The sequence below is a fragment of the Salvelinus namaycush genome, chromosome 2 (assembly GCF_016432855.1).
Source record: "Salvelinus namaycush isolate Seneca chromosome 2, SaNama_1.0, whole genome shotgun sequence".
In the NCBI taxonomy this organism is placed as follows: domain Eukaryota; kingdom Metazoa; phylum Chordata; class Actinopteri; order Salmoniformes; family Salmonidae; genus Salvelinus; species Salvelinus namaycush.
The window spans coordinates 46166491-46238579 of NC_052308.1; the positions used below are offsets into that span (position 1 = coordinate 46166491).

The window sequence follows — 72089 nt, forward strand, 5'->3', positions numbered from 1 at the left end:
ATACCCATAACCAGTGGCGATTTTAGCATGTAAATCTTGGTGGGGCCCAAACAAATTTAAAAAGTGATGCATGCCAGCAAAGCCACTACACAACAAGACACTAAACAATACATTTGTTGCGCTATAACGGTGACCAACGGTACGCACAAACTGTTAGGTCCTACATAAAGCTGTCCCAACAGCAGAGCTTTCTTTTCAGCACTATGGGGTGAATCCTTACCACAGCTACACCTGGCTATCAGCGGAGCCTTGACTGGCAGCGAAACAGTTCATTCAGCCTCATTTACTGCCTTTTAAAATAAACATGGCTGACTTGCTTAAACAAATGTGGTTTCTACTGACAATTGAGATACACAAACTATGGCATAAGGGAACGACGAGTGGATAAAAGGCAATCCTTTTAGGGCCTCCCGGGTGGCGCAATGGTCTAGGGCACTGCATCGCAGCGCTAGCTGTGCCACCAGAGACTCTGGGTTCGCGCCCAGGCTCTGTCGCAGCCGGCCGCGACCAGGAGGTCCGTGGGGAGACGCACAATTGGCCTAGCGTCGTCCGGGCTAGGAAGGGTTTGGTCTCATCACGCACCAGCGACTCCTGTGGCAGGCCGGGCGCAGTGCGTGCTAACCAAGGTAGCTAGGTGCACGGTGTTTCCTCCGACACATTGGTGCGGCTGGCTTCCGGGTTGGAGGCGCGCTGTGTTAAGAAGCAGTGCAGCTTGGTTAGGTTGTGTTTCGGACGCATGGCTTTCGACCTTCGTCTCTCCCGAGCCCGTACGGGAGTTGTAGCGATGAGACAAGATAGTAATTACTAACAATTGGATACCACGAAAAGGGGGTAAAATGTATTTAAAAAAAAATGAAAGGCAATCCTTTTGATTCAGAAATTAATGAGCGAGCTAGGACGGACGTAGTCAATACAACTATTTGTTCAGCACTTTTGAAATGTACAGCGACAGAATTGAGAAGATGGGCCATTCTTACAGTATTCTTTCTGTACACCAAGTCAGAACCGTAGGATAAATAAAAGGGGCATATAAGCAGACAATGAAAGCTCTTTCAATATTCAATGATTACATTTCTCTTAAACAGGCTATAGGCTACATGTGCACCATCAAGTCAGAACAGTAGGCTAAGTTATGAGGGGGAAAGGGACCAAATTATTAGGGTGAGAAACATGGGCTACTAACAGCTCACTACACAACATACACTTACTATTGCTTTCTTGGCTACAGTATCTCTCTAGCATATTACATAATTTATGCAGCAGCATACAATACATTTTTGGACTCACCTTGTTGTGCTGTGCTCACTTGAACAAAAAGGTTGGCGTGGCAGTCCTTCTTGTGGGCTGTAGAAAGACGCTCGAAATCCCGACTTGAAATTCCGAGTTGGATAACCGTTAAAATATTTTCCGTATTTTCCCAGTCGGAACTACTTTTATCCGAGTTCCCAGTTGTCTTGAACTCACTGAAGTCATGCTGGATTGACAGCATGGCCAATGTATTCAAACCTTTCTGGCCCATGGCATTACCCCTTTTTTTGTAATATCCAATTTGTAAAATCCAATCTTATCTCATCGTTGCAACTCCCCTACGGACTCGCTGAAGGTCGAGAGCCAAGCCGCACTACTTCTTGACACCCTGCTCGCTTAACCAGGAAACCAGCCGCACCAATGTGTGGGAGGAAACACTGTCGAACTGACGACTGAAGTCAGCTTGCAGGCGCCCAGGCCCGCCATAAGGAGCCATTGAGACACGATGAGACAAGGACATCCCGGCCAGCCAAACCCTCCCCTAACCCGGACAATGCTGGGCAAATTGTACGCCGTTTCATGGGTCTCCCGGTCGCAGTTGGCTGTGATACAGCCTAGGATTGAACCTGGGGCTGCAGTGGCGCCTTAGCACTCATTGTTGAATTTGCGATATCCAAGATGTTGTGTAATGTTTATGTCCAATAGCTGATGAGCACCAATACATTTTATCTATAATTTCTCTTCATATGACAAGAATTGAAAAGGATTTGCCAGTAGATTGTCAATGTGATTCATGATGATGACTGGTTGTCTAGCTTGCTAGCTAAGATTTTGAAAGTATGAGATATGGTAGATATAACGTAATTTGACATCATTTTATCCGTGGTCAATGACCTTGAGCCACCTTGGATGGGCACTTCCAATGTAAGTCTATGGCAGCACCCAAGGGGCCTGAAGTTCCGAGCTCTCCTCTTAGATTTTGCGGTGTAACCATGAGTGACAGAACACTGAGCCAATCATGGCGCAACTAGAGAACATTTACCAACCCCTACGCTATCAGACCTCAGGATAAGACCCAGATGCAGACAGTACGAAATAACAAATGTTTATTCATGGAACAGGGGGCAGGCAAATGACAGGTCTATGGCAGGCAGAGGTCAGTAATCCAGGACAGAGTCCGTAAGGTACAGAACAGCAGGCAGGATCAGGGTCAGGGCAGGCAGGGGTCAGTAATCCAGGGCAGTGTCAAGAGGTACAGAATGGCAGACAGGCTCAGGGTCAGGGCAGGCAGAATGGTCAAAAACCGGGAGAGCTAGAAAACAGGAACTAACAAAATACAGATGTACGGGGGAAAATGCAGGTAGGCTTGACGAGACTAGACAAACTGGCAACAGACAAACAGAGAACACAGGTATAAATACACCAGGAATAATGGGGAGGATGGGCGACACCTGGAGGGGGGTGGAGACAAGCACAAAGACAGGTGAAACAGATCAGGGTGTGAAAGTACCCCCTCCCCCATCTAGGGACGCCACCTGGCATCCTACCTGGGTGCATACCTAGTTGACCGGGGTGCCGGTGGTGGAACCTCTCCTCCGGTCCATAACCCTCCCAGTCAACCAGGTACTGGAATCCCCTGCCCCGCGATCAAACCTTCAGGAGGCACCTGACTGTGAATGCTGGTTGGCCGTCGATGAGACGGGGGAGAGGGGTGGACCTGAAAACAGGAGACAAAGGGCTGTGAGACATAGGTTTAATCCTAGACACATGAAAAGTGTGATGTATACGGAGGGTACAGGGCAACAGAAGACGAACAGCAGAGGGGATAAAAATCTTGGAGATGGGGAAAGGGCCAATAAAATGGGGGGAAAGTTTGCACGACTCCACCCGGAGGGGCAGATCCCCTCTGGACAGCCATACCCTCTGCCCGAGACGATACCGGGGAGCCGTGGTCCGGTGGAGGTCCGCCTGTCACAATACCTGGATGTGATCTTGAGGAGAGCCGACCGAGCTCTCGTCCAGGTCCTGCAACAGCGGCGGACGAACATCTGGGCAGAGGGTATGCCGACCTTTTCCTCTTGCTCTGGGAAGAGCGGGGGCTGATATCCCAGGGAACACTCAAAAGGAAAGAGACCAGTGGCAGAGCAGGGGAGGGTGTTGCGGGCGTACTCAACCCACACAAGCTGCTGGCTCCAGGTGGTGGGGTTGGAGGAGACAAGGCAGCGAAGAGTCATCTCCAGGTCCTTATTGGCTCGCCCCGACTGGGGGTGGAACCCGGAGGACAGGCTGACCGATGACCCAATGAGCGTGCAGAACGCCTTCCAAAACCGGGATGAGAACAGGGGACCCAGTTTGGAGACCATGTCCACTGGGAGTCTATGGATCCGGAAGATGTGCTGCACCATGAGCTGGGCCGTCTTTTTGGCAGAGGGTAACTTGGGGAGAGGAATTAAATGGGCGGCCTTGGAAAACCGGTCCACTACAGTAAGGATGACGGTATTGCTATCAGACGGGGGAAGACCAGTGACAAAGTCCAGGGATATGTGTGACTAGGGATGGTGAGGGACAGGAAGTGGTTGAAGGAGACTAGCCGGAGCTTGCCGAGGAGTTTTATTCTGCGCACAGATAGTGCAGGCGGCGACGAACGCAGAGACGTCAGGGACCATGGTAGGCCACCAAAAGCATTGTCGCACAAAGGCCAGCGACCGACGGGAGCCCGGGTGGCAGGCAAGCCTGGAGGAGTGAGCCCACTCCAGGACCGAGGGGTGGACAGCATCAGGAACTAAAATCTGGTTATCTGGGGTCCGGCTGGGAACGCTTGACATTCTTGGGAGAACTTAAACAGGGTGAAAAGCAGGGCCCACCTAGCTTGCCTGTAATTGTGATGCTTGGAGGTGCAGAAATATTCCAGGTTCTTGTGATCCGTCCACACAATGAAAAGATGTTCCGCCCCCTCAAACCAGTGCCTCCACTCTTCCAACGCCATCTTCACCGCGAGAAGCTCAACAAAGAAGGCACAGGGATGCAGCTTGAGGTCAAGGGCAGAACGCTGGGACAGGACAGCCCCCACTCCGACATCCGAAGCGTCAGCCTCCAACAAGAACTGACGGGACGGGTCAGGATGAACTAATATGGGAGCTGTGGTGAAGCGGTGCTTGAGATCCCGGAAACACTCTGTCAGCAGCTGTGGACCACGGTTGCTGTAACCCCGGATAAAGCAGTGATAAAAATGGGCAAATCCCAGGAAGCGTTGCAGCTGCACTCTGGGCATAGGTTGGGGCCAATCCACCAACGCTCTCACCTTTCCGTGATTCATCTGTACATTCCCAGCAGCGATGATGTGGTGGAGCGATGGAATTCGCACTCTTCCGCTTTCACAAAAAGCTGGTTCTCAAGGAGGCGCTGGAGGACCTGTCGGATGTGGAGCACGTGTTCTTGGGCTGAGCGGGAGAAAACGAAGATATCATTGAGGTAGACGAAGACGAACCTGTTCAACATGATAATGTCATTAACCAGGGCCTGGAACACAGTTGGAGTGTTGGTTAGACCAAATGGCATGACCAGGTATTCTTAGTGACTGCTAGCCGTGTTGAAGGCAGTCTTCCACTCGTTCCGCAGGTCCGACTTGGAGAAAATGGTGGCCCCTTGGAGCTGCTCGAAGGCCAAGGCAATGAGTGGTAGCGGGTAGCGGTTCGTAACTTTGATGTCATTGAGAACCCGGTAGTCGATGCACGGGCGCAGGGTTTTGTCCTTATCCACAAAGAAGAACCCTGCGCAGGTGGGGGAGGCAGAAGGACCGATACACCCTGCAGCTAGGGAGTCCTCGCTGTAGGTCTCCATAGCCTTGGTCTCTGGAGCCTTGGTTCCCGGGGTGGTGTGGTGCCCAGGAGAAGGTTGATCCCGCAGTCATAGGGTCGGTGCGGAGGAACCGAAGTGGCCCAGGCATTACTGAAAACCTCCCAGAGGTCCTGGTATTCTGCGGGAATGGCGGAGAGGTCCGGGTCAACTTCCGATCCCACAGGAAGACATCCTGGGGCAGGCTCTGCCGACTTCAGGCAATGGACGTGGCACCAGCAGTCCAGTCGATGAGGGGAGAGAGAATCCAAGAGAATCCCATTCCCCAAACACTTCCCAATTGTTTGTGTAGTTCAAGTCTGCAGACATTTGTTCATCTACCGTCCTGCACACACTTGTTCACATTTTCCGTGTTGCCTACATCGCAGTCATAGTTGTTTTCGTTACCAATAATAACTTCGGAAATGTGTGCGTTTCTATCAAAGTAAGTGCCTTATTACGTTATAATAGTTTCTGCATGTCGTGTTATGTTGTTTCTACTGTAGCATAATATTTTTGTGTATATTCCTTATAACCGCAGACACGCGAGGTAACGTTACTCATTTCATAACCTTTATGGTGTTATTCTCAATGCTTAGGTAGCTAGCTACATTCTTCTATTAGCTCAGGAAAACAATGCTAATTGCGTCAGAGAAGTATTAGCATGTGTTGTATTTTGAAGCTACCCTGGCCTTATGACTCCCAACTAGCGCAGCTGTCTAAGGCACAGCGTCTCAGTGCTAGAGGCGTCACTACAGGCACCCAGGCTCAAATCCAGACTGCGTTTCTATCAAAGTAAGTGCCTTATTACGTTATAATAGTTTCTGTATGTTGTGTTATACCGTTTCTACTGTAGCTCACTACCGTTTCTACTGTAGCTCACTGTGTATGGAGCATAATATATTTGTGTATATTCCTTATAACCGCGGACACGCGAGGTAACGTTACTCATTTCATAACCTTTATGGTATTACAGTTGAAGTCGGAAGTTTGCATACACGTAGGTTGGAGTCATGCGGGCTTGTTTTTCTGTTTGTGGTGTCGTATTTTTCTTGTGGTGTCTGTTCCCTGTGGATTTTGTCCTGTTTGTTTTGGACTGTACTTGACGCGCCCTTGGATGTGTGGCGTAGCCGTCTCGTTATATATCTTTTTGGAATATTAAATCCACTTGCTACTCACTACCCTGCTCTCTGCGCCTGACTCCTTGAATTTGCAGACGTGTTGCTGTGCGTTTTGTTGCTGTGCGTTTTGTTGCCAACCTTACTTTGCTAGCTGACAACTTTACGTTTTTTTCTTTTTACTTTTTAATTACCGTTTATATTTTTAGTTTTTCCATCACAACTTTTTTCCCTCATTCAACTTTTTCACTCCGGACGCTTTATCTGGACATGGTTCGTCAGCACTTTCAACAGCCGAAGCTAAGTAGTAACATTAACATGATGTCTTTTAATTGCAGTCGCTGTACTCATAATATACAGGAGAACGATCGCCTTACGGCGAGGATAGCTGTGCTACAAGCCCAGCTTCAGACGCAATCGTTAGGCAAGGGTAATTTCAGTGTAGGAAAGGAAGAAACAGCGTCTGTGCCACCAGAAAGTACAGATACTAATGTTAGTATAAATCCCCCCCGCACAGTCCCCGCAGCCGGACAACTTTCTCATGGCTTCTGGAGGGAAATGCTGTAGGAATGCTCAACTGGTGTCGCTCATTCAGCCGACAGAAACTTTCAACCGGTTTTCCCCATTAAGTAGCGAGTCGGAGTCTGAGGCCGAGTTTTCTCTTGTCTCTACTCCTCCCGTTACGGGGTCTGAGACGCCGAAGGCTCCCACCATTAGCTCTGACAAATTGAAAACCCTAGTCATTGGCGACTCCATTACCCGCAGTATTAGACTTAAAACGAATCACCCAGCGATCATACACTGTTTACCAGGGGGCAGGGCTACCGACGTTAAGGCTAATCTGAAGATGGTGCTGGCTAAAGCTAAAACTGGCGAGTGTAGAGAGTATAGAGATATTGTTATCCATGCTCAGAGGTCACCAAGCGCAACATAGCTTCAGCGTGTAAATCAGCTAGAAAGATGTGTCGGCATCGAGTAATTGTCTCTGGCCCCCTCCCAGTTAGGGGGAGTGACGAGCTCTACAGCAGAGTCTCACAACTCAATCGCTGGTTGAAAACTGTTTTCTGCCCCTCCCAAAAGATAGAATTTGTAGATAATTGGCCCTCTTTCTGGGACTCACCCACAAACAGGACCAAGCCTGACCTGCTGAGGAGTGACGGACTCCATCCTAGCTGGAGGGGTGCTCTCATCTTATCTACCAACATAGACAGGGCTCTAACTCCACAATGAAATAGGGTGCAGGCCAGGCACCAGGCTGTTAGCCAACCTGCCAGCTTAGTGGAGTCTGCCACTAGCATAGTCAGTGTAGTCAGCTCAGCCATTGTCACGATCGTCTTGCGAAGAGAGTGAGGACCAAAATGCAGCGTGTTCAAAATACATCTTCTTTTATTTCAGAAGAGAGAAAAAACAAGAAACGAACAACTATACAAAAACTAACAAAATAACAAACTGACGACCGTGAAGCTATACATATAAATAGTGCTGACACAAACACTACACATAGACAATTACCCACAAATGCATGATGCCCATGGCTGCCTTAAATATGGCTCCCAATCAGAGACAAATGAAAGACATCTGTCTCTGATTGAGAACCACTCAGGCAACCATAGACATACCTAGACACATTCACTCAACCATAGACATACCTAGAAACATTCACTCAACACAAACTCATACACTACACCCAACACCCCCTTTACCATATAACCACCCAAAATGACAAAACACAAACATTCCCCATGTCACACCCTGACCTAACTAAAATAATAAAGAAAACAAAGAATACTAAGGCCAGGGCGTGACAGCCATCCCCATTGAGACTGTGTCTGTGCCTCGACCTAGGTTGGGCAAAACTAAACATGGCGGTGTTCGCCTTAGCAATCTCATTAGGATAAAGACCTCCTCCATTCCTGCCATTATTGTTACTTAATGTTACTTAATGTTAGATCCCTCACTTCAAAGGCAGTTATAGTCAATGAACTAATCACTGATCACAATCTTGATGTGATTGGCCTGACTGAAACATGGCTTAAGCCTGATGAATTTACTGTGTTAAATGAGGCCTCACCTCCTGGTTACACTAGTGACCATATCCCCCGTGCATCCCGCAAAGGCGGAGGTGTTGCTAACATTTACGATAACAAATTTCAATTTACAAAAAAGAAAATTACGTTTTCGTTTTTTGAGCTTCTAGTCATGAAATCTATGCAGCCTACTCAATGACTTTTTATAGCTACTGTTTACAGGCCTCCTGGGCCATATACAGCGTTCCTCTCTGAGTTCCCTGAATTCCTATCGGACCTTGTAGTCATAGCAGATAATATTCTAATTTTTGGTGATTTTAATATTCATATGGAAAAGTCCACAGACCCACTCCAAAAGGCTTTCGGAGCCATCATCGACTCAGTGGGTTTTGTCCAACATGTCTCTGGACCTACTCACTGCCACAGTCATACTCTGGACCTAGTTTTGTCCCATGGAATAAATGTTGTAGATCTTAATGTTTTTCCTCATAATCCTGGACTATCGGACCACCATTTTATTACGTTTGAAATCGCAACAAATAATCTGCTCAGACTCCAACCAAGGAGCATCAAAAGTCGTGCTATAAATTCTCAGACAACACAAAAATTCCTTGATGCCCTTCCAGACTCCTTCTGCCTACCCAAGGACGTCAGAGGACACAAATCAGTTAACCACCTAACTGAGGAACTCAATTTAACCTTGCGCAATACCCTAGATGCAGTTGCACCCCTAAAAACAAAAAACATTTGTCATAAGAAACTAGCTCCCTGGTATACAGAAAATACCCGAGCTCTGAAGCAAGCTTCCAGAAAATTGGAACGGAAATGGCGCCACACCAAACTGGAAGTCTTCCGACTAGCTAGGAAAGACAGTACCGTGCAGTATCGAAGAGCCCTCACTGCTGCTCGATCATCCTACTTTTCCAACTTAATTGAGGAAAATAAGAACAATCCAAAATTTCTTTTTGATACTGTTGCAAAGCTAACTAAAAAGCAGCATTCCCCAAAAGAGGATGGCTTTCACTTCAGCAGTAATAAATTCATGAACTTCTTTGAGGAAAAGATCATGATCATTAGAAAGCAAATTACGGACTCCTCTTTAAAATTGCGTATTCCTCCAGGGCTTAGCTGTCCTGGATCTGCACAGCTCTGCCAGGGCCTGGGATCGGGAGAGACACTTAAGTGTTTTAGTACTATATCTCTTGACACAATGATGAAAATAATCATGGCCTCTAAACCTTCAAGCTGCATACTGGATCCTATTCCTACTAAACTACTGAAAGAGCTGCTTCCTGTGCTTGGCCCTCCTATGTTGAACATAATAAACGGCTCTCTATCCACCGGATGTGTACCAAACTCACTAAAAGTGGCAGTAATAAAGCCTCTCTTGAAAAAGCCAAACCTTGACCCGGAAAATATAAAAAACTATCGGCCTATATCGAATCTTCCATTCCTCTCAAATATTTTGGAAAAAGCTGTTGCGCAGCAACTCACTGCCTTCCTGAAGACAAACAATGTATACGAAATGCTTCAGTCTGGTTTTAGACCCCATCATAGCACTGAGACTGCACTTGTGAAGGTGGTAAATGACCTTTTAATGGCGTCAGACCGAGGCTCTGCATCTGTCCTCGTGCTACTAGACCTTAGTGCTGCCTTTGACACCATCGATCACCACATTCTTTTGGAGAGACTGGAAACCCAAATTGGTCTACACGGACAAGTTCTGGCCTGGTTTAGATCTTATCTGTCGGAAAGATATCAGTTTGTCTCTGTGAATGGTTTGTCCTCTGACAAATCAACTGTACATTTCGGTGTTCCTCAAGGTTCCGTTTTAGGACCACTATTGTTTTCACTATATATTTTACCTCTTGGGGATGTTATTCGAAAACATAATGTTAATTTTCACTGCTATGCGGATGACACACAGCTGTACATTTCAATGAAACATGGTGAAGCCCCAAAATTGCCCTCGCTAGAAGCCTGTGTTTCAGACATAAGGAAGTGGATGGCTGAAAACGTTCTACTTTTAAACTCGGACAAAACAGAGATGCTTGTTCTAGGTCCCAAGAAACAAAGAGATCTTCTGTTAAATCTGACAATTCATCTTGATGGTTGTAAAGTCGTTTCAAATAAAACTGTGAAGGACCTCGGCGTTACTCTTGACCCTGATCTCTCTTTTGACGAACATATCAAGACTGTTTCAAGGACAGCTTTTTTCCATCTACGTAACATTGCAAAAATCAGAAATTTTCTGTCCAAAAATGATGCAGAAAAATTAATCCATGCATTTGTTACTTCTAGGTTAGACTACTGCAATGCTCTACTTTCCGGCTACCCGGATAAAGCACTAAATAAACTTCAGTTAGTGCTAAATACGGCTGCTAGAATCCTGACTAGAACCAAGAAATTTGATCATATTACTCCAGTGCTAGCTTCCCTACACTGGCTTCCTGTTAAGGCAAGGGCTGATTTCAAGGTTTTACTGTTAACCTATAAAGCGTTACATGGGCTTGCTCCTACCTATCTTTCCGAGTTGGTCCTGCCGTACATACCTACACGTACGCTATGGTCACAAGACGCAGGCCTCCTAATTGTCCCTAGAATTTCTAAGCAAACAGCTGGAGGCAGGGCTTTCTCCTATAGATCTCCATTTTTATGGAATGGTCTGCCTACCCATGTGAGAGACGCAGACTCGGTCTCAACCTTTAAGTCTTTACTGAAGACTTATCTCTTCAGTAGGTCATATGATTGAGTGTAGTCTGGCCCAGGAGTGTGAAGGTGAACGGAAAGGCTCTGGAGCAACGAACCGCCCTTGCTGTCTCTGCCTGGCCGGTTCCCCTCCACTGGGATTCTCTACCTCTAACTCTATTACAGGGGCTGAGTCACTGGCTTACTGGTGCTCTTTCATGCCGTCCCTAGGAGGGGTGCGTCACTTGAGTGGGTTGAGTTACTGACGTGATCTTCCTGTCTGGGTTGGCGCCCCCCCTTGGTTTGTGCTGTGGTGGAGATCTTTGTGGGTTATACTCGGCCTTGTCTCAGGATTGTAAGTTGGTGGTTGAAGATATCCCTCTAGTGGTGCGGGGGCTGTGCTTTGGCAAAGTGGGTGGGGTTATATCCTTCCTGTTTGGCCCTGTCCGGGGGTATCATCGGATGGGGCCACAGTGTCTCCTGACCCCTCCTGTCTCAGCCTCCAGTATTTATGCTGCAGTAGTTTGTGTCGGGGGGCTAGGGCCAGTTGGTTATATCTGGAGTACTTCTCCTGTCTTATCTTGTGTCCTGTGTGAATTTAAGTATGCTCTCTCTAATTCTCTCCTTCTCTCTTTCTTTCTCTCTCTCGGAGGACCTGAGCCCTAGGACCATACGTCAGGACTACTGGGCATGATGACTCCTTGCTGTCCCCAGTCCACCTGGCCTTGCTGCTGTTCCAGTTTCAACTGTTCTGCCTGCAGTTATGGAACCCCTACCTGTCCCAGACCTGCTGTTTTCAACTCTTAATGATCGGCTATGAAAAGCCAACTGACATTTATTCCTGATTATTATTTGACCATGCTTGTCATTTATGAACATTTTGAACATCTTGGCCATGTTCTGTTATAATCTCCACCCGGCACAGCCAGAAGAGGACTGGCCACCCCTCATAGCCTGGTTCCCCTCTAGGTTTCTTCCTAGGTTTTGGCCTTTCTAGGGAGTTTTTCCTAGCCACCGTGCTTCTACACCTGCATTGCTTGCTGTTTGGGGTTTTAGGCTGGGTTTCTGTACAGCACTTCGAGATATTAGCTGATGTACGAAGGGCTATATAAAATAAACTTGATTGATTGATTGACTTGATTGATTAAAACTTGTTTTCAACCACTCCACTAATTTCTTGTCAACAAACTATAGTTTTGGCAAGTGTGTTAGGACATCTACTTTGTGCATGACACAAGTCATTTTCCAGCAATTGTTTACAGACAGATTATTTCACTTATAATTCACTGTATCACAATTCCAGTGGGTCAGAAGTTTACATACACTAAGTTGACTGTGCCTTTAAACAGCATGGACAATTCCAGAAAATGATGTCATGGCTTTAGAAGCTTCTGATAGGTTAATTGACATCATTTGAGTCAATTGGAGGTGTACCTGTGGATGTATTACAAGGCCTACCTTCAAACTCAGTGCCTCTTTGCTTGATATCATGAGAAAATCAAAAGACATCAGCCAACACCTCAGAAAAAAATTGTAGACCTCCACAAGTATGGTTCATCCTTGGGAGCAATTTCCAAATGCCTGAATCTACCACGTTCATCTGTACAAACAATAGTACGCAAGTATAAACACAATGGGACAGTGCAGCCGTCATACCGCTCAGGAAGGAGACGTGTTCTGTCTCCTAGAGATGAACGTACTTTGGTGCGAAAAGTGCAAATCAATCTCAGAACAACAGCAAAGGACCCTGTGAAGATACTGGAGCAAACAGGTACAAAAGTATCTATATCCACAGTAAAACGAGTCCTATATCGACATGACCTGAAAGGCCGCTCAGCAAGGAAGAAGCCACTGCTCTAAAACCGCCATAAAAAAGCCAGACTACGGTTTGCAACTGCACATGGGGACAAAGATCATACTTTTTTGAGAAATGTCCTCTGGTCCGATGAAACATAAATAGAGCTGTTTGGCCATAATGACCATCATTATGTTTGGAGGAAAAAGGGGGAAGCTTGCAAGCCAAAGAACACTATCCCAACCGTGAAGCACGGGGATGGCAGCATCATGCTGTGGGGGTGCTTTGCTGCAGGAGGGACTGGTGCACTTCACAAAATAGATGGCATCATGAGCAATGACAATTATGTGGATGTATTGAAGCAACATCTCAAGACCTCAGTCAGGAAGTTAAAGCTTGGTCGCAAATGGGTCTTCCAAATGGACATTGACCCCAAGCATACTTCCAAAGCTGTGGCAAAATGGCTTAAGGACAACAAAGTCAAGGTATTGGAGTGGCCATCACAAAGCTCTGACCTCAATCCTATAGAACATTTGTGGGCAGAACTGAAAAAGCGTGTGCGAGCAAGGAGGCCTACAAACCCGACTCAGTTACACCAGCTCTGTCAGGAGGAATGAGCCAAACTTCACCCAATTTATTGTGGGAAGCTAGTGGAAGGCTACCCAAAATGTTTGTTAAACAATTTAAAAGCAATGCTACCAAATACTAATTGAGTGTATGTAAACCTCTGACCCACTGGGAATGTGATGAAAGAAATAAAAGCTGAAATAAAATCATTCTCTCTACTACTATTCTGACATTTCACATTCTTAAAATAAAGTGGTGATCCTAACTGACCTAAGACAGGGAATTTTTACTGGGATTAAATGTCAGGAATTGTGAAAAATGTAGTTTAAATGTATTTGGCTAAGGTGTATGCAAACTTCCGACTTCAACTGTATATTCAATCGTGCTTATGTAGCTAGCTACATTCTTCTATTAGCTCTGTAAAATAATGCTAATTGCGTCAGAAGTATTGGCTTGTTGTAATTTGAAGCTACCCTGGAAAAATATCTTCTTGTACCACTTGGTCGTTTTCTGAGTGCATTCCACAAAGCTGTTTATCATATCCACCTTATCCACTGCCCCCATTTTGAGGTTATAGTCAAGCACGCAGTCTGGATTGATTTTTCTCTCTCCCCTCAGGTGGTCCACCTTCCCTGTGGCCGACATGGTTGCTGTATGGACAGTGGAGAGGACATGGATGTCTCGTTTGTCATGCCACTTTACTGCCAGCGTATAACGTGTCATTTAGGATGGCAGTAGCATTGTTGATGAAATGCTGTCATCGCAGCAGAACTAGGAAGCGGCCTTGGGGAAAAGAAGATGGCTAAGAAGGGAGTTGCAAACACAGGATCTGTTCTCCAGTATTCTCTTAGGGAGTTCTTTTTTACTATCCCCATGAGGATTGTCACCAGGAAGGTACACATTTCACTAATTGTGGCTCACTCCTGGCTCTCTCTTCTCCTGTAGCTCCAAGGCATGGCAATTGGTCTCTACTATGTCTCCCACCAGCTCCTCTGTCAGAAACAACTTGAAGCACTCTGCCTCAGATGGAAATGGTAAGGGGCGTTGCACTCCAGACTGGGACTCATCAAAGCAAACAGCAGGGCCAGGAAGGGTGAAATGGCTGGCGGCCTTCCAGCTACCACAGAACTCCTGTACTTCATCCACTGTCGGTCTGCCTCCATCACCACCAGCATCTTCAAAGGGACCTGGGACTTTGTCAGTGGACAAGGGGTCCTCAGATTCAGGGTTCTCAATGGCACTGTCAGAATCTGATTCCTTACTTTCATACTCAGACTCATTGTCCGAATTTTAAAAAATATCCATAATTTACGCGTTTGTGAGTTTTCTCCTTTTTGAAAGACATTGCTAATGCTACCGCTTAGCTCACTAGCTACATACATAAACAACACTGAATGGCTCAGAGTGGGAGTGAGAGGTTACGTGATTTGACTGCTGGCACGCGCCATTTGTATCAATAAATCACTATCATAAAATGTTTTGTGTGGTAATTATTTATATATTTACTATTTTATTCACATGTTTTCAAGTAACGGTGATAAATCATGCATTCCGATTCTTGCATAGATTGTAATGGGCACATATTATGTGTGTAAAATACTTTTTTGAAGGTTGTACGATTATGATGAGCTAAGCTAATTCCAGGTATATGTGATTGTAGCCATGTTTGTTGACATACAATGCATTCTGGGTTTCACGTAATCGTCTGTCGGACCAAAGATGCTCTAACAATATGAGGTGAGTAAGGGTTCACTCATGTTTTGAGAACTTCAGGAAGTGAATGGTGAGATGTGAACGATGGTAGACAACACACCCCTTCAAAATGCATACTATAAACAGACCAAACTCATCTGTCTTCTCTTATTATCTTTGGTTTCTGTGAGGAAAAAAAGAATGGCGGCGCGCTGAAACTAATCGTCGGATTACTTTCGATTTCTAGAAAGTGTTTTACTAGATTATTTCGATCAATGGTGAGCTCACCCGTGATGTGATTTATTATAAATAGTAATTGCTATTAGCTAATTCATATTGTAGTTTGTCAGCCGAGAGTTATACAAATATGACCGCTTGTGTTGCGTCAATCTTTCCTCAGTTAGCGCTAATACAAATGTAGCCTACATTTCCCCCCCCGGTTAGGATGATTGTGTTATGCTATAGATACTTTTGTGAATATCTGAACACTGCATCCAAAAATAAACTGCTCACATTCTGGACATAACTTTGTAAGGACTGTGTTTGTGTAAATAGTTTCTGAAAAAAGTGTGGTCAGCTCAAATGCTGATTGTTGCGTCATTCGAAACTGGCCGTTCTAAATAAGCGTTCTAATCACACCGGTGTGATCGTACGCTTCAGGGACCAGTGCAGAATGATCACACCCGTGTGATGGTACGTGTGAAAGGGTTAATAAGCATGAATTGGACAGCCTCACTGTGATTCCCTGACACTCATAGGTTGATGGGAGTGGTATTGTGGGTGACCCTGCCTATAGAGCGCTCGTACAGTATAAGGGTACAAGGCGAGACCCAGATGCAGACACGGGAGGCAGATGGTTCGAGTCTCTAATATTTATTATAATCCAAGGGGTAGGCAAGAGAATGGTCGTGGACAGGCAAAAGATCATAACAACGTCAGAGTCCAGAAGGTACTGAGTGGCAGGCAGGCTCGAGGCAGTATGGTCAGGCAGGCGGGTTCAGAGTCTAGGCAGGCATGGGTCAAAACCCGGGAGGACTAGCAAAAACAGAGAAAAGGAAAAAGCAGGAGCATGGAAAAACATGCTGGTTGACTTGACAAACAAGACGAACTGGCACAGAGAGATAGGAAACACAGGGATAAATACACGGGGAAAATAAGTGACACCTGGAGGGGGTGGAGACAATCACAAGGACAGGTGAAACAGATCAAGGTGTGACAACCCGTCCAGCACTCTAACATCCATGGGAATGGAGAGGGGCTGAGTGAGGATGCCCAGCTCGGACGCCCGGGTGGCGTCAATAAAACTCTCATCGGCCCCAGAGTCGATGAGTACCCGGAGAGTTTTCGACTGCTTCCCCCACAGCAGGATGGCGTGGAGAGGGGTGCGAGTAAGGGGAGAGGGAAAGTTCTCCGTATGGCCCACCAGAGTACTCGCCCCTACCGGTGAGCCTGGCCTTTTAGTGGACATGCAATACAGGCAACTATTCGTGTTAAGCCTGCGTAAACAGTCAGCTGGAGACAACCTAGCTCTGCCTAGTTGCATCGGCTCGGGAAGAGGCGAATCGGCAGACTTTAGAGACTCTCGGTGGAACTTGGGTAGCATCGGATTTTCTCGGAAACGGAGACGTTGGGGATTTCCGGGATGCCTCGGAGGCGAGGTGGAATCAGTCCTCCTCTCCTTCCTACGTTCCCATAGCTGCCCATCAATCCGGATGGTCAAGGCGATGAGCGAGTCAAGATCCGTCGGTAGTTCCCCGGCTGCTAGCTCATCCTTAACTTCCTCCGATAATCCATGCAGGAACGTGTCAAACAGCGATTCCGGGTTCCAGGCACTGTCAGCCGACAATGTGCGGAAATCCACCGCATAGTCTGGCACACTGCGGGAGTCTTGCCGAAGCTGGAGTAACTTCCGGGCAGCCTCTCTCCCAGACAATGGAGAATCGATAACCTTCTTCACCTCAGCCATAAACTGCTTCAGACTGAAGCATACGGCAGACTGTTCTTCCTACACTGCTGTAGCCCAGGCGAGAGCCCTCCCGGACATCAGCGTGATGACGTATGCTATCTTCGAGCGGTCCAAGGGGAAGGAGGAAGGCTGCAGCTTGAAGATGAGGGAACACTGAGCGAGAAACGCTCGACAGGTTCCTGACTCTCCAGCGAAGCATTCCGGAGGAGGTAAGCGGGGTTCTCGGGAAGCCGGGGTGGCCGGGAGAGATGCGTGCTGCTGACAGCTGGATAACTGAGGGGCTGGGAGGTTGCCCGTCGTGGTAGGCTGCCTAACAGACAACCCGCAGAATTGCTCCAGCAATGTATCCAGCGCGCGGTCATGGCGTTCGACCAAGTTCTGGAAACCTTCCATAACACCACGAAGCAACTCCTCATGCCTTCCAATGGTGGCTCATTGGGAGGAGACAACGTTGCGGAGCTGGTCCGAGTCTGCTGGGTCCGTCATGGCCAGTTCGTACTATCAGACTTCAGGATAAGACCCAGATGCAGACAGTTCAAAATAACACATTTTTATTTACAAAACAGGGGGCAGGCAAACAACAGGTCTATGGCAGGCAGAGGTCAGTAATCCAGGGCAGAGTCCATAAAGTAAATAACAGCAGGCAAGCTCAGGGTCAAGGCAGGCAGAATGGTCAAAAACCGGGAGAGCTAGAAAACAGGAACTAACAAGAAACAGGGGGGGGCGGGGGTGGAGACAAGCACAAAGACAGGTGAAACAGATCAAGTTGTGACATACGCTCCGTATTTTCCGCTGGCTGCCCCACCACCACAGAAAGCACAGAGCTAGGCTGAAACACCTGCATTTTGGAGCTGCCTTACTCAGTAAAACAAAAAAGAGACCATGTTTGTATTTTGCAAACTGATATGTGACACATATTAATGCCAAAATAACATTCCCCACCTGCACTGAATAACGGGTCGCCACTGCCCATAACATGATGCATCCACCGCTATGCTTGAAAATATGGAGAGTGGTACTCAGTAATGTGTTGTATCGGATTTGCCCAAACATAACACTTTGTATTCAAGTGTCAATGGTGTATTGGAGGCGAAGTCAGGTGCAGGAGAGCACAGTATAATGAACAGGCACACTTTTATTATAGTTCCAAAAACTAGAGCACTACATAAATCAAACACGCTCAAAAAACAGAACATAAAAGTAAAGCGCGTAAACTAACACCACATAACATGAAACAATTACACACAAAACTTTATGGGAAACAGAGGGTTAAATACAAGTAGATTGATTGGGGAAATGAAAACCAGGTGTGTATGGAAACAAGACAAGACAAATGGATATATGAAAAATGGAGCAGTGATGGCTAGAAAGCCGGTGACGTCGATCGCCGAACGCCGCCCGAACAAGGAGAGGAGCCGACTTCAGTGGAAGTCGTGACATCAAGAGAAAAAGTGAATTGCTTCGTCTTTTTTTTTTGCTGTATTACTGTAGTACCTTGATGCAAACACAATGCATATTTTGGAATATTCTTTATAGTCTTCCTTCTTTTCACTCTGTCAATTAGATTAGTATTGTGGAGTAACTACAATGTTATGATCCATCCTCAGTTTTCTCCTATCGCAGCCATTGAACTTTGTAACTGTTTTAAAGTCACCAAGGAAATCCCTGGGCGGTTTCCTTCCTCTCCGGCAATTGATATAGGAAGGACGCCTGTATATTTGTAGTGACTGGGTGTATTGATATACCATCCAAAGCTTGATTAATAATTTCACCATGCTCAAAGAGATATTCATTGTCAGGTAAAACATTTTTTTACCCATCTACCAATAGATGACCTTTGCGAGGCATTGGATTTTTTTTTTTTAAATTAAATGTTCAGCTCATTATCAATGTTTCTTTCTTTTTGATTAGATTTAAAATAGTCTTTCAAAGTTTACATGTAAAACCGTTATCTCCCTAGACCTGCTCCTATGTGTTATCTCGTGTGTAGCCTATGCATGGGATGTAGGCTAATGTTGTTACATCACTTGGCTGCCAGCAGCAGCATCCGCTCGGAGAGACCGCCTTTGAGGAGCATCAACGAGAGCTTGACCATATTGTGTATCTACAACATCTTAAATCGGCTGAGTCACACCTACACCGGCGGTCTCAGTTATAACAATAAAATAGGACAACAACACCAACAAGGATTGAAATAAAAAACGTTAGCAGGTAAGGGTTGATGTATTAGTCAATGTCATATACAGGTTTATCGTTCTTATTATCACAAATAGTGCTAATTGAAAGTAACATCCAAAGGATACTACAAAGGATGTTTTATTTGCGAGCGCTCCTTCTGGTATCCTATAATGAAATTAACAAAATAATCCACGTTCCATATCTATGTTATCAATTGCAGTGTGTTTGATATGCAGGTGTGTTTTTGTTTCAGCTCAGGAATGATTGGCTACGTTAAGATAAAACTAAAACAATCATATGCCATTCATAATTTAGACGACGCATAGGCCTACATGTATTCGTCATACAATCACTATTAAACGCCCTGTCCTTCTCCGAACAGGTTTTTATACCCTATCGTCTCGAAAAATGGTTAAATTGGGGAATAATTTAAGTGACAAAAACAACGCCAAAACCAACGCCAAAACAGTCTCAGAAGATGGATTCGACACCATTCCCCTTATAACACCCTTAGATGCCAGTCAACTGCAGTTTCCTGTACTCGACAAGGTAATATTTATTCAAGTGAATTGAAAGCCTATTGGTGCAGTATATCTACTCTACCCATCGTCAATGTTTTTATGGAGTTGTTTTCTTTACAGGATGAAATCATATGAATGAGACCAACTAAGGATCCAATAGAAATAAACGTGTCCAATGCAACCACTATTTTGTCAATAGCCTCAAATAAAAATCTATCAATCTATTCACCATTACACACATGAAGGAAATAGCCTAGTTACACCTTCATGCAGGCCTATGATCAACATGATTTATTTACATCTTGGCATTTGCCATTGTGTTTCAGGTGGTGGTAAAGACCAAAACAGACTATGATGGGGAGCACAAGAAGAGCAAGCTGCACTCCCCCAAGATAGCAGCATTCTCAATAAGCGTCATCGAAGGGGTATCTGAGCGACTTAAAGTAAGATATGTTTTCTTGTTCTTGTTTTTCACCCAAACCCAAGCCCCCCTTGATTAATTCAACTGTTGCCATGGCAATGATCGTGTAATTGTCATGTCTCACTCAGTTGTTTTTTCTCCATTGTTTTATTTAACCTTTATTTAACTAGGCAAGTCAGTTAAGAACAAATTCTTATTTACAATGACGGCCTACCAAAAGGCTTAAAGGCCTCCTGCGGGGACGGGGGCTGAGATTAAAAATAAATTAAATAAAAATATAGGACAAAACACACATCACGACAAGAGAGACAACACAACAGTACATAAAGAGAGGCCTAAGACGACAACATAGCATGGCATCAACAGATGAGTTTGCATAGAGGTCTTTGAGAAGCAAATTGCTAGGCTACAGATCACCTGAAGAAGCCATACCTGCTCACTATCTAAGAGTGGTCCATCAAAAACATTGGTGCGAATGCATTCTATGACATCCCATAGCACATTTGATTTCTATATCTGTAGTGCTCAAATGCTCTTTGTGGTATTTTCCAGCTCGCTATGCTGATATCTTTGTATCTGAAGTCTTAAAGCATAATCCGTTATCAGATAGGGCAAGACATTTACTTTTCTGTAGGCAATATGCACACTGTAGTTGAAAGGAACATTCCCTACCTGGTTTCTTTCTTCTCTGGCTCCATGCTGGTTTTGCATAGCAGCCCTTGATATCAATTCTTTAATGATTTCCGCAAGATGTTTCTAACTCTAATAGAGAAATATGACATCATCTACATCCTGGAAAATTAGAAGGAACTCTTTGTAAACCTGTGTCAATTAAAATCGATGATATAATACACTAAGTTTGGGCCCGTGATCAAGACAAAATCAGGTCCCATATTTATAAAGTGTTCCAGAGTAGGATTGCTGATCTAGGACCAGTTTTGCCTTTTTTATTATACTGGTCTTAGTACAGCACTCCTCTGAGACGCTTTATGAATACGGGCCCTGGCCTCATAACTGAGGCTGGCATATTTGACAAAGTGATTTTCCCGTCAACTCTCTCCCACTCCCCGCCTCCTCAGTTCCTCGAAACGCCTGTAGCCATTGCATAATACCCTGGAGATGTCAGTGCAATGTACTTTTACTCTTTTAAAGACATCATGTGCCTCACTCTGTTCGGTCTAACGTCTAATACCTATTCCCTAATCAACCCCTTAGACATGTCTTGATGAGTCCTCGTAGAACTGAAGTAATAGGATAGGTGCAATCTGGCCCCGTATTCATAAAGTGATTCAGAGTAGGAGAGCTGATCTAGGATCAGATCGCCCCCAGTCAATGTAAACTTATTCATTATGATCTAAAAGGGAAAACTGTTCCTGGATCAGCATGCCTACTCCTTCTACTGAGACGCTTTATAAATACGGGCCATGAAATAATTTGATTGGTGGAGGCAAAATAGTAATAACTTCACCTATCCCTGTGGTTGGGCAAATGGAGATTCTGTCATATGTCTTACACCCATCTAGTTCAGTAATCTACCACAGAGTAGTTTCTAGTGGCTAGCCATCTAGGGATTGATTTGGGCTTGGGCATAGTGTGACCTATCAGTAACCCAGAGATGATGTTTGTGTCTCTCATCTTCCTAGGTCACTCTGCTGGTGACTTGTGCTTTGGCATTTCTGGTCTGCGTGATGTTTCTGGTGGTCTATAAAGTCTACCAGTATGAGCAGCCCTGTCCAGATGGCTTCATGTACACGGTAAGCAACGACAGTAAGCATCCCACTGGGCACACACTGGTTGAATCAACGTTGCTTAAATGTAATTTGTCAGCGTATTGTGACGTGGAATCAATGTGGAAAATGCATTGGATTTGAAAAAAGTCATCAACCTCGGCTCAGTTTCCCGATAGAGATGGAATTTAGGCTTATGGACCTTAGGCTTAACTATGCATCATAAAAATAACATCTGAAGATGTCACACCCGTTTCCCAAAACACAACGCAGTGCACTCGTTACAAAGTTCAACTTAACTGAGTCGCTTCAGGAGCTGTCTCGTGCTGAAAATGACTCCAGAATATAGGCTAAAGAGCTCCCTGTTGCTCTTAAAATATTTAGGGTTCTTTTTTACACAATAGTTTTCCCATCATGAGAATAAATGTTCTGTAGTCTATTATGTATGTAAGGGTTTGTATTATGTTTGTCATGTGTTATGTATTCTAAGTGTTTACTCGTACCATTTTTGTAAGCAATCTTTGATTAAGTAAAATCTGAATTTTTCAGTTTGTCTAAACTGTGAGCAAGAATGAATAAAAGTTGTTTCTTTGCTATAGACAATATCAGCTTGACCTAAAAATAGGATATGATGACAATGGTTTTCGTAATTGCTCAACAAATCATTGTAGCCTAATGGCAGGCAGGAATTGGGTTTCAAGTAGGCCTAACAGATATTCTACAATTAAATCATTAAACAATTAAAATAATTAAACATGAAGTAGCAAGTTAAGCGACTTTGCTATAGACCTAATATGTTGACCTTTAGGTTATTGGTTAGATTACAACGAAATGCGTCAGATTGTAGATAATAGTAGCCTATAGGCCTAATAGATACGAATATGGAATAGACTCAGATGTTGCCTAATGGCTTAATACTAGGTAGGTCTATCAATTGCACATGAAAGTGCTGTCAACATTTAACCTAATTATATAATAGCTAGATTATTATGCTATTTCAGTTTTCATATAAAAAATCAAATGTATCTTGCTTTGCTTGTTTAAAACATTGCACACTTTTTAGTCAATTCAACTATGACGTTTTCGGTGGTCACAGAGAGACAGATAAACATATTCATTCTAGGTTTAGCTGGGTTTTTCTGTGTGTAAAGTGGGTAAACGGTGATCTAATGATGCACTTTGCTGTTCCACGAGGGGTCTGAGGCAGGCGTTAGATTACGAGCAATTTCAAGTGCAACGTTAATAAAGACAGTTTTGGGAAACGGCTCAGAAGTTCTAACGATTAACTTAGCCTTAAGATTCTTTTGGGAAACCGGGCCCAGTCATGTTTTCATCTCATTTCAACCAGCATTGTAAACATTGAAATTAGGGTAAAACTTCAACTTAAATGCATTTGACTTAACCTGATTAACAAGTTGTTACATCGATCTAATTTCAACATAATCATCAGAACTATGTATATGTTGAAATTGCATTGACAATTCCACGTAGAATTTTTTATCCTACATCAATATACACTGCTCAAAAAAATAAAGGGAACACTTAAACAACACAATGTAACTCCAAGTCAATCACACTTCTATGAAATCAAACTGTCCACTTAGGAAGCAACACTGATTGACAATAAATTTCACATGCTGTTGTGCAAATGGAATAGACAAAAGGTGGAAATTATAGGCAATTAGCAAGACACCCCCAAAAAAGGAGTGATTCTGCAGGTGGTGACCACAGACCACTTCTCAGTTCCTATGCTTCCTGGCTGATGTTTTGGTCACTTTTGAATGCTGGCGGTGCTCTCACTCTAGTGGTAGCATGAGACGGAGTCTACAACCCACACAAGTGGCTCAGGTAGTGCAGTTCATCCAGGATGGCACATCAATGCGAGCTGTGGCAAAAAGGTTTGCTGTGTCTGTCAGCGTAGTGTCCAGAGCATGGAGGCGCTACCAGGAGACAGGCCAGTACATCAGGAGACGTGGAGGAGGCCGTAGAAGGGCAACAACCCAGCAGCAGGACCGCTACCTCCGCCTTTGTGCAAGGAGGTGCACTGCCAGAGCCCTGCAAAATGACCTCCAGCAGGCCACAAATGTGCATGTGTCAGCATATGGTCTCACAAGGGGTCTGAGAATCTCATCTCGGTACCTAATGGCAGTCAGGCTACCTCTGGCGAGCACATGGAGGGCTGTGCGGCCCCACAAAGAAATGCCACCCCACACCATGACTGACCCACCGCCAAACCGGTCATGCTGGAGGATGTTGCAGGCAGCAGAACGTTCTCCACGGCGTCTCCAGACTCTGTCACGTCTGTCACATGTGCTCATGTGCTCAGTGTGAACCTGCTTTCATCTGTGAAGAGCACAGGGCGCCAGTGGCGAATTTGCCAATCTTGGTGTTCTCTGGCAAATGCCAAACGTCCTGCACGGTGCTGGGCTGTAAGCACAACCCCCACCTGTGGACGTCGGGCCCTCATACCACCCTCATGGAGTCTGTTTCTGACCGTTTGAGCAGACATATGCACATTTGTGGCCTGCTGGAGGTCATTTTGCAGGGCTCTGGCAGTGCACCTCCTGGCACAAAGGCGGAGGTAGCGGTCCTGCTGCTGGGTTGTTGCCCTCCTACGGCCTCCTCCATGTCTACTGATGTACTGGCCTGTCTCCTGGTAGCGCCTCCATGCTCTGGACACTACGCTGACAGACACAGCAAACCTTTTTGCCACAGCTCGCATTGATGTGCCATCCTGGATGAACTGCACTACCTGAGCCACGTGTGTGGGTTGTAGACTCCGTCTCATGCTACCACTAGAGTGAGAGCACCGCCAGCATTCAAAAGTGACCAAAACATCAGCCAGGAAGCATAGGAACTGAGAAGTTGTCTGTGGTCACCACCTGCAGAATCACTCCTTTTTTGGGGGTGCCTTGCTAATTGCCTATAATTTCCACCTTTTGTCTATTCCATTTGCACAACAGCATGTGAAATTTATTGTCAATCAGTGTTGCTTCCTAATTGGACAGTTTGATTTCACAGAAGTGTGATTGACTTGGAGTTACATTGTGTTGTTTAAGTGTTCCCTTTATTTTTTTGAGCAGTGTATATTGGGTGGTTAAAATTCTGTAGAATTTCATATTTGATTAGACATTTGACCTTGTTTCACTGTTGATAGTAAAAGGATATTTGAATCAACGTCATTGTTTCAACTTCATTCTATCAACCGAAATAAATAGATATATTTAAATAAAATGTGATGCCAGTCCAATAATTCCCGACTGAACAGGGACTCCTACTGGAATATGAGGAGTAATGCACTTCAGTGAGAATAAGTCTACCATCCAGATTCATACCTCTATGTATCCTGTTCAGCTTTGGAAACAAGCTGTGTTCGATTCAGCTGAGCTATACTGTTAACACATTTAGACATTGATCAGCTTCCATACTCTTTTGCGTAGGCTACCTAAATGACACTGCATAGCTGAAAGTAGAGCATGACCGATATGGAATTTTTGGATCCGATATTGATTCCAAATTTAGAGTGGAAATATTCGCCGACAACCCATATCTATTATTATAGCTAGAATAAAAATAAAACCTTTTTCTGTATGGATTGTGCTTAAAACAGCCCTACGATACTCAGAAAGCTGATTTCTTAAATTTGAGGAAATTACATTAATGTAAGTGCCACATAGAATTTAGGTGCACCAGAAAGCTGAGATTATTTAATGGAAAAACTGTGTTACTCTAGTGAAAGGAGGATAAACTGCACTGATTCCAGCAAAAATATTTTTCCCAAGGTTCTGAAAACTGAGCTGCCTCATGCTAGCCAGCTGGGAAACGACATAGGACACATTTTCAATGTATTGCTATTTAGCTATGTTTTCATCAATTGTAAGGCTATAGCCACTGAATTCTGGTAGTTGTCACTTGAAAGGAAAAATATAAATCACAAAATGCGCCGCTGGCACAGCGTTGCCTCAGTGAAAGGTCCTTGCTATTCGGAATCCTTGGGTTGTCCCTACTCCATTGAAGTTGACATTTAAAATGATTAAGGTTCGGGTTTAGCGTATGTATGTCCTAAGGATCCTAGATATCACTAAGCTCCATGAACGCCGTCAAAAACTCTCACACAGCTAGTTATCTGGCTAGTTAGTTAGCTAGCACGCGTCATGGAAATGGCGATTAGTGAAACGTGAATTTGAACCAGTGCCTATAAAGTGACAATGAATCCATACATCAAAACGTAGCTACGAAGCGCTACTTTGTAACCTGCTATGTTTTTTTTAGTGTCTCTGAAAAAATTTGAATGACAGAGCTTGAGGAATACCATTTGCAAAGAGCAAATATAACACCAGATTTCGCTGGCTTCACTAAAGGGCTGTAACTTTGTGTAGGGTGGTAGTGTCCAGTCTTGCTGTAGCGCACCAAGGCAAGATAGGCTTATAGCCATGCAAAGAGTGCCCTCTTCAGGACAAATAATAAAATGCAACAACAACAAAAATTTCATTCTATTTAAAAAAAAAAAGACGGTTTTCTCCGCATTTTATATCGGTCATTCTCGGTGGATTAAACGGCGATACAAATACATCGGTAAAAGGTTCATATCGGCAGATATTATCGGTCACCGAGAATGACGTTTCTTACACAAGCTGTATGTGAAAGTAAATTCGGAGTGAGGTTGGGTTTATGTAGGCTACATTGACATCTGATTTGCCCAAAGGACAATCATTGGTTCATGGCATACTGTCGTTCGTCCATGGTTGATTGGATCTTTCCAAGTTTAGAAGTAGTTACCATTAGCCCTATAAATGGGATGCCAAATTCATGATATTAGTAGAACACTTTTACCTTTGGATATTATCTCTGCTATTCATTACACGTGGCCCGATTAAGAAATCATAGGCTCTGGGGCTATTAAAACACTTTATGTTGGTGTTTCTTCTGTTTTTTGGCAGTTACCTGTATGCGCTTGTCATAAGACTTAATCCACAGTTCTTTTTTTAGAAACTTTTAGAAACAAAATGATGCTCTGCTGTATTTTGAACATTGAAAGTGGGCTCCAGTCGTATTTTATTATTATTCTCTGCTTCGGGCCCACATACACTTGTGTAAGAAAAGTTAGTTACTTTGAACTATTCAATGTTATGTAGGTAGTCTATGCAAATGAGTATGGAAGCTGATCAATGTCTGAACATGTTGACATGATAGCTCAGCCGAAACGTACACAGCTTGTTTCCCAAGCCAAGCAGGGTACACACAGTGCATTCGGAAAGTATTGAGTTTCAGACACCTTGACTTTTTCCAAATTGTGTTGCGTTACGGCCTTATTCTAAAATGTATTAAATAGTTTTTTTCCGTCATCAATCTACACACCATACCCCATAATGACAAAGTAAAAGCAGGTTTTTAGACATTTTTGCAAACTTACACAAAAAATTAACTGAAATATCACATTTACATAAGTATTCAGACCCTTTACTCAGCACTTTTTTGAAGCACCATTGGCAGCGATTACAGCCTCGAGTCTTCTTGGGTAGGACGCAACAAGCTTGGCACACCAGTATTTGGGGAGTTTCTCCCATTCTTCTCTGCAGATCCTCTCAAGCGCTGTCAGGTTGGATGGGGAGCGTTACTGAACAGGTATTTTCAGGTCTCTCCAGAGATGTTAGATCGGCTTCAAGTCCGGGCTCTGGCTTGTCGAAGAGTCCCGAAGAGAGTCCCGAAGCCACTCCTGCATTGTCTTGGCTGTGTGCTTAGGGTTGTTGTCCTGTTGGAAGGTGAACCTTCTTCCCAGTCTGAGATCCTGAGTGCTCTGGAGCAGGTTTTCATCAAGGATCTCTCTGTACTTTGCTCCGTTCATCCATCCCTCAATCCTGACTAGTTTCCCAGTTCCTGCCGCTGAAAAACATCCTCACTGCATGATCCTGCCACCTGTCTCATAGCAAAAGGGTCTGAATACTTATGTAAATGAAGGTATTATTATTATTTTTGCAAACATTTCTAAAAACCTGTTTTCATTTTGTCATTATGGGGTATTGTGTTTAGATTGATGAGGATTTTTTTAAATGTAATATATTTTACAATAAGGCTGTAACGTAACAACATTTGGAAAAAGGGAAGGGGTCTGAATACTTTCCGAATGCACTGTATAGTATGCATCTGGATGGTAGACTTGTTCTATCCCTCATATACCAGTACTCACTGTTCAGGCAGGAATTGTTGGACTGTGGCTTCACATTTTATGTCAATATACCTCTTTATTTAGGTTGATGGCATAACGTTGAAACAATGATGTTGATTAAAACATTCAATTTGACTCTCAACATTGAAACATGGTCAAATAAAATGTCTAATCAAATATAAAATGAAACAACTTAAAACCCAACGTTTCAATGTGTAATTTAACGCAATTTCAATGTATACATAGTTCTGAAGATTATGTTGAAATTAGATTGACGTAACAACCTGTTCGTCAGGTTTAGTTAATGTAATTAAGTTTTACTCTTATTTCAATGCTCACGACGCTGGTTGAAATAAGATGAAAACAGAGCTGGCGGATGATATTTTTTTAATCTAATGTATTTTTCCACATTGATTCCACATCACAATGCATTGATAAATTATGTTGAAACAACCAATGTTTGCCCAGTGGGATGCCTCTTGTAGGTACCAATGAAGACCGTCTTTCAAAAAAAATGCAGCATACAATTGCACTTGCAAGACAGAACTTCAATCAATTCTCCTTTCTTTTTATTATTGGCACCTTGATGTTACCTTCTTTTCAGTAACGACAACAAGACATGTTTTCACAAGCACTTCCAGGTCTTATCTTGTCAACATTTTTAGATTCTGCCTCTTGTTCCTATGCTAAAATCGCTCTCTCAGCAAGGTCGGTGCATGCCGACGGGGATATACGGCTACTACCCCCCTGGTGGGCGCGGGCGTCTCTTCACCATCATCAACCACTACAACATGGCCAAGCAGACCATCACCCGGTCCGTGTCCCCGTGGATGACCGTCATGTCAGAGGAGAAGGTCACCCAGCAGGAGACCGAGACCCACCAGAAGCTGGCCTAATACACTGGGCTGTATTCAGAGAGGTGAAACGTTAAGAATGTTACAGATACAATTGCAATGAATAGAGCCGACCTGATGCCCAATTCTACATGAGCGCTAATCATATGTGTGCTACAAAATGTATTTCTATCTCAGCGTTTTGTAACGTTGCACCCTTCTGTACTAGGATCACCATCTAGCCCTGTGAAAAAAGGATACGCGGTGCCATTCAGGCAAACTCCAAATCTGGAAAAGCATTGGAGCTAAAATGATTGTTCCTGAGCTGCACCAGTTTTAATTGTTATTGTAGAACTGCAATATATCAGAAAAAGTATTGTTTTCAATTAGTTCAATTATTTTACAGATGCCTTTGTGTAAGCAGACTGGAACAGGGGTTGGAGGGATATTGGTTTTGCTTGAATAGCGTCCGCGGTTAGTTAAAATAATTTGAGAGGCGAACACGCACACAAACATGTGTTGCCACATACTCGTTGACAAAACATATTTTTACACAAACGTAAAATGGGGAATAAAATCTCAGTAAGCCAAATATAAACTGACTGAACCATCTAGTGTCTGTGGAGCTGGTTTAACCACACATGCCTTTACAAGGCTTCTGCATTTCACTCAAGCAGACTGTCTTTGTTACAAAAATACATATGAAGTACTGTCAGAGAATGTCCCGTTTAGCCCTTGAGATCCAGCTAAAATGACTAATAAAAAAATAAAGTTTTTCTCCTAGATGGTTTTGCCTCCCCTATTTGTGGATGAATGGGGTATGACTCACTTGAAGATGCATTTTGATGATCTAAAATCTTAATACAATGCAAAAGTCATGTCCTATTGATGTTTTGGAAGTCAAATGACTCCAATGTGTAGGGGCGTTTTAATTCTTGGTCTTCTTCAGTAAGCACGAAACAGGGGAACACATTTTGAAACAGGGAGATACTACCTAAACTTGTCCAATAAGAAATGCCCATTTTCTGTTTCCGTTTCAAAACACTTTGCAACGCTGTGCTATACTGAACACGGCCCTGGTATGACGCTCACTATATTTGTCTGTAGAGCTCACCTTTATTGTGGACACTGATCATGTCAAGGTCTTCAGAAAGCATGTGAATGCTTATTGTTACTGCATAGCATATCCCATGTCTTGTTGATACTGAATGTTTTTGCCTTGCTCTTGAATGTAACGTGTAATGCCATTGAATAGGGTTCTGTAGTTGTCAGTCACCCTAAAAAGGCAGTCAAGTCATACAGATATACCAGACTGAGGGAAGCGTGCAATGCAACTCAAAAAATGACATCTTTGACAGGAGAAATATTCATTGCTTAAAAAAATAAAAAATGTCATTTTAGTTTTTTCAATGATACAATGATTTAAACAGAAGTACATTTGATGCTGTTTTTTTGGAGACAATTGAGGTAAATGGATTGGCTTTGAACTGTAAACCAAATATCTATTAAAATGCACACATTTCACATCAACCTTAGAGTAATCCATCATATGTAAAACAAGAGATGAAGTTCCTTCATGCTCATTTCCAAAGCCAATTCTTTGGATCGTGGTTCATGCTATAGGCCCAGATTTCTAGATCTGTATATAATCTGGATACTATTGTTTTGCCATGAACTAGACTAGAGAATGGCTGAAGTACAATCCATATAATATATCAACTAGTGAAAGTGTGGATTTCTTGCTGTAATTTGGGGAAATAAGAAAATAAATGGAAAATGTCATTCACAAGCAATGCTTCATTTTATTGGTGTTAGGACCAGGTTTTTACACAAGCAGTGTAAGTGCAAAGTGGAGTTATAACAACACATAAATACTCCCATTGATTGATCATAACCACTATCTTCACACAAACAAAAGGCTTACATGCTCATTGTAACTCAATAACTATTCTTGAAAATATCCCATCTGCAAGAGCTTAGCCTTAACTCATGGTATATTAGTAATTATTAACCGGGTGGTTCGAGCCCTGAATGCTGATTGGCTGAAAGCTGTGGTATGACAAAAATTTATACCACAGCTAAGGGCTGTATCCAGGCACTCCGCGTTGCGTCGTGGGTAAGAACAGCCATTAGCCGTGGTATATTGGCGATATCCCACACCCCATCTGGCCTTATTGCTTAATTATCTAATATCTTCTAAATGTGTACATACCATTGAAATAAATACATATGAAAGACCACAAGGGTTTAAAAAACATTTTCTTCATCTCAACAAAGCATAAGTACACAATATCAAGATCTCAATACAGATATAGACAGACTAATAGTTCAGAAACCACTTACTTCCTTTGAGAAAGACAGCAGAGGACAGTTGCTGTTGATGCAATAACAAGCATAGTGGTCAGTATGTATGCGATACCGACTGCCCATATATACACAGTGCAGGTGGATGACAACACTTTGCATTCAGCCAATAGCGTGCTTTGCTGAACAGGAAGAGTTACCTAGTAACATGCGTTTACACTGACTTCTAGTGGCTCGAGTACGGTTGACATGTAGTGAAGTCGTCATCAAAGCACTGGTCTGGGGTCAGTTTTCTGTGTGGGGGGGGGGGGGGGGGGGGGTTAGGAAAAGCTGGTCCTAGACCCAACACTGTCCATCCAACCATATACTTCAATGTGATAAGCACTTAGGGCTAGGTCCGGGCTGATGTCACTTCCTGGTTCTGCCAGGTTCAGGGGGTTAGCTGTCGTACCAATCCAGGAAGAGCAGAGAGAAGGAGCACATGACAAGGAAGAAGAGGATCCAGACACGGAATCCAGCATTGTTTTTGATGGCCTGGAAACAAGTTAAGCGTACAATGAAACATACAGAGCTAAAACAGATCACTGGCTGTGTTGAGCAACCTCGAGTCAGTTCTAAATATTTGGTAAAAATGTTTTTTAAATAAAAGTTATATCCAATGGAAATCTATGGATACAGCCGTAATCTAAAAATACAACAATATACAGTATAATGAGTAGGGGAAACTACTGGGGTTGTTTAGCATAACCTGCCATTACCTCTCGGATGTCCTCGTTTCCCTCTTTAACGTTTTCAGTGGCTCCCACAACTAGCTGATGGATACTGTCGATATCAGTTTCCTGTGAACAATGCATCGACAGGAAATAAGTAACACACTAATAACACATCAATAACACCTTATTAAGTGGGATGGGCATTCTTTTCAATAGAGGCATTTTCCTTCAGGGATGGCCAAATGGAGGTCACTCACTTGCATTAGCACCTTCTCCGCAAAGATCTCCTGGAGTCGCGAGATCTCGACGACCTTGCCCTCGATTTGCCTGAAAGACATTAGGGAGGAGATTGTTTCATCTTTGCTTCACCTCAGTCATATCTAGAAATGTAGTGGTAAAAAAATGGTCTGAAGGACTGATTAGACACTCACCTAACTTCATCTACTAGGTTGCTCATCTCACTCACCAGCCTCTGGTTCTCTTGTTCAAACTAGACAGAGTGAAACATGTATTGTAAATGCTGTGTAGAATCAGACAACAACATAAAGGCAATAATAGAAGTAACACAATGCATTGGAGAGAGGGAGAGCACAGAAGCATACACAACATCTCTGTTCCATAGTTCCATACCATCTGCATCTCCTCAGGCGAGAGCTCGTCCTCCACACGGCCCTGGCCCTCCTCCCACAGGCTCACGTTGTTCTCCGGCACCTCCGTCACGCTCCGCTCTTCAGGGAGAAAACAAAAAGGGAGAAATACATCCCGTCTTCAATTCAAGCTCACGCAAACATCAAATCACTCCTGTGACTGTCATAGCCATTTATTTTCCGCTCTATCCATTTCCCTTTATCACACAAAGTCACTCCTTTCATAACCATCCCTTTACCTCTATCCAATTTGCTTTATTTTAAATACAGAAGTTGACCATTTTCATTCAAACATTTGAGTTTTAGGCACTTATAAGATTTCCACGTGCAAATAGCGCTAAATGTCAAATGATTATACCAGTAGTAGTAAATAAAAGAAAATCCATGAGAGAATAACAAGTTACATGTAGAGATGTGTAGGGCTGTAATAAAGACAAACACTATATAAATAGTCGGCTGTAGTGACTCAAAATAGATGTTCTTTCCACCCAGAGTCTCTTTGGGAACTCGTCTTGGTCTCTGTACTCACCACCGCTGCCGCTGCTGCTGCTCTCCTCCTTAGCTGTTTTCTCCTCGCTGTTCTGCTCCGCCGGTGAGCTTCTCTCTACCGCCGCCCTACTGTGGTGGTGCTCTGGCTCTAGTCTGGACCTGGAATAATATCAAAACACCAAAGACAAGGTCAGGCTTCCTAAAAGCCCCCCAAAAAACACAAGGCGAGGCCACAACATATATTATGGAGAGAGCTTACTGCCAAAAATGTTGTCAATGAATGAAGAATCATTCACAAATAAATCAGAATTCAACTCAACGGTCCCTGAAATCAAGAATTCTGTCAATAAATGAATAACTCAAGTTATTTTTTTCCATAATAGATGCGATTACTTTTAACCTTCCATTGCAATTTGTTAAAAAATGTAAATATTATTATTATTATTTTTTTTTTAATGATCTTTAAAACACTCACAGTCTCTTCTTGTCCACCACTCTCTTCACTCGTATAGCCCTCTGCTCGGAGTAAAGCTTGCATACTCCTGCAAACAGGAATGATCAACAGAAATCCGATATTGTCGACATTATTACAAAGTACTTACAATATGCACCGACGTCAAATATATCGTGACGTCGCCAATGAGCCCACCTCTCAAATATTTCTCGATGAGGTCGAGGACCGCCCCCCTGTGCTCTCTGATCTGTGTCGGTATGACCTGCTTCTCAGCTGGAAGGGCGACAACAAATGACAAAAGGGTTCTTATTATTGTGCATTATACAGTATGTCCAGTACATGCAAACCAATGGATTCACACACACACACACACACACACACACACACACACACACCTTCAGAGCGGAGCTGCTTGATGGCCTCAGAGCAGGTTCTCATGAAGATCTGGGCATCCTGGTCGATCTGGTCTCGCTCATTGTCTGTCATCCGGGTTAGGTCTGACGAGATGAGACTACAAAACACACAAAGCAATTGAAAGGAAACAAATCATATTTGGACCCAGGTCTGCTGTAAACTAGGTCTGCAGATTCTGTGCAATTAAATGAAAATGCTAAGCCTATGTTGCCCTCTAGTGGATTCCTACTGTATAGCTAATAGATCATTCCCTCAGAATGATAGTTCTGGGATGACTGACATGCTCATTTCTCATTTTCTGTCAAAGAAACATGAAAAAGGCACCCAGACCTTTCCTGTGTTTGCAGTGTTTAATAAAAAATAATAAAAATAAATACTTAAGTCAATTCTATGGGAAGATCACAATGTACTTCTTCCCATGTAAACTAATAATATGTTTTTATTATCACATTTTTAATGCATGTGACAGGTTTTTAATCACATTCTTTTTTTTTGGGGGGGGGGGGGGGGGGGGGGCTAATAGATCCAAATTGCTGCCTCTAAACTAAGGTAAGAAAATGTGATAACGTTTTTCAAGGCCAGCCCTGCGAGCGCGCACACACTGCCCTCGGGGCCTTGACCAGATGAAGCCTATGATTAGTCCCAGGGCGTGATTTGCTCTTCACTTGGTTGCAGCTCAATTATTCCACCCAATTAGACTGAGTCTCCAAAAGACCACCCCACTCGCTACTGACCCTGTGCCAGCGCCTGCCTTTCCCAACCACCCACCTCAATTAGACCAGTCAGACCTTAGAGCCTGCAACACAGCCTGCAGTCAACTCTGTAGACAGACAGACAGACAGAGACAGACAGAGACAGACAGAGAGTAGCTCCGGCCACTTTAGCCCCTAAGCCTATATAACTACTGCTTAGGCTTATGGTGATTAGTTAATGCCATCTACTTCTTTGACAATGAAGGCTCTCGGGTTGAGAAGGTTAAAACCTTTTTTGGATCCTTTATGAGACTGATGTTTCAAAGAGGAAAAGGCTCAATCAAGTTGGCAAAAGGTTAGATACATCCCAATCCACATGGAGGCCGAGCTGAACCCTTCCTGGAGGATTTTCTTTAGGCCAAACATGTGAAAAGGGATTAGCCCTACATCTTATATCCACATGAAAGTCACTGTTGAAAACAGACAGTAAAAAGGACAGGGTTTGGTGACCTGAGACGAGGATTACCTTCCAGCATTCACATAGTCCTTCCTGTGCTGCAGCAGGAAGTCTTTCAGCTTGGTGATGTTGGAGATCTGTCAAAATGAAGAGAAAACACATTAGAGAAGTCTATCAATGTCTTCATGTTTCGCTCTCTATTTGTTGGCCACATCTTCTTTCATGATTTTGTCCCTGTCATGTCTTAAAGTAATGATGGACTGTCGTTTCTCTTTGCTTATTTGAGCTGTTCTTGCCATAATATGGACTTGGTATTTTACCAAATAGGGCTATCTTCTGTATACCACAACACTACTGATTGACTTAAACGCATTAAGAAAGAAAGAAATTCCCCAAATTAACTTTTAACAAGGCACACCTGTTAATTGAAATGCATTCCAGGTGACGAACTCATAAAGTTGGTTGAGAGAATGCCAAGAGTGTGCAAAGCTGTCATCAAGGCAAAGGGTGGCTACTTTGAAGAATCTCAAATATATTTTGATTTGTTTAACACTTTTTTTGGTTACTAAATGATTCCATATGTCTTATTTCATAGTTTTGATATCTTCACTTTTATTTTACAATGTAGAAAATAGTAAAAAAAATAAAGAGAAACCCTTTACTCAGTAGGTGTGTCCAAACTTTTGACTGGTACTGTATGTATGTATGTATGTATGTATGTATGTATGTATGTATGTATGTATGTATGTATATCATTATTTTTTTTGACACATTTTCTCCGCTCCTGACTGCATGTGCTGCCATAGAAATAGAATGAATAGAATGGTTGTCCAACAAGTCAATAATGGCATAATGGGTGGACTGGAAGCCATTATGAGTGTATCCATAGGAACAACGTTAGGTTGAAGATGACAATATTAGATGTCTCGCACAGCCGAATGCTGCAAAGACGTCTGAGAGGTTGGTGGATTTCATTCATTCACTGGTAGACCAAAGAGTTAGTTTCAGGCCCTGCTTGCATGTCTCAAGTTAGGCCTTCCTTTAAAATGACCAAACTTAGCATTCATTGACTGTGACAGGCCACCTTGTCCATCTGTCTCGCTCTATCCATTCTGAATTTTACGAATTAATATTGGTTTACGGCAAGACATACCAAATTCAAACTGGCAATTTCCTCGTTAAAATAGCCTAGCTCTTGTAAATAAAATCATTCTCTTCTATACACTGTAGCTCCCTGACAGAAAACATTTAAATACGCCTGAAATGTATAATCTGTCGACTATGTATCATAGATAAAATGTCCGGGAAGATGTGTGCACAGGAAAACCAGAGGAAACTCGGTGGAATCCAATATTTGCTCCTATAATTCGGTTAACATCGAAAAACCCCTAATTGCTTCCCCATCCACAGAGCGGAGCGCAAGAAGGACAGACTACACACACAGCAGGCTCTGTTGGCGAAAATATAAGAGAAAAAAAAAACCTATGAGAGAATCCAGACAAGCGCCATGTTGAAAATGACACAATGAGTTCGACTGTGACAGAGACCCAGGGCGAGCGGGATTATTTTTCTAAAGCCAAACTACGCCGTCTTTGGTCCAGTTTTTTCCCTTCTAATGACCGTAATTACCAAATTGCTGCAGTGGTAAAGCACGACCTGGGTCTTGGTCTCTAATGGTGACTCTAAAAAATATCAACGAGAAGAAAAACGACAGGACTTTGAAAAGAAAAGGTTAAAAATAAATAAAAATAAATAAATACAGAGCTACAATTTGCTTGAAACCCATCACCTCTCCTAGAAAGCAAATAAGCATAGATGACTCGAGGTGTGACATTGCTTCAGAGCAATTAGAACAGAGCAGGTTTAAGATAACCGAGTAAAGGGCTGTGGCGGTGAGTCGACCCTTGTAATAATACAATTATCAGGGGTCAAAAGTTAATCGGTGTTCAGAGCACTTGGGAAGGGGTTGAGTGAAGCACAACGTTCCCATGGTTGAAAGGCAGGGGTATGTTGTTGTCTGCTGTCTGCTGTCTGTGTTGTTGTCTGCTGTCTTGCTAGATTCAAGACGAATGCCCTGTCTGGGATGGGCAACTCCAATCCTCGGGGGCCTGAGTGTCTTTATTTTCCTCTTCTCCCAGACACTCACTATATAATCGCAGCTATAAACCCATATCATGCTAATTTGGCCTACAACTCAAGAGTCACTACATTCTTCTGCTTTTGTAACACACCTTCTCACCAGCAGATAGCAATAGGCTGCCAGTTTGGAGCCCTACTGGCTTTCAGGAGAGAACAGAGGAGAAGAGAGAAGATGTCAAGAGTGCTGGTTTGGGGGGGGGTTTGATCTGTCTCCTGTGTGTATACATTTGGGCTCAGATTCCCACTGCAACCTCCAGGGTTTGCAGAGGGTCACCGGGATCAATTGCTCTTGTAACTTAAGACTCTAAAGAGCTAGTAATACCTAAACAATGAGGAAGGGGGTAGCCTTGTGCTTGCGGCTGGAGGAGAGTGCGTGTGTGTCCCTGCCAAAGTATGCGAATGTATATGAATGTGCTTGTGCGCGTATGTTGTGTTTGGAGCGAGGCAGCAGGAGGAGACAGTCTGCCGGGCTACATCTAATCTCATCATCATCAAGGACCCCCACTTTATCTTCTCACTCTCTCCTGCCCCTCAGCCTGTACGAAGCGCAAACAAACCATCACAGTGCATTATTATTCAAACACATTTTTAAAGGCTTAGTCAGCTGATTTTTTCTTAAGTCAGTCAGGGCAGGCTCTTTATTTGACTAAAACCAGGTAACTAAGATAATTTGATAATGATCACCCAGACTCCATTGCTTGACCCCTAGCTGCCCATTTTGAAGCCTGTCCAAATCTGATTTGAGATCTATAGACCATAACTAGCCTAATTGTTCAAAGAAGACACTATGAGAAACACTTAAAGCTCTTTGCAGTGGAGGGGACGTCGCCACATAGATCTTTTCACTGCATTTACGTCTTACTCTTGTGTATTAGAAATTGAGATTTCTGGTCAGTCACAGCAACACAGTCAATAATCTACACTCGCATTCAAAGGCAATCTAGGAGCTTTAAAAAAATAATCTGGACTACAACAAACATATCTAAACATCTCAGATTTCAAAAGAAATAGAGAAAAATAAATTAAAAGCAAAATAATTTTTCTGGTTTTAGTTAAAACTAGGCCTATGAAATACTGCGGTGTTCACATAGCAGACTCATGGCGGCAGGATGATACCGGATGTCACTGTTTTCAATGAGATGACGACAGCAAATTCTGCCACAAAATACCATCCACTGGGTCCACTTTGTGGTTCAAAGTGCTTTATTTATTCAGTTAAAAATCTTGGCCGTAAGTTAGCGTGTTCTTCTAACCAGCTCGCCAGGCCAACTGCCAAGCAACGTACGGTAGTCCACGAGTTTTCATGCCATCCAATCGGATTTTTGAGTCACATACTTCAATGCAGCATAAACAAAGAACAAAGTATACTTTTAACTAGGAGACCACTGTCGTTCTCCTTTTGCTCTAATGTCAGATGTCGAGTTTTTGCAACGTGTCCAATTGATGAACAAAGGCTCTGAGGTTTATCCTGTTCAAAGCAGCGCTCTCTCCTGACTACAATGGACGTGAACAATGTCATATTCTAGCTTCATTGAGAAAGAAAGAAATTGGGAACACATCAGACTTCCCCTCAGCCCCTCGGAACCTCTACCCCCTTCACTTATTTTAGCCCAGTCTTTCATTTTAACTTTGATGGAAAACATGACTAACAAACCCGAATGTTGTGTTGTTTGTTGGGTAGTTGAGCAACACTAATGTTTGGTTTTGTTGCACTTCAGGGATTCATTAATGAAACACACAGATGGACACATTCTCCTCAAGGCCTGTGTATACGGTGCCCACAGTAGAACAGACTAGATTAAACTAAATGTAGGCTACCCAAATGTAAATGTTAACTGGTAATTAGGTTTGCCTAATTCTTTGACACATGTTCAATGTTTATTGTGTCTTTGTGAAAAAGGCAGGTTGGCCTATCACAAAAAAAATTAAAAAGGGGACCATCGCGCTTTCCCAGAAGCTTGGCTGGTGCGTAAATCCTGCAAATTCATTCAAACAAAAAGGTCTAATGGGTCCGCACTTAAAAAGATGTCGCATAAAGCTTACTTCATTTTTTAAAATTAGTATTTTCATTGCATCAGGGATAGCGTACACAAATGTTTCAGCTTCGCAGCCTTCTGTGAGTAGGTACAATTTTCTTTTAATTCAAGACAGCATTTGTACGGAACAAATGATGCAGTGAAAATCATTTTAAAAATGAAGTAAGCTTTCATGCAACAACTTTTGTTTGGCCTATTACAAAAGCCCTGAAACCTTTTACAGTTGTTTTGAGAAAAGTCACTTTCCCTCTAAGGTTTGTTCTGGTTGTCCCTGAGCGTGGATGTTCCCTAGTTTGTGATTGAGGACATTTTTCTGTGTATTTTAATACAGATATGTTAAATAATATCCTAATTGAGAATGTTTGAGTAATCAATTATCCTATAGATTACTTATTGTCTTATGTGGCCTAGGCCTATTTGTCAAGGAATGAGCCTCATTGCTTAATTAAATAATGCCGTTATGGCTCATATCAATCTGAATTTTGCCTATAAAGCCTGTGTCTCTGAAGCAGTACAGTATTTTTGTTACAATTACACTGTTTAGTCTGCCAAGTATCTGGATTTCATCTCGCTGCCCCCTAAGTTTGACACTCGTCCACAGACCTGTGTTTGTGCATTTACGTCTCCATATGACACTTTATTTATTTTATTTTTTTGCTAAACTGGCAAAATCCCCTTTCTTGAGATGTCTGTGGGCAAATGCTAGATAAGATTGTATTCCGCACTTGCATTTGATGCCTCAAAATTCTATTTTCCTGGCCTCCGTGCGAAAACAGAGCAGAGATTAAACCAACTGGTAAAGACAGTGTTTAGCAGGACATTCAGATCAGGTAAATCCCCTCAAATCCCAACCTGATGGTGAGAGAATACATTTGCAGTTGAGTGAGTGAAATATAGATATTTAAAAAAAATACTTTGTGGGAGATAATGAAGACTAGTGAGACTACAAAACATAAACCACTGATCATGACAGCAGATGCAGGTTCATGGCAATTATTGTGGGGTGACATGCAAAAACTTGCTCTGTGTCAACAGGGAGAAGAGTAAGAAAATGGGGTGAAGAGATTTGTTCAAATTAGGCGTGTGATTCTCAGGTAATGGGGCCAACAAATATAGCCTAGGCTTGTACCTTATCTCTTAGCCTAACAGTTAGACTATGGCTTTCTAATTTTAGAGCAGCTACATTCCATCAAAGCATCACATTTACTGCCCTGTGTAAGCACTTCAAAACTTTATATTTTGCCAGAAAGTGTTTTTCCCCCAATAGGAGAGACAGTTTTAGGGAATTTCTCAGACATTCACAGTTCACTTGCGAACAGAACAATTATGTCTGAAATGGACCCAGGTTATCAAAATGTAACTCAATGTTTTGAGAATATACCAGATTATCATTTCCATTTCAAAATACGCCATGAGAGGGCAACCCCTACCTCGCTCGAGTTAGGTAATAAACGCATATTTCTAAGTGCTGGCTGATCACCTCACTTTTTGGACATTCAAAGAAAACAGTAAAAAGCGGTCCATTGTGGAACGGTGCTGTTGATTTGAACAATTTCGGGGTGACCTCCTGCATTTAAACACGAGAAGAGCAGCCTGCTGTGGAGATGAGGGGAGCGGTGAAACTGAGATCACAGTACCTCAAACCGACCCGAGGTAAAAGATTCCCTCCCGATCACCGCACCTCAGACACTTACTAGCCGTTCTTACTAGTCCATCAAGCCTTTTGCTTCGCCATAAAAAATATGTTCACTTTCTGCAAAGGGTAAAGTTTTGAGGGGGAAAAAACAACCCATACATGCTACTTTATATTTGTTTACTTTGAAGTTTTCCTCCCTATCTGTTTTGTGAAGTGTCACTGGGAACTGAGAAGGCAGTGCATGTCTTGGAGGGCGCCCACATCTGTTCAGCATTAGGGGCCGGCCGTCAACATTGTTACTTGGGACCTAATTTAATGTTTTCTCTGCTTTGATCTTCCACCTTTAATCACTGGCTCTTGGGAGGATCGGCTTTCCTCAAGAAATTGTTAGAAAGCTGAAAGAAAATGTTATTGCAGCATGTTTATGGAATCAAACATGTAAAGAGAGGGCTCGCACACAGAAAAAAAAATGGATCCTGTATCTGAAGTCTTACAGAGAAAAGGATGAGGGGGTGGGGGCAGATGAAAACCACCACATAACTGTATGCAGTGAGGACATTCCAAAATTTCAATTCCTCCAAACATTGGTTCACCAAGATCGTTTCAGATGATATCGGTAGCACAGGGGAGACAGCGGGAGGGTGGGGGCCCAGGGTCGGGGGGTGCACCACAGGCTAGGTTTGAGTTTCCTCAAATCAGCATCCCTGCTTTCATTAAACCATCATTTCCAATATCATTGCAACAGGGGTGCGAGAGGCATAACAAAGCATAGTTGTGTGGAGCTGAGTGACTGGGCTTGTTTCTCCTGGCTATGGTTGGTGGGGACATCAGGTATGGATCAAGAGCTGATGTCCCTGGGGAAATCCAGAGGAGTTCTTCAAGGTGCCTTTGATAGGGCTTGTATCCATGATACTCACTTCTGCATAGTGGTCACGCTGCATGTGGCGCACTTATTCTATTTGCCAGTCGCTTTCAATGAGCCCTCTTTATTTCTACACCAATGATGGGTCGCGACTATGTGGTGGGTGAGAGTCTGAAAGTCCAGGAAGACCACAGATCTAGGATCCACGGATCTATCCCCAACCTACTGCATTTGAATGACATGTAAAAAAAAAAATGTTAATTATTATTTATTTTTTTAAAGAGGAAGATGTGGGGGTAAAAAACACAGCCTCTCATCAGGACTGTCCATCACTGGGTGTTTCATATTAGGCTATCCCCTAACATTGGAACTGGCTTTAATCAAGGAAGGCCCAAAACATTTTCAGACTCCAGCCGCCCAAGCCAGACTGTTCTCTCTGCTACAGCACAGCAAGCGGTACTAATGCACTAAGTACTAAGTCTGGAATCAACAGGACCCTGAACAGCTTTCTACCCCAAGCCATAAGACTAACAAACGAGACAGGTTATAGCTAATTCAATGGCTACCCGGAGTATCTGCATTAAGAGGTCGACCGATTATGATTTTTCAACGCCGATACCGGTTATTGGAGGACCAAAAAAGCCGATACCGATTAATCGGACGATTTTTTTTGTTTTTGTTGTAATAATGACAATTACAACAATACTGAATGAACACTTATTTTAACTTAATATAATACATCAATAAAATCAATTTAGCCTCAAATAAATAATGAAACATATTCAATTTGGTTTAAATAATGCAAAAACAAAGTGTTGGAGAAGAAAGTAAAAGTGCAATGTGCCATGTAAGAAAGCTAACGTTTAAGTTCCTTGCTCAGAACATGAGAACATATGAAAGCTGGTGGTTCCTTTTAACATGCGTCTTCAATATTCCCAGGTAAGAAGTTTTAGGTTGTAGTTATTATAGGAATTATAGGACTATTTCTCTCTATACTATTTGTATTTCATTAACCTTTGACTATTGGATGTTCTTATAGGCACTTTAGTATTGCCAGTGTAACAGTATAGCTTCCATCCCTCTCCTCGCTCCTACCTGGGCTCGAACCAGGAACACAACGACAACAGCCACCCTCGAAGCAGCGTTACCCATGCAGAACAAGCGGAATAACTACTCCAAGTCTCAGAGCGAGTGACGTTTGAAACGCTATTAGCGCGCACACCGCTAACTAGCTAGCCATTTCACATCGGTTACACCAGCCTAATCTCGGGAGTTGATAGGCTTGAAGCACAACGAAGAGCTTCTGGCAAAACGCAGGAAAGCGCTGTTTGAATGAATGCTTACGAGCCTGCTGCTGCCTACCACCGCTCAGTCAGACTGCTCTATCAAATCATAGACTTAGTTATAACATAATAACACACAAAAATACGAGCCTTAGGTCATTAATATGGTAGAATCCGGAAACTATCATCTCGAAAACAAGACGTTTATTCTTTCAGTGAAATACAGAACCGTTCCGTATTTTATCTAACGGGTGGCATCCATAAGTCTAAATATTCCTGTTACATTGCACAACCTTCAATGTTATGTGATAATTACGTAAAATTCTGGCAAATTAGGCGGCCAAAACTGTTGCATATACACTGACTCTGCGTGCAATGAACGCAAGAGAAGTGACACAATTTCACCTGGTTAATATTGCCTGCTAACCTGGATTTCTTTTAGCTAAATATGCAGGTTTAAAAATGTATACTTCTGTGTATTGATTTTAAGAAAGGCATTGATGTTCATGGTTAGGTACACATTGGAGCAACGATACGCACTGCATCGATTATATGCAACGCAGGACAACCTAGAAAAACTAGTAATATCATCAACCATGTGTAGTTATAACTAGTGATTATGATTGATTGATTGTTTTTTATAAGATAACTTTAATGCTAGCTAGCAACTTACCTTGGCTTCTACTGCATTCGTGTAACAGGCAGGCTCCTCGTGGAGTGCAATGTAATCAGGTGGTTAGAGCGTTGGACTAGTTAACTGTAAGGTTGCAAGATTGAATCCCCCGAGCTGACAAGGTAAAAATCCGTCGTTCTGCCCCTGAACGAGGCAGTTAACCCACCGTTCCTAGGCCGTCATTGAAAATAAGAATGTGTTCTTAACTGACTTGCCTAGTTAAATAAAGGTGTAAAAAAATAAAAAATAAAAATAAAAAATAAAAAATCGTCCAAATCGGTGTCCAAAAATACAGATTTCCGATTGTTATGAAAACTTGAAATCGGACCTAATTAATCGGCCATTCCGATTAATCGGTCGACCTCTAATCTGCATTGACCCGATTTTTACACTAACTCTATGCACACACACTGGACTCTACCCACACATACTTACGCTGACAACCCAACACACACTACATACTGTGCATTCGGCAAAGTATTCAGACCTCTTCACATTTTGTTACGTTACAGCCTTATTCTAAAATGTATTTTAAAAAGAATCCTCAGCAATTTATACACAATACCCCATAATGACAAAGTGAAAACAGGTTAAGAATTTTTTGCAAATGTATTAAATATAAAAAACAAATACCTTATTTACATAAGTATTCAGACCCTTTGCTATGAGACTCGAAATTGAGCTCAGATGCATCCTGTTATCATTGAACATCCTTGAGATGTTTCTACAACTTGGAGTTCACCTGCAGTAAATTCAATTGATTGGACATGATTTGGAAAGGCACACACCTGTCTATATAAAAGGTCCCACAGTTGACAGTGCATGTCAGAGAAAAAACTAAGCTATGAGGTCGAAGGAATTGTCTGTAGAGCTCTGAGACAGGATTGTGTTGAGGCACATATCTGGGGAAGGGTACCAAAACATTTCTTTAGCATTGAAGATCCCCATCATTCTTAAATGGAAGAAGTTTAGAACCACCAAGACTCTTCCGAGAGCTGGCCGCCCGGCCAAACTGAGCAATCGGGAGAAGGGCCTTGGTCAGGGACGGTGACCAAGAACCCGATGGTCACCCTGACAGAGCGCCAGAGTTCCTCTGTGGAGATGTGAAAACCTTCCAGAAGGACAACAATCTCTGTAGCACCCCACATATCAGGTCTTTATGGTAGAGTGGCCAGACGGAAGCCACTCCTCAGTAAAAAGGCACATGACAGCCTGCTTGGAGTTTGCCAAAAGGCACCTAAAGACTCTCAGACCATGAGAAACAAGATTCTCTGGACTGATGAAACCAAGATTGAACTCTGGCCTGAATGCCAAGCGTCACATCTGGAGGAAACCAGGCACCGCTCATCATTTGGCCAATACCATCCCTACGGTGAAGCATGGTGGTGGCAGGATCAGCAGCAGGGACTGGGAGACTAGTCAGGATCGAGGAAAAGGAACAGAGCAAAGCATAGAGAGATTCTTGATGAAAACCCGCTCCAGAGCGCTTAGGACCTCAGACTGGGGCGAACGTTCACCTTCCAACAGGACAAAGACCCAAGCACACTGCCAAGACAATGCAGGAGTGGCATCGGGACAAGTCTCTGAATGTCCTTGAGTGACCCAGCCAGAGCCCGGACTTGAACCCGATTGCACATCTCCGGAGAGACCTGAAAATAGCTGTGCAGCAACGCTCCTCATCCAACTTGACAGAGCTTGAGAGGATCTGCAGAGAAGAATGCGAAAAACTCCCCAAATACAGGTGTGCCAAGCTTGTAGCGTCATACCCAAGAAGACTAGAGGCTGTAATCACTGCAAAATGTGCTTCAAAAAAGTATTGGGTAAAGGGTCTGAATACTTGTGTAAATGTGATATTTCCATTTTTAATACATTTGCCAAAATTTCTAAAAACCTGTTTTTGCTTTGTCATTATGGGATATTTTGTGTAGATTGATGAGGAAAAATACAACTTAATCCATTTTTGAACAAGGCTGTAACGTAACAAAATGTGGGGAAAAATAAAGGGGTCTGAATACTTTCCGAATGCACTGTATGCCCACAAACACATATGCATACTGATGCCACACACTTTCCCACTCAGCACATACACTGGTATTGTCTATTTTCTATCCTGTTGCCCAGTCACTTTACCCCCTACCTACAGTGCATTCAAAAAGTACTCATATACCCTCCACTTATTCCACATTTTGGAACGCAAGGAAATCAAAAGATAACTTATCTAAAGGGATTTGACTTCTCAAACACGGCAAAAAGATGACACAATATCACCTTATTAATTCAGCCACTTACTTAGCTAACTAGTAAGTAAAACATTTAGGGGTCATGTTAACGCAGAATTCTTCATTTTTCATGCAGGAAAAAATTATAACGCATAATAAATATCTTGCTGCGTTTTGTAAACGCATATCTAAAATGGTTCTTATTGTAATTTCTGCTCGGCATCAGACTAATTGTGTGTTTCAGTTGCATTTCTTCCACTTGGATGAGAATTCACAAATAGGCATTCTATCAGCAGACAGCGCTCTGACTGTAGCTACTTTTCTCGGTGTAGCCAGCCTACTTATCTCCGGGAAATGCAATAAACTTTAAGAAAAACATTAGGAAATGTAGCTGGCTACACCGAGAAAATGTGTAACTATCTAGCTAGTAGAATACACTGACTGTATGTAGGCGTTCCGGAACACACCACTAACCTGTCAAATGCAAAAAGTAGTAGGTAGCTAGCTAAGTTACATGCCAAGTTCTGAACGTTTGAGCAAAGTATTATTGGTTACTTAGAGGTCGATATAAGTAGCGAGCACATCATAGACCTAGACCTTTTTAGATAGCTGGCTAGTTGTTAGTTAACGTTAGGTGTTAACTTTCATGACTTCCAGATACGTTTGACTAATGTCGTTAGCACGCTAGCCTCTGACTCGGCTAACGTTAGCTAACTGACGAGCTAGCTAGCTACCATTAGCTATAACGGTACCGAACTCTATTAATTTCCATCTCTACACAACTGTTATTAAAATAAATTAGCTACATTAACTAACGTTAGCTAGCAAGGCAAACGTTAGCCTGTGCAGTGAATGTCACTCACCACTTCCTTCGCCTTGAGAGAAAATCCATGTTTGGGTCTGCTCTTCTTGAAGATTTCATCTTTCGGCAAATCAAACCCTACTCCGATAGCTTTATTTCGGGTTTTTACCGTTTTGACACTGGCTTTGAACAGTAAAGTTATATCAACAGCCATTTCTGTCAGTAGCACGGCAGTACACGCCACTGTCAACAGCGACACGTCACCACATTCAACGTCATATTTTTGCGACGCATGGGTGCGTTCCAAACATGCATGGTTGGCCACTTTAGTGACAATGCCGGTGTTTGGAGGATATATTGGCAGGATGTTGTTAGGCCCGAGACTAAGTCGATGGTCGGCAAACCGTGCAAATATATCCTCCAAACACCGGGTTCGAGGGCATTATCACTTTTATACAAAAGGTTACCAACATATTCAAATAATGATTGACATATTTTCATAAAAAAAGTTATTTTGTTGAATTTATTCATAGTATTTTATCCTTCCACAAGATACAGTCCTGACACAAATTTAGGGTTGCTACCCAAGCCATTTGTTCTATCGATTCAGTTGCCAGAGCTGCGACCCAGTTGTTCAGTCTTTTTGTTCTGTGTCTATGGACGCGACCCAGACATTCGTTCTAAATGTTCCATTGCCATACTGGCTGCCAACGTTCTTATCCCTTGCTTGCTAGCTAGCCAACTACAGTTCATTTACAGTCATGTCAAACAGTGCAGCCAGAATAACACCAGTAGCTGCATTTGCATTTGTTTAACCTGTTTTCTAGTGAGATGTATTTCAACGCATCCATTACAATGAGCTAATGAGGCGCGATTTCGCCTGGTATAGAAAATGTGATCTTTCATCAGGACACTGTTTTTCAGAGGAGCTAGCCAACAACACAGCTAACACAATCACTTCAAACTGAAGCTGGAAAGAATGCAAACTAGCTGCACTTCATTTTGTTTTACCTTTTTTAATTTACATTTCTTTGTACATATCCATAAAAATGCCTGTCTGTCTCATCCAGACTGCCGACACGTTCATTACTATGGGACAGCTGGAGATCGAATTTGAATATTGAAACAATGTTGCAAATGTCGGAGAGACAGATAGCAAGGTTTATACACTAATGTCCACTGTTGAAAACTAAATGTTAGTGTGCAATGTGAGATAATGTCTAGATGCTTTTTATAGTGGAGATCAAGTTTATAAATTGCCTGGCTGGGCTGATGAGACAGTGGATTGCGCAGTCAGATGGAACAGAGTAAATATGCTGGAATGTGGTTTTAACCAACCAATATTCAGGATTAGAACCACCCGTTGTATAATTAAGCACAGATACTGTAGAACAATGAGTTATAAAAAATCTTTGACAAGTGTGCAGCATTCCAGTAAAAGACTATCTAGGGATCAAAAGTGCAAAAGAAAAATAATAAAATGAATAGCATGTATTTCACCCCAATATTCTGTGGAAGAGTTGCTGACTCTTATGCAAGGGTGGTCTTAATGTTTAGAATGTACATTAACCACATTTTAAAACGTATGAATACATTTTGCTAAAGCATAGACCAAGCTAACAATTCTAGGGCGATAATGTTTTTGTAATGTTATCCGTAATGTTCCCCTAATGTTTGAGTCTCCAGTTTTCTGTTAGTTAGGGGAACATTCTACTTATGATAGCAAAAACCTTCTGAGAACCTTTTTAGCAGGTTTTGGTGTTAAAGTTAGGATAACATTGCCTTAATGTCAAGCCGAACTTATCTACAACGTGGTTACAATGTTCTGAGAATAGACACGTTTCGTGGGAATGTTGCAAGAACATTTCTGTGTATCAGTTGTCAGGACGTCGCCTGATGGTCCCAAAGAAATGTTCTCCCCCCAAAAAACTTACTACACATCACGTATTGTTACTGTTGCCAAGCCCTGATTTGTGAACCACTGATCTATTCACAGCTCTTTTTGTCTGTTGGCAAGGGATACTCACACACACACACACACACACATATTTGACACACTTTGACACACGTGATTACATTGTGCATGTTCATTTATACAGTAATTATTATTCAACATCAATAAAATACAGAAAAAAAAAATATTGAATGTACTTTTAACAGAGCTGAGATTTAATTAAAAGTGCATTCATCTTGTTGCTTACACCTATCAAGTTGTTTCATATCTACACAAGTGCCCAAGGAGTAGAGGTTAGGGTTTATACTGGACAGGGCCTCACTATACTGGCCCAATAAGCACATGCCCTAATGATATCCCTTATTGGCACAGTGGTTAGGGTGTTTGTCATGGGTGCTGTTGGCCTGGGTTTGAATCACCCTACTCTCACATTCTTAGCAATATACTGTATGTTCATGTCATTATTTCACAACAGTTACAACACACCTATCTGATATAATTCAAATTGTATCTCATTGAAAAAATGGGAATTGGTAGAATTCTAGATAGCTGACCATCTCAGAGAACCCTCTATCGTCTTTTTGAAATCCACACCAAAATACCACGTAGAACAAACATGTGTCTCAAGGAATCATCAGCTCTCGTCATTGCATTTGTATCTGTAACATTCCTAATTTGTTGCCGAAACATGGCCCAAGTGGTAGTGTTGCTTCTGATAGAAACATACCCAGAACATGGTTGCCATATTCTCAGAATACCAGAAATGTGTACATTTACAGTAGCATATTTGTACTTTCTCACATTTGCCATTTAAGCAATGATGATACCAGTTATACCAAAACAATACACAACACAGAGTTTCACAAAATTGCATCAGAATATATTACGGCAATATATAACTTTTATGAGTAACAGAGCAATATAACAAGTTACTGTCTTCAAATATTGTAATATTATTACAGTTACTTTTTCAAGTAACCTGTATATTACTTTCAGAAGCATATCTCTACCGGCGTGTTATATACATAAAAAAGGAGAAATCTATACACATTGTGCTAATAAACAAAGATGCATACATAATATTTCCAAATAAACAATCAAAATGTGAGACTCCCCTAGCAGCTCTCGAACCAAGGCCACCAGAACCAACGACAAACACCCTAACCACTGTCTCAATAAGAGATACAGTATATCTAAGCCCTGTGCTTATTGGGCCAGTATTTTTTTTTTTTATGTAACCTTTATTTAACTATATTTAACCAGAAGAAACCATAAACCATCCTCCTTAGGCACTTGTGTAGATCTGAAACAACTTGATAGGTGCAAGCAATAGGGAGAATGCACTTTGAAGTACTGTAAATCGTAGCTGTGTTAAAAGTACACTCCAGAAAAACATTTTATTGATCATACGGATTCAGGAGTGTCATTAAAACAGGTTCATATCCCCCACCAACATTAGACAACTATACAGAAAGCACTTCATTTGCTGAAATAAGTAAATCAAATCAATGATGAGAATAGTCAGATTAACTGATACCTGACATGGACAAGGTGGAAAAACAGGAAGCTTGGAATACTGTGAATCAAGAGGTTGTGAGTTCAAATCCCAGGAAAGGACACATTGAGAAATAATTACATACACAATGTAAGTAAAAAGCACTGTGTTTGAGTATTGACAAGGAGCTATGAATAGATCAGTGGATTACCAATCACAGTCTTGCTTTGCAACAGTAACAAGACCTGATGTGTAATAAACTTTTCTTTGGACAAATAAATGTTCTTGCGAAATGACCCATGAAGCATTTCTAGAACATTAATATCTTAAGTTCTGAGAACATGGTAACCAGTTTGTTGCTAGCTTGGCAACCAGGCTACCAGGCTAGGAATTCAGGGAATTGACAAAGAGTTTCAGTGCTGCTGTAGGATTCTTACCTAAGTGCACTGTAGAATTTTGAATGCTGAAGTCATTTAATTGCTTAGGTATGTGATGTATACTTAAGTGCATATTTGGACGTTGTAAATGTTTGACATACACCAATATAGATATTTATAAAAAATAACACTACAACGCTACCAAGTTAAGTAAAACTAAAAGAATGTCCTGTCTAGACGAATGTAGTAATTTGTATATAATATTTCTCACTTGGGTTGGCACCTAGATGTAAGTGTAGGGGCCCAACGTGTTGAATAAAATACTGTTATTTGCTGTGCGGTTTGCTCATTTCCTTTGTTAGTGTTGTGCCAAACTCTGTTACAGTAGAGTGGTGTGACTGTCTCCTCTTCTGCAGCTTCAGCACTCAGCTGCTTACATCTCAGACGTGTTTCCCCCTAAAGGAGTCTGCACTGTAAAAAACATTTAGCTAGTTTTACTTTTTTTTTAAAAATTAGGTAATGATTTGTATCAGCTTTTTGAGTATTTCCAACATAAGGTATTCTTATGTATAATACACTTAGCTTTTGGTGTTTCACAAACACTAATATATTGAGTCCAGCATATTTGTTGTTGTTGCTGAGATCCAACTTAATTTGATCAATTCCAAAATTGTTATTATTCATAGCATCTTCTTCATCTTTTTGATCAGTTACTTTCAGTGATCATGTTTTAATGTTTGTAAAAAAAAAATGTATGTCTTCAATTATTTGCCTTTTTTCCCCCCACTTAAGCAGGCAATGCTGAAGACAGCTCTCATTCCACTAGCAGTCAGTGGAAGTAGAACTGAAAGCATTTTAAGACGCAGCATGTGCCTTTAGCATTAAATGTCGCGTGCGATTGTGCGCATGAGCTTGTTGTTGATGGTGGGATTGGGTGGTCTCATCTTTGAATGTCAATTTGCCAGATGGTTTTGATATCCGTTCATCATGACCCGGTACACCTCATAGCATTGTTGTAGTTGAGTCATTAAACCTCCAGTCCACGTCGAGTCCCAAGTCTCCTGTGCTCGAGTCGGGTCAAGAGTCCCTGTGGCTAAGTCCGAGTTAAGTCTGAGTCCAATTTCGAGTCATCAATGGTCGAGTCACGAGTCGAGTCATGAGTCCTTATGGCTGAAGTCCGAGTCCCAGTGGTCCAAGTGCTTAAGTCTGAGTCACTGGGTCTGTTTAATAAAAAATACCACATTAGCATTGGTTTATGTGCACATATATTTCTTTTTTACTTTTGGAAGCAAAACAACTGATTCTGTGTACTTTAGACATATTTGGTAGTTTGGTTACTGCTGTTTTTTTGTTTGCTTATACTGCCGGCTTGCTGGTTCGATGCTTGTCTGTTTCTAGATTCACACTTTCATTGATTTGGCCTGGATTTGGTAGAGAAAATCTGCTTAGCAACAACTAGTGGCGGGCTAGCGGGAAGATTTTTATGTGACCATTGAAGTCAAGCAAAGATTTTCCTCCTGTTGCCCAATGGTCATAATTGCCTGCAAACAAATAATAGCCTATGAAACAAAGAAGTCCTTCATACACAGGCTCACACACATTTTATTTTAATATAGTTACACTACCATTCAGAAGTTTGGGGTCACTGGGCTCACTGTCCATTAAAATAACATAAAATTGATCAAAAATAGACTGTAGACATTGTTAATGTTGTAAATGACTATTGTAGCTGGAAACGGCTGATTTTTAATGGAATATCTAAATGGGCGTACAGAGGCCCATTATCAGCAACCATCACTCCTGTGTTCCAATGTGTTAGCTAATCTAAGTTTATCATTTTATAAGGTTAATTGATCAATAGAAAACCCTTTTGCAATTATGTTAGCACAGCTGAAAACTGTTGTTGATAAACTTGGATTAGCTAACTCAACATGCCATTGGAACACAGGGGTGATGTTTGCTGATAATGGGCTTCTGTACGCCTACGTAGATATTCCATAAAAAATCTTCAGTTTCCAGCTACAATAGTCATTTACAACATTAACAATGTCTACAGTCTATTTCTGATCAATTTGATGTTATTTTAATGGACAAAAAATGTGTTTTTCTTTCTTAAACAAGGACATTTCTAAGTGACCCCAAACTTTTGAACGGTAGTGTATTTCAAATCAGTAGCCTAATGATGTTTTGAAGGGATGAATGCAAGAGAACAGAACCCTTGTTGCTCTGCTGCACACCCCTCTGCTGCTAATATTCTGTTTATCATAGTAGCCTATCTAGTCCAAGTACAAATACAAGTCACGGGAAGGCGAGTGAGTCCGAGTCACCAAAGTCAAAAGTCATGAAAATCGGGACTTTAGACGGACTCGAGGCCTAGTCTAGGACTCGAGTAATACAACACTGCCTCATAGCACAACATTCTGCTTAATATTGATATAGAAGTATGCTTTTGTTTCTTCAAACGTGCACATAACGTTGTGTAAAAGTATAATAAAGTCCAAAAATGTTGAATTACCCACAACCCTCTAAAAACGGAGCCACATGGAAAGTTGTTGCAAAAACATACAATTCTTAAGTTGAGAGTAAATATTACGAAAACGGAGTAAATGAAACCCAGTATATTAGATTGAATTTACATTTTTGAATGTCATGCTTTTGAACACATAAAAAAGGAAGTATTCAAATATTGAAATAATACCAGAGCTGTTAAAAGAGATAGTCCTTTAATGAACCGAGGCTATGTGGACACAAGACTCTGACAAGACTGGTGGTTTCACCCCCAATATGTTCATTGGAGGGGTATCCAAACATGGTATTCTAAATAGAGGAAACTCATGCATTCTTTAAGAGGCATGATAGTTCTTGCTAAGCTACCTTGACCATTCAGTGGTGTCAAGAATGGCCAGCGGAGAAATAACCATCCTGGAATATAAAGACAAAAATGAAAAGAAAACAATTTACATGATCACTCTAAATTCAAGGCTGCTTGACATTAGCATAGTAGATGTGGCAGTTATGTTTTCTGTCATGATAGGCTATATGTCAGGGTGGGTGGTTAGCTTGGCAACAAATTAGCACTGGCAGCCTCACCTACTGTACCATTGTTAATTATCTGACTTGAATGCAGACAAATTATTTCTCATGACAACATACAACCTCCGCCTTGTCAAGTCTATGACTAAGTAAAGAAGGTTGATGAATTGCAGAGCAGGATATCAAGATATGCTATTACATTCAATATACAGGCTATCAACTGCAGATTCGCTGAATAGAGAAAGTGATTTTATCAATTGCACCTTCTATTTTTTTAATAAAAATCCCAAACAAAAATGGTCCTCTACAAGGTTTGAGTGGGATTGATTTACAGTACCATGTGACATGAAATCCACAAACCGCCAAAATGAAAAGTAGATGGTATGCTTGATAGAGAAATACCCTGATATATATCTTTATTTTGACAAGCGGGAGAAGCGTAGCTCGGTCATAGTATTCAGTCACTCTCTCTGTGACAGATGAGCCATGTTGTTGAGTGTCCTCTGGGCAGACCACTTAACTCACTGAAAAGGAGCCCTAACTCCTACCCTTAATCTTCACTTTCTCTTTGTCTGGACTATTATCTGGCCTGTCAGTCCTGGCCACTTTATCTTCAGAGGGCTCATCTATTGACTGTTTCAACGTGGCTAGATTATATCAAAGGCCCTTATCTTTGGTCCCTGCGGCTATATTCTCCTGTTTCTGACCAGTTGGAATGGTTTTAGGATTTGAACACAACGTTTTGGGATGATATTGTTTGCTGGTTCATCTCATATTTTGGATATGCATCATATGTAATTGTGTGAAGAAATACTTCAGAACGTTAGCAGATAGAGGTAGAGTTGGGAATAAGGTATGAATTCAACCAAAACACTATTGTCACCTTTCAATCCCCGATAATAGCTAAAACACTCGTAACTATCTAAACCCAAGATTAAGTCAAGTTAAGTTTCTTCTTCGTCCATAGACTGAAATGGATGTTCAAAGACCTTTACTGGAATGCAGACAATGATCCCTATAAACAACACCTTCCCTGGTTTGAGTTAACGGCCTCCTTAAGTTTCTGCAAGCTCCTGAAGAATTCCATGCGGTTAGATCTGATGGTAACCAATTACCTGGTAAGGCAACTGACGTTGAGGTGGATGCTTAGTCGCCACACCCCTCCAGTCTCAGAGACTGACGAATCAACTCTTGGTTTAGTCCCAATAGTCTTACAATGACCTCCTTTCTCCGTCTGCTTCCTTTCGTGGCCCATGGTCTGACAATGTTTGACAGGTGAGAGCGGGGGTGGCGACTCCGCCCTGCCTTCATGGGATTTAACCCATCTATAGTCCCCTCAGATCAACTGTCATGACAGCAAGGATATGAGGAAAGGAAGTCATGGAAGTCATTTCAGAGAGTTAGGTCATAGATGAACTGAGTTGGCACGAGCATAGCTGTCAGGTACCCAGACACCAATCCCTGCAAACTCCCAAACTGTTCATATTGACACATTGTTTTTAAAAATAGTAAACAAAGTGTATGACCAATTGCGAGTTGTTTTCCTACGCGTATGAATACATGTCTGTGTCTGTGGTTGCATGTCTACATGTATTTCAATGTAATATAATGCAACGCAATAATGTATAATACTGTATAATGTAATAATATAATGCGTAATGCCATAATACCTGGGACGTGTTTTGCATGTACAGCATGGCAAATCTCTGCGCGCAAGGTCAGCGACATACAGTGTGCTGTCAAAATTTGAACGGAAAAGACATGTCGCTCAGCAGCTCAGATGAACGAAGAATCTGTAGTTTAACCATATAGGTTAGCAGATGTTGCAATCTCAAATAGGATTTTCCATTGAAGGGTGGCTGTTACAAATGCTTAGCTTTACTTCGATTAAAAGGGCATTGCCTTTCACTAGACATTAACAATAGACTGCAGGCGCACTGCTGTCGCTCTCTGGGTTAACTGTAATTTATATGTTTTTTCGTTTGTTGGCCCAGTGACAGCCAAGAATAGGAAGAAAAAAAAATCATGAAAGAAAACCTTCACGAGGTTATACAACAAAATATGCCTATACTTGCTTGGTTGTGTCTTTATACCTTACCACACGCACAAACAAAATGCTTAATATGAATACAAACTTTCCAATGGTTCCAAAGGCCAATGTTTCATTAAGAACCCTGAAGATCATTTCTTCATTGTCTCCAATACCATGAGTTTCTCCTCTGCTACACATCTCACTCTAGGAACTTTCGATAAATAAATCTACGAAAGGTCCTATGTGCAATATGTTGCCTATGTCACATATCACACATGTTCAAAAATAATACCATCAGATCAGCAGAGGCTCCTCAGAGAAGGAAGGGGAAAAACATCCTCCTCAGTGAATTTCATAAAAATAAAAATGGTGAAACTATACATAATATATTCATGTCTCCAAATAATTGATTAAAAAACATTGCTTTACAATGAAGGTCTACAGTAGCCTCAACAGCACTCTGTAGCGTAGCACCATGGCCTAGCCGGAGAACAGCTAGCTTCCATCCTCCTCTAGGTACATTGACTTCAATTCAAAACCTAAGAGGCTCATGGTTCTCACACCCTTCCATAGACTTACACAGTAATTATGACAACTTGCGGAGGACATCCTCCAACCTATCATAGCTCTTGCAGCATGAACTGACATGCTGTCCACCCAATTAAAGATTCTAGTACTGAATGCATAAGCTACAGCTAGCTAGCACTGTAGTACATACAATGTGGTGAGTAGTTGACTCAGAGAGAAAAAGACAATAGTTGAACAGTTTTGAACAAATTAATTTCTTCAAAAATGAAGGGGGAGCAAGAGCGAGAGAGAGAGAGAGAGAGAGAGAGAGAGAGAATTTCGTAATTTCTCTTCACTTCACTTTCACTTATGAGTAGGTGTTCTAAAACTTTTGACCGCTAGTGTACAATGCAATACATCAAGGCAGAGCAGATCAGTTGTGCCTTACTTGATCATTCATAGGAATATCGAGTCCTAAAAAATGGACAGCAATTAGCCCACCAATGAAAGGGGATCCTCTTTGTAATTAAACTAATAGATAATTGCCCCCTAGATAATGTTAAAAAATAAAATTTATATAAAAAATAAAAAGCATAATTTTTGCATGGTCTTTTTTCACATTCCTAGGTAGTATGGCATTATGGGAATTTGAGTTCCCGTGGCAGTTCTAAATTATACCTTTCATCAAGCAATCATAAGAAAATGGTCTGACATCCTCGATAGCAACATGTTTTTGGTCCTGAATTCATGTCATTGACATGAGCCTTTGTATGAGAGCACTACCTTCATTCACAATACAAACAACACTTACTTATTTCACCGACATGTGTTGTACTAATTCACACATTATAGTTGTTAATCACAAAATGTATTGAGTTTTATGTTTGTCTCATTCTTTCCTTCATTCCTTCATGTACCCATTTTAAATGCAGCCATTTCATGTATTGCAGCAAGTTTTTTTTCTGCAGAATTCAACTAGAATGTAAATAAAACCTTGAAAGCCTATTGTTTATTGGTGGTTGACATCTTGTTTAAACAAAACCTGTGTGCATTGATGACTTGCAAAAAAAAATGTTAAAATAAAAAATAAAAAAACAGGGAACAGTGGATTAACTGCTTTGTTCAGGGGCAGAACGAAGGATTTTTAACTTGTCAGCTCGGGGATTCAATCCAGCAACCTTTTGGTTACTGACCCAACGCTCTAACCACTAGGCTACCTGCCACCCCTCTTATGAGCTACTGTATGTTGAGTCTTTGATCCATTAGAGCAGACGGGACAAGTTAAGACATGTCAAGACATGACGCTGAACAGCACAGTCAATTCAGCACTTCAATCTACCACGACCACAACTGGCCCATTTTGAGGTCAGTAAAAGTAGGACTCTTTTGTTTCCGCGAATGCACAGTAGGCTTCACTTAATGAAAAATGACCTAAGTAACATTAAGAAAACAGTGACTGATATTAAAGTTACATGGACACTTTCGACTAAATCGCTTGCTGCAAAACCAAAGCCCTCTGCAGCACAGGGAAACTAAACTAGAACTAATTTGTGTTTACATGATTTCTCTCATTCTTAACCTCAGCCCCCTCTGGCCAAGGCTAAATATTTGCTAGAGACTCAATGTATTTATAAATAGGCAGAGAGTGGAGAGGAACCCGAATATGTGACTAGAACCATATGGGTATTGGTAAGAAAGTAACTAATCTTGTGACAATATAGCGTGGCCGTCCCGCAGAGCTGAGCAATCTCCATTCTGTGTCATGTCAGAGTCATTCATGAACAGACTGCAAGCGGAGAAGGTCAGTCCGTGGCTAGGCAAAGAACATAGTGATCATGATTTTAAAAGTACATGTGGGATCTGAGGAGGAAATGAATTTGCCACCTTCATCTGAATGGCACATTTTTGTCATTTTATCTCTTGATGACTTGTGCTTTGCCATTTAAAGTTTGATATGTCTTCCCACACTCACTGTTGTGCCGTTCCTTTACCCTGTGATGACCTTTGGTGAAAGACCTAGCACACTCAATCTCTAACCATAACAAATTAGCACTCCTTTGCCCTTTTTTCACTTCTACAAATATTACAGTGGCAATACTGAGCCTAGATTCAATGCGGACCACGGAAGATCGCGTTATAGCACGATTGACATTTCAAGGTAATTTTCCCGATTGAGCCAGAAAACATGAATTACCGTTTACCCTGAATATGCATAGCAGACAAAATGCAATCGGATTGAATCTGGCTCAGTGGAGACTCCTCAGAGGAGGAAGGGGAGGACCATCCTCCTCAGTGAATTTCATAATAAATAATAATAATAAATAATAATAATAAATAATAAAAAGAGTGAAGAGAGAGAAAGAGAGATATGTAGCTATATTTTGTCATTTTTTTAAACTTTCACTATCACTTACTTAGCTAGCAAATGCAGCTAGCTAGTTTAGCCTACTCAAACACCCGGCTCAAATAGAGGGATGCTATGCTAGCTAGCTGGCTATGACTATCCAACACTGGAACTCTTCCAAGTCAAGGTAAGCTTTTGGTTTTTCAAATGTATTACCACCGGGACCCGTCGGTGTAACTGCTGAACTTCTTACTGACTGTACACTGTACTGCAAGATTGTAGCAGGTTAAATAACGTATTAGTTCAATTAGTTATGTTGACTATGATGTTACTTTAGTTAATATGGTGACAACTGTCACGTTCACTGTCTTTAAACGCCGTCATAGATGAGCCAAGGCACAGCGTGCATGTAATTCCAAATTTATTTTAATCGTAGTGAAACCTACACAAAAAGAACAGGTAAACAGAAACAAACGTGACGCAACCATGGCGCACACAAACACACACAGAAAATAAATAATTACCCACAACATTAGGTGGGAAAAAGGCTTTCTAAGTATGATTCCCAATCAGAGACAACAATAGACAGCTGCCTCTGATTGGGAACCACACTCGGCCAAAAACAAAGAAATAGAAAACATAGAATGCCCACCCAAATCACACCCTGACCTAACCAAATAAAGAAATAAAACGGCTCTCTAAGGTCAGGGCGTGACAACAACGATGTTAATCAATCAATCAAATGTATTTATGAAGCCCTTCTTACATCAGCTGATGTCACAAGGTGCTGTACAGAAACCCAGCCTAAAAACCCAAACAGCAAGCAATGCAGGTGTAGAAGCATGGTGGCTAGGAAAAACTCCCTAGAAAGGCCAGAACCTAGGAAGAAACCTAGAGAGGAACCAGGCTATGAGGGGTGGCCAGTCCTCTTCTGGCTGTGCCGGGTGGAGATTATAACAGAACATGGCCAATATGTTCAAATGTTCATAGATGACCAGCAGGGTCAAATAATAATAATCACAGTGGTTGTCGAGGGTGAAACAGGTCAGCACCTCAGGAGTAAATGTCAGTTGGCTCTTCATAGCCGATCATTCAGAGTATCTCTACCGCTCCTGCAGTCTCTAGAGAGTTGAAAACAGCAGGTCTGGGACAGGTAGCACGTCCAGTGAACAGGTCAGGGTTTCATAGCCGCAGGCAGAGCAGTTGAAACTGGAGCAGCAGCACGGCCAGTTGGACTGGGGACAGCAATGAAGGCTGTCGGTAGCGGTTATGATTTGAAGGATTGGCTTGGAAAGGTTTTTTCACCTGGTCACAGACAGCTGATGTGTTGTGCATTGAAGTCCACAAGCGAAGGGAAAGGTGAGGAGAGAGAGCGTGTATATTCAAGAAGGAAGACAACAAGCTGTTTGTATGTGGCTATGAAAGTGAACTGTTTGCGTGTGATCAAATGTGTATTCATTCCGCCGATTCTGTTGAAAAAGCTTTTCTTAAACAGAAGCAAATGGAACGAAACGGGGATGAACATACTTGAATTTGTCCAATAGAAACTCTTGTTTGCAACTGTTTGACTAATGGGTACACCCTAGATCATCTAGATGCAAGCAAGAGTGTGCAAGTCAGTATTGAATGTGATACTAACCCTAACCCTAAAATAAGGCCATGCTCATAAAGAAAAGAATTGTCCTACCTGATCTTAAACGGCACCGACTGCCACTGATCTGGCCCTAGGTCTGAATAGACAAAATTGATAGGGCATATTTTTTTGATTTTATCCTCTGAAATAAGCTCTATTTCACCCTTTATATATCACCCCTCTCACTAGTGAATATTTGAACTATTAAATGTAACATGGTTGAATCTAAGCCTTTGTATGTATATATTATATAATTCTCTTGCAAAAACGCACTCAGCAAATACCTGTATTAGTATATGTTAGACAGACTGTGGACTGAGGTATACACTGCACCGCAACTGAGTACAGTGGACCCTGTGTGATTGATAGTCACTTTTAATTTAATTTAGTCTCTCTGTGTGTTTCTCCATTGAATTATAGGCCCCTTAAACATACCAAATTGTAGATGAGGGTAGAGAGGGCCTTTGAAATGAAGCAACCTCTGAACCAGAAAATAATCAGGGGACTTAGACATGGCACTGTGGCCGGAAATTCGCTGTGAATACTGGTTTCAACCATGACCATTTTGGAACCCGCCTTTTTGGCTTTCGCATAGATTTCTTTTAACCCCCCCCCACCCCACCCCACCCCATCTCTACCCCTCACTGTATGTCACACAGTCAGTTTGGGCTCTTTCTGACCTAGAATCTGATGAGTAGCTTCTCTGTTTTCCAGGGGCTTGCGTCAGCAAGAAAAATGAATTGATGCACGCCTCCATACCACCCCACCTCCCCAGTCTAGACCTGTGGCTTGCCTTCTCCATAAACATCACAAGAATGGCTACTTTTCTGCTCTTCCAGCATAATTCTTTACTATTTTCCAACTGTTTTCTTTCTACTATTTCTCCTCATCTTCCCACCCGGAGCCAGAAATTGTGGTTGGGCTTTTATGGATCTTGGCCAAGTCTTCGCACAGCTTGTCCTGATTACCAACTAGACTAGAGCCTAGTGGTTAGATGGAACCAGGTCCTCTGGCCGTTTGTTTCCCTTCCTTCATGTTTTGACGTGACAACCTCTAAGGGTTTCCTGAAGGACAGGGCATGTGACTACAAGGGACCCCTGAAAGTGTTGCAAAGGCAACACACAGAGAAAGAAAATATTATCATTCAGTCCTAATGTAAATGATTGAGTTATGAAGTATGAAGAATAATGATTCAGAAGGCAACTTATGGTTTTCTCACTGAATTACCCATTACAGAAACCAAGCACAGTCGTGAGGATAATATCACCTCTGACCTTCCCTCTGAGGACCTACTTACAGCATACATCTGCTTTGTCAGGCCAGTGTTAGAAAACGCTGACCCTGTTATGGCCACTGGGTCTGCATTGACGATCATCATAGGCATTATGCTGCACCTCTGCATGCAATGAACTGGGGTTACACACCTTGGAGCCTGACGCATCTACCTTTGTATAAGAACTGTTTCTGGCTCTGTCTTCTGTATGGGTCGCGCCTTATGCGGTTGCACGTTTTCTGCATACATTCCCCCGTAAGCCTCCCTCTCCTCTCCTTCCTTCTGATTACTGCTTTCCAGGCAATTCCAGGCAATTAGTACAGGCAAACAGAGCAGACAATCAGGCCTGAGTCTTAATGCACTGTACTGCTCTGGTAGTAAATACTGACTGATTCTTGAAAGCATTGTCATTTAAAACCCAGTGGCTCTGGTCTTTGTCTGAGCAGAGAGTTCCTTTGAATTGGCAGGCCATAGGAAAACACAACCCGAGGTGGATCACAATGGCTGATTTTGCCTGATAAAGGGAGATTACAGTTAACTGAGTCTTTCATTGTCCAAACAAGTTCTGTTTTATGGCGTAACAAGGGCAGGTCGCAACACAGAGACTCTTAACTGCCGAATACTCCCTGTTCAAAGGGGGATGACTTGCATCTTGCCACACAGTCCATGAAACCCTATTGTTGGGTTGTATCAAGTTAGAAAGCGGCGGTTGTACATGTATTGTATGTTTTGACTCTGTTGTCCTTTTGTAGGTCTAACGTTAGGAAAATGTAGATGTTAAACCTGTAGGATTTGTCATCTCACTAAATTGTATCTGTTGTGTGTTAGGATATGCTTTGGGAAGATTAGGCAGATTTATGTTGATAAGCATAGTCTTTTATTGAGAGTTAAACCAAATCAGATGAAATTACAAGATTAAAGGGTGGGCTAAATGAGAACAACAACAAGGTAAGAAGAGCAGACAAAGAGTTTGATAACGAAGTGTGAGGGGAAAAATGCGACGTATGCAACTTCAGCAGTCCACAACTGCGAGGCTCCTGAACACCGTGCAAGACGGTGAAGAGAATGCCAGGCATGTATTTCTGATGGGAACTCCAGTCGCCAGACCTAGTGGCAGTGCTATTGTCACCCTTTCCTCTGAGGCTTTCACACAGAGAGCGGGAGGGCGGGAGGAAGAGGGTGGGACCGAATGAGAGAGAGAGGGAGAGAAAAGAGAGAGGAGCTGCTAACGATGGCGGGGGAGGGTGGGGGGGGGGGGGGGGTCAGGCGCCTGTGGGCCATGGCAGGAGACAGGGGCTGACAGGGGCCCGAAAGATGGATGGAGAGGGACCCCCGCTGGGAGTGCGTCTCAGGGCCCCGTCTTCGACTCCTCCGCGCTCCCATGAGCACAGAGAGGGGGCTGCAAGCAAGACAGTGTCCCTATACCGTTCCCTCTCCCTCCACGCCCCCTGCCTCCCCCTCCTCCACTCCTTCACTTCATGATACTTGATACCCCCCTCTCTCCTTCCATCCCTCCCTCCTCTTCCCTTCTCCCTCTCCTCTCATTAGGGCCCCTTTTCACTTCAAAGTAGGCATTATCAGCCATCTCTGAAGGCAATTAGGAATGGGTGGCTTTGAGCGGTGGACACGCCACGGCTTTAAGGGACTCATCCCCATTGTGGCCTTTGTGGGCCTGCCGACATTGATAGAAGGAATGCCACGCAGGCCCCATGCAGCCCCCGCCAGCCTTACCTTTGACTGGTAAACAGCAGAGTAAAACGGTGTGTAATTAACTGACAGTCAAAGCAGGTCCTGTTCAGTGCTTGACAGACTCATGGGGGTAGTGGGGGGGGACTTCAGGACTTTAAAGGGCTGGGGGGTGGGACAAAGTCATAAGGGGTCCTTTGGAATGAATGAGAAAGGAAGGGGCAGTGGGGGCACAATGACGAGGCTATGAAACAGAGAGGCGAATTACTCTGGGCCAATGAAATAGAGTCAATGTTTACTCACGCACACCTAGGGACGGTTTCAATGTGTAAGAGAAGGGGGAGGGGCTGGCGTTGTCAAAGCACTGCCTGACCGCATCATATATGACGGCGATAACGATCAACTGTATACAGAACAACAACAACACAACCTGATAGCCATTTCAGTGTCCCAGATGTGATAAATCTTAAAATGTATCTGTCCACACCACAGCAGATCAAGTCAAGGTCATTTCTGAGATGTTTTTGAGGCATAATAATACAGTTTCTTGGCTGAGAATTGTGGAACGTCTGGCAGTAGAACATCTCTTTCAGTGTCTATTTTTCACAACTTTCATCTGACCATTTATTAAGTCACTTTTTGAATTGTGGGGAATACAGACAGAGAGAAAGACACTGTCACCAAATAAATACATATTTTTTGCGTCTACAGCGACTTTCGCTGTGCAACTCAAAAGGGGTGAGAGTCCATGGAGCCCTCAGTTTTTGCGCTGAGTGTTATATATGATTTTGAGAATGGCGGTTTGTGTAAAGTCAGCCTGATGGCTATTAGTGTACTATGGCTGCCAGGCCAATGAAAAGGGTACACAATAAAGTGCAAAGTGAAGACAGCTGTAGTGCTGGAGACCATTGGTAAGGGAGCAATGATATATGTGTCTACACTGCAAGCAATGAGTGCAGGATAGAAGAACTGGATTGAAGGGTGTGTGAACAAAAATGTTTGTAGTCAAATGCAAGTCTTATCTCACGAGGTGTTGGGCCACAAAATCTCTGGAACAGAATACTAACACACACTTGAATGGACAAGCACTCATCTTTGTCTCTTTCTCTCTCTCTATCTCTCTCTCCCCCTCACTCCTTTTTACAAATACTTTTGAAATTCACAGGTAAAAACAGGTGGACAAGCTAAATTAGACTTGTGATTCCACAATCATCTGTTAACAACTGTCTAGTGTGAACAGAAAATGTATGCACATCTATCATATCCTTTACAGCTGTTTCAGACACTTCCAGAAGTGATGAGCAACACATCTGTTAGATTACATCTGTAAGAGATTACATGTTTATATCCTATATGACATAATGTAGAAAGGACCTCAGATTGAAATTGTGATACTAGGTAGCAAAGATAATGTGGACAGAGAACTAATAATAGACATGCCGTACATACCCAGGCTATCATATTCAGAGCCTACTCAGTGGGACGTTCTGGCTTACAGAGGTTCAAATAAGTAGGATTTCCAAGGCAGTTTTCCTGACTCAACGCTGCACTTCGCAAGGGCGTAAATTTCTATTGGATATTGAGGTTCAGGGTCATTGGGTTTCGGTGTCAATCTCTCGGGGGGATTCCTGAATAATAAAAAAATTGCTGTGAAATTGTTGTTTCTGGTGAATTTTGCAAGGAAAATACTACAAACACGTCCTCATAATTTGGTCAATATACCCCAATCACAGCTGAAACACTAATATTTGTATATTACTTTAACCTATAAAGGGGGTGGGGGGTTATACTAAGCTAACATATGGAATTGTTTTAAGATGATCATACCATGGATAATTAGGCTATTTGATTTTGAATTTTAGGAATGAAAAAAAAGGTGTCAAAAAAATATTAACAAATTATTTGAGAAAATATTGCATTTGGCTTTTACTACTATATCCATAGAAGCGCATTGAAAAACACATTAATAAACGGCAAAAAAAGACATCATAAAGTTTTCTATCACGACTCAGGATAAGACCCAGATGCAGACAGTTCAAATCACATATGTTTATTGACCAAAACGGGGCAGGCAAAAGACAGGTCAAGGGCAGGCAGAGGTCCATAATCCAGGGCAGAGTCAGAAAGGTACAGAACGGCAGGCAGGCTCGGGGTCAGGGCAGGCAGAGGTCAGTAATCCAGGGCAGAGTCATAAAGGTACAGAACGGCAGGCAGGCTCGGGGTCAGGGCAGGCAGAGGTCAGTAATCCAGGGCAGAGTCATAAAGGTACAGAATGGCAGGCAGGCTCAGGGTCAGGGCAGGCAGAATGGTCAAAACAGGAAGAACTAGAAAACAGGGACTAGAGAGAACAGGAGTAAGGGAAAAAAACACGCTGGTAGGCTCTGACGAGACAAGACGAACTGGCAACAGACAAACAGAAAACACAGTTGTAAATGCACATGGGATAATGTGGAAAATGGGAGACACCTGGAGGGGGGTGGAGACAAGCACACGACAGGTGAAACAGATCAGGGTGTGACAGTTTTGAAAGCTCCGCTTTTTTTGGACACATTTAACCCCTTACTTTTGTTGGCACAAAACTACCTCAGTTGTATGGGTTACCTTGGCACACTTGGGGGTGTGTGTGGGGGGGGGGGGGGGGGGGGGGGTGGTAGCCCAAGCAGTTCGGCCACCTCAGACAGAAGTTGGCACATCCGTTTTTACCAACTTCAGACGAGTCCCGTGGGGCTTCTGCCAAACCGTTGGAACGCTACAGACATTTTCGGGAGAAGACTGATTTTCGGGATGCCTCATGGTCCGACAAACACCGCTGTAGCTCAAACATCTTACACCGCAGATGGATTGAGATGCAGCCCATGCATAACCCCAAATATCTCTAGCTTAAACTGATGGATGATGCGTCAATTGACTCGTAGCCCTTTCCTACAGTCAATGACCAAAAGCGCGCTCTTTGGCCTCATGGGTGGAATGTTATTACAAATGTTCATCTTTTTTTTTTTTACTGACGAAAATCTGGTGTTTCTACATCAAACACTTTTGTTATATTTCAGTGATATTTCAGTGATAGATATAAAGTGTAACATTGGGATACAAACTCAAAATGTAACACATTTAAACACTATATCTGACATGGTACAGGTATCTTCTTTTTTGAGGTGTATGCTTTTGTTTCAAAGAAGATTTGTTTAAGAATACCAAGAAGCACTCTTTGTGTCCCTCATTTAGCCCACTGCAGTAAAAGGTTAAGGATTCAACTGTTTTCTTACTCTTAACAGTTAAAAAAAATCACCACCACACCCCTTCTTTAACTACATTTAAATGTAAAACTCATTATTCTATTTGTGCACCCTTCACTATGCTTGGCTAGTACATGGTCTTGAATAACTAATTTCTTAGTTATCACTCTGCCATAATCATATGACCAAATTCAATTATCATATTACAAAAAAAGGCTGGCCTTAACAATAAATTAGATTCTGCTCATCTGAAACTGCAGTTGAAAAGGAAAAGGGGAAGATTCAGACACTGTGCTAGCTTTGGTGCTAACTTAGCTACCTAGCTAGCTAAGGTTAGCCTAGCTAAAATAGCCAACCTAGCATTGAGTCACTCAGTATAAAACAATTTTTACACAATATTGTCTCATTACCAATAGTTCACTACTTACACAACAACATTGGAAAACATTTATGAAATGTGCAATTTCAACCGTCCCAAACTGAAGAGGAAACGTCCCAAATTAAAACACTTTGTTTATTTTTATGTTTTGATATGGGTCAACATGGGTCTACTCTACTCTCCACTGTGATTTAGAAGGCTAAAAATAGTAGGCCTACTGCTGAAATAGATTAATGGGGCTGTCAACTGAGTCAGAAATTCACATTAAAAAAATCCTCTAATAAGGACAACATTGAAATAATATTCGCATCATTTTGCATAAATGGACAGGTAACTGACAAAATAAAGTAAACGGTTGAGTAAATGAGGGATACAACGCATATTGAAAGCAGGTGCTTCCACACTGGTGTGGTTCCTGAGTTAATTAAGCAATTAACATCCTATCATGCTTAGGGTGAGTTGCCTATTATTTTGGCTAACATGGCTAGAAGAGATCTCTTTGACTTTGAAAGAGGGGTCTCAAAGGAGCAAAGTTGGTTTAAAGGGTGTGTGTGTTTGTGTGAGTGTGTCTCAGTCACCAGATCTCAACCAAATTGAACACTTATGGGAGATTCTGGAGAGGCCCCTGAGACAGCGTTTTCCACCATCATCAACAAAACACCAAATTATGGAATTTCTCATGGAAGAATCAAATCACACCATTCCAATAGAGTACCAGACACTTGTAGAATCTATGCCAAGGCACATTGAAGCTGTCCTGGCGGCTTGTGGTGGCCCAACACCCTATTAAGACACTTTATGTTGGTGTTTCCAATATTTTGTCAGTTACCTTACATAAATAATTTGTAGCCTAGGTGATATGTCGACTGTCACGACTTTCGCCAAAGTCGGTCCCTCTCCTTGTTCGTGCGGTGTTCGACGGTCGACGTCACCGGCCTTCTAGCCACCGCCGATCCACTTTTCATTTTCCATTTGTTTTGTCTTTGTCTTACACACCTTGTTTCACGCACCCAATTACTTGTTTATTATTTAACCCTCTGTTCCCCATGTTTGTTTGTGAGTGATTGTTCGTTCGTTGTACATCGGTCCGTTATTGTGGGCTCGCTATATTGCTTTGTATTTTGTATATTTTGAGTAAAGTACGTTGATTGCTCATATCTGCTGTCCTGCACCTGACTCTCTACACCAGCTACACACAGGACCATAACATCGACACCGATGCTGACATGAGGGAGGTGCCATGTTGTCCAAAAAGTTAGACTTTTGAATCATCTGTCCATAGAACATTCTTCCAAGAGTTCTGATGATCATCCAGGTGCTTTCAGGTGCTGTTTGGCAAACTTGAGTAGACTTTTTGGATGACATGGGTCCCGTTATGCCTGGTGAAAACCAAACACTGCATTGCACAGTAAGAACCTCATACCGACGGTCAAGCATGGTGGTGGTAGTGTGATGGTTTGGAGATGCTTTGCTGCCTCAGGCCCTAGACGACTTGCCTTAATAGAAGGAACCATGAATTCTGCTCTGTATCAGAGAATTCTACAGGAGAATGTCAGGCCATCCGTCTGTGAGCTGAAGCTGAAGAGCAGCTGGGTCATGCAGCAAGACAATGATCCAAAGCACACAATCAAGTCTACCTGAAAATGGTTAAAAAGCAACACATTTGAAGTTTTGGAATGCCCTAGTCAAAGGTCAGACCTAATCCCAATTGAGATATTGTGGCAGGACTTGAAATGAGCAGTTCATGCTTGAAAACCCACAAATGTCGCTGAGTTACAGCAGTTCTGCATGGAAGAGTGGGCCAAAATTCCTCCACAGCGATGTGAGAGACTGATCAACAACTACACGAAGCGTTTGGTTAGAGTCATTGCAGCTAAAGGTGGCACAACCAGTTATTGAGTGTAAAGGGGCAATTACTTTTTCACACATGGGCATTTGGTGTTTTATAATTATGTTTATAAAATAAATTAAGTAAGTACGTAATTTTTGTGTTATTTGTTCACTCAGGTTCCCTTTATCCAATATCAGGTTTTGGCAAAAGATCTGATAACATTCAGTATCAAAAATATGGTAAAGTAGATTTTTTTTTGAAAGGGGGCAAGTAGTTTTTCACGGCGCTGTATATGGCTGGCTAGTGGTTTCTGTGGATATTTTAGTATATGCTAGTTAGCTCGAGACTAGACTACCTGTGTTGCTGCTGCCAAAATGAGGAAGGAATTGAGTGGGATGAGAGCGAGGGTTGTTGAGGCAGCTGCTCCTATCAATGTCTTTCTGCCTCTCTCTGCTGCCTGTATCAGCCAACCGGACCGAACATTGAGGATGATATAAATCAAGTGTTATCAAGTGTTAATCAAGTGTTATGCTGCTGTGATAGTACTGTTGATGTTTACACTAGGTAGCTTGCTACACACACTTGACAGGTGGGATGGCATCTCAAGCCATGCATGTTTGGATACCGAGCAGACTGGCAAAAAGGAACAACATGGAACATGAGCTCTGTATGAACAGACTAACGGACAGGGTAGGGATGGGGGGGTGGATAATGTGACGATATCGCGACGACTTGGGGGCAGTGGGTTCAAAACAACAACAAAAATCTATAATAATATATCACCCAAAAGGGCACTTGGTGAGTGGGAGAGCCAAGGGACAGGTCCTCGGGCACAGGTAGGCTAGACCCTTATCTGTCCACGTGCCTGAAGCTAGTAGCTGTTTGGCACTTTACAGTAGGGAAATGTTTTCAAATAATTCAAACTCATCATGGTATATTATTGGGGGTGTCAAATTCACCTGTCATCTCCGTAATCTCCGTAAGTTATGCAATAATGAGCAATAACATCAAGCAGAACAGACAACTAAGAGAAAGACTTGTCTAAGGCTAAGTATTTCAAAATGTCCTACATATTTTCACTACCAAGTCAGAGAAAACAATGTTCCTACATGTCACCACAAGTGACATATAACTAGTATGTTTAAATGTCAACAATCTGACATATTTCTAATGAAATCTAAGTCAGGTCAGAGACAACATTGTTCCTACATATTTTAGATGTTAAATTTAGAGGAATGTAATTACTTCTAAGCAAATCATCAGAATGAAATGATTTAGTCGTTCTTTGATGTTCTCCCTTGCTAGTCACCTCCCACTGAGCACTGACATCCTGTCTGATTGAGCCTGTCAGCAGGAAGCCTCTTCTCAACCCCCTGGTAAGTCAAAACATGAACACAAGATAGCCAGAGAGGAGATGGGGTAGAGACATTTTTTTAAATAATTTAACTAGGCAAGAACAAATTCTTATTTACAATGACGGCCTACCAGGGAACAATGGGTTAACTGCCTCTTTCAGGGGCAGAATGACAGAGTTTTACCTTGTCAGCTCAGGGATTTGATCCAGCAACCTTTTGGTTACCGGCAACCTTTCAGTTATCAGTCCAACGCTCTAACCACTAGGATACCTGCCACCCCTGGACAGATGATACAGATCAGAGAGAGAGAAAGAAAGAGAGAAAGAAAAAGAGATGAGAGAGAAAAGTAGAGAGAGAGAGGTGGGGGGGGGCAACGGGAGAGGGAGAAGCAAGTCGAAAGATGACTAGCTTTTAGAAGAGGAGCAGGAAGAGGAATGAATAAGAGAGGGGGGGTTGGGTTGGGGTGTGGTGTGGTGTGGTGGCTAAAAAGAGAGAAGACATCAGGGTAGAGGAAAATTACCCAACATGACCATCAGAGAGAGTTACTTTTTAGTGTACTTTAGCATACTTTTTAGGCCAGTAGTAGGCTTCACTAGGGCATGTGGTGACACAGAGCTTCTCTCCTTGCACAGCTTTTTACTAGGATTAAATGTCAGGAGTTGTGAAAAACTGAGTTTAAATGTATTTGGCTAAGGTGTATGTACACTTCCGACTTCAACTGTATACGTAACCTGGGAGCTTCTTAGGAGTGGGTGGAATTAGTGGTAATTACTATAGGTAATTACTAATGCTAAACTATCCCAATAAACCCATTCACACAGCCTCCGAGGGGTTCTTACACTGTCATTTAAATGTGGCATGGGAATCAAGATCTAACAAAACTCGGGTGTCACGCCACCTTAATTGTATAGTGAAAAGGGCCTGCAGGTGGTTTGAGTTTCATATTGATGTAATTGCAGATGAGAAAGAGGCACTACACAGATAACACCATTTAGGATATGTGAATGTGTAGTTGAATGTTGGATTCATTCCCAGTCACACAAACAAAAATGGTGAGGTTATGTACACTATAGCTATAAGCACAATGTAATGGGTACTCAAAGACCATGCCTTTTACCTAGAGCTAAAAACTATTACCATTTAAATGCAAAGCAGTTACTATGTAACTACATGTTACATGTATGTTTTTTACTACAGTTATTACTGTGTAGTTACATATTGTGCATGATTACAGATGCAGTATTCCAATGAGACACATTGTTGCATGCCAGTATACAAAATAACAGTGAAAGAGCTCTCATGTTCATCAGCTCCATCAGTATGTGTACTGTATGTGTGAGCGTGTCTGTGTGTGTCTGTCTGTCTGTCTGTCTGTCTGTCTGTCTGTCTGTCTGTCTGTCTGTCTGTCTGTCTGTCTGTCTGTCTGTCTGTCTGTCTGTCTGTCTGTCTGTCTGTCTGTCTGTCTGTAGGCAGAGGCATAATGCCCATAGGGGACACAGGAGCACGTGCCACCTCAGGTTTGTGCTGTCTAAATGTTTTAAATGTAATACTACTTGCCACATAGCAATTTTATGAAGTTGGCTTTATCTAGCCCAGATAGGTTCCCAATCTCCCAACCTCATAACTATCTACCAAGAAGCCATTTCAGGCTATCAATCAAGTTAGAGTAGCTAGCTTGTCTAACTATATTAACTGGTATGCCTTCTGGCAAGGTTGGTAGACTTTAGAAAAGCAAGCAATTACTAAATGTACTGAATAAGACTCACATTCCATTCAATCTTTTACCCAGATTTTAGCAGAGATGCAGAGAAGCATATTTAGTTTCTTTAAAAAAAGAACCACCAGTCAGGATACAGACAGCTAAGAGGTATGCTTAGATATGCAGAAAAATATACATATTTTTTACATAGTATCAAGCGTAATGATTATGGCTCTAAATTATCTAAACTGTTTCAGGTGTTTGAAAAATGCAAAATTCTCCACCCCCAGCGATCCTGACTGGTCTCTCTCTCTGTGTGTGTGTGTGTGTGCGTGTGTGTGTGTGTGTGTGTGTGTGTGTGTGTGTTGTTTGTTTGCGCGTGTGTGTGTGTGTGTTGGGGGGTGGGGGGGAGTGCCAGCCTTTTGACGCCACCCCCCTAGTCACCCAACACAAAACTGTGAAGTCCTAATGAGAAATAATCCCCCTTAGTCGCTAGAAGAGTCAAACGGCCGTAATTGACCCGGTACTCGACAGCATGTTCCCAAAGATTAAGCAAACACTGGTAATTGCCCTGGCTGAGATGGAGTTCTGTTTTGACTGTTTGTCGTTCTGTCGGCTGACTCGCCACCACATCCACTGACTGATGTGAGTTTG

General features: G+C 42.3%; 2 protein-coding genes across 3 annotated transcripts; one reads left to right on the top strand and one right to left on the bottom strand.

Annotated features, from left to right (window-relative positions):
* The first annotated feature begins 19521 nt into the window (after positions 1–19521).
* Positions 19522–28844, top strand: LOC120026309 (neuronal vesicle trafficking-associated protein 1-like). 2 transcript variants are annotated; one of them, XM_038971145.1, is made up of 4 exons: positions 19522–19662; positions 19961–20077; positions 21699–21809; positions 28653–28844. In XM_038971145.1, exons 1-4 carry the CDS (start codon positions 19522–19524, stop codon positions 28842–28844), a joined length of 561 nt encoding a protein of 186 aa, XP_038827073.1. The 2 variants fall into 2 exon arrangements, with proteins under 2 accessions (XP_038827073.1, XP_038827080.1); XM_038971152.1 differs by lacking the exon at positions 19961–20077.
* Positions 28845–30558: 1714 nt separating this feature from the next.
* On the bottom strand, positions 30559–46861 carry LOC120064101 (syntaxin-18-like). Its single transcript, XM_039014456.1, has 11 exons — positions 46663–46861; positions 35021–35088; positions 33784–33899; positions 33584–33661; positions 33410–33476; positions 32975–33093; positions 32429–32526; positions 32230–32288; positions 32056–32125; positions 31844–31924; positions 30559–31619 (listed from the first exon to the last, which is right to left on the bottom strand). Exons 1-11 carry the CDS (start codon positions 46813–46815, stop codon positions 31524–31526), a joined length of 1005 nt encoding a protein of 334 aa, XP_038870384.1. The 5' UTR covers positions 46816–46861; the 3' UTR covers positions 30559–31523.
* Between the last annotated feature and the right edge of the window lie 25228 nt (positions 46862–72089).

Bases quoted from the DNA above. Each gene is read 5' to 3' on its own strand.
- LOC120064101 (XM_039014456.1), bottom strand. From the start codon at position 46,815: ATGGCTGTTGATATAACTTTACTGTTCAAAGCCAGTGTCAAAACGGTA. The intron at 33,094-33,409 runs GTGAGTGTTTTA...ATATTATTCCAG, and splicing joins GTGGTGGACAAGAAGAGACT to GTCCAGACTAGAGCCAGAGC. The intron at 32,527-32,974 runs GTGAGTACAGAG...TTCTCCCTGAAG, and splicing joins CAGCAGCAGCGGCAGCGGTG to AGCGGAGCGTGACGGAGGTG.
- LOC120026309 (XM_038971145.1), top strand. From the start codon at position 19,522: ATGGTTAAATTGGGGAATAATTTAAGTGACAAAAACAACGCCAAAACC. The intron at 19,663-19,960 runs GTAATATTTATT...ATTGTGTTTCAG, and splicing joins AGTTTCCTGTACTCGACAAG to GTGGTGGTAAAGACCAAAAC. The intron at 20,078-21,698 runs GTAAGATATGTT...TCATCTTCCTAG, and splicing joins GGGTATCTGAGCGACTTAAA to GTCACTCTGCTGGTGACTTG.